This window comes from Erigeron canadensis, chromosome 5 (genome assembly GCF_010389155.1).
Source record: "Erigeron canadensis isolate Cc75 chromosome 5, C_canadensis_v1, whole genome shotgun sequence".
NCBI lineage: Eukaryota > Viridiplantae > Streptophyta > Magnoliopsida > Asterales > Asteraceae > Erigeron > Erigeron canadensis.
In genome coordinates, this window is record NC_057765.1 from 43458647 (window position 1) to 43521120 (window position 62474).

At 31.9% G+C, this 62474-nt stretch overlaps 7 protein-coding genes across 9 annotated transcripts; 2 read left to right on the top strand and 5 right to left on the bottom strand.

The window, feature by feature from the left end:
* Positions 1–17147: 17147 nt before the first annotated feature.
* Positions 17148–17589, top strand: LOC122601880 (glu S.griseus protease inhibitor-like). Its single transcript, XM_043774615.1, has 2 exons — positions 17148–17166; positions 17390–17589. Exons 1-2 carry the CDS (start codon positions 17148–17150, stop codon positions 17587–17589), a joined length of 219 nt encoding a protein of 72 aa, XP_043630550.1.
* Positions 17590–19120: 1531 nt separating this feature from the next.
* LOC122602200 (glu S.griseus protease inhibitor-like) lies at positions 19121–20076 on the bottom strand. The gene is made up of 2 exons (XM_043774913.1): positions 20022–20076; positions 19121–19499 (listed from the first exon to the last, which is right to left on the bottom strand). Exons 1-2 carry the CDS (start codon positions 20050–20052, stop codon positions 19306–19308), a joined length of 225 nt encoding a protein of 74 aa, XP_043630848.1. The 5' UTR covers positions 20053–20076; the 3' UTR covers positions 19121–19305.
* A 5759-nt stretch (positions 20077–25835) lies between these two features.
* On the bottom strand, positions 25836–27612 carry LOC122600555 (syntaxin-related protein KNOLLE). Its single transcript, XM_043773290.1, has 2 exons — positions 26921–27612; positions 25836–26325 (listed from the first exon to the last, which is right to left on the bottom strand). Exons 1-2 carry the CDS (start codon positions 27524–27526, stop codon positions 25996–25998), a joined length of 936 nt encoding a protein of 311 aa, XP_043629225.1. The 5' UTR covers positions 27527–27612; the 3' UTR covers positions 25836–25995.
* Positions 27613–31998: 4386 nt separating this feature from the next.
* LOC122601881 (pentatricopeptide repeat-containing protein At1g62670, mitochondrial-like) lies at positions 31999–33012 on the top strand. Its single transcript, XM_043774616.1, has one exon. The coding sequence runs from the start codon at positions 31999–32001 to the stop codon at positions 33010–33012; it is 1014 nt and encodes a 337-aa protein (XP_043630551.1).
* A 1816-nt stretch (positions 33013–34828) lies between these two features.
* Positions 34829–37754, bottom strand: LOC122599934 (putative pentatricopeptide repeat-containing protein At1g12700, mitochondrial). 2 transcript variants are annotated; one of them, XM_043772552.1, is made up of 3 exons: positions 35921–37754; positions 35337–35612; positions 34829–35197 (listed from the first exon to the last, which is right to left on the bottom strand). In XM_043772552.1, exon 1 carries the CDS (start codon positions 37687–37689, stop codon positions 35941–35943), a length of 1749 nt encoding a protein of 582 aa, XP_043628487.1. In that variant the 5' UTR covers positions 37690–37754; the 3' UTR covers positions 34829–35197; positions 35337–35612; positions 35921–35940. The 2 variants fall into 2 exon arrangements, with proteins under 2 accessions (XP_043628487.1, XP_043628486.1); XM_043772551.1 differs by having other exon boundaries at positions 35337–37754.
* Positions 37755–39843: 2089 nt separating this feature from the next.
* On the bottom strand, positions 39844–45876 carry LOC122600235. 2 transcript variants are annotated; one of them, XM_043772921.1, is made up of 6 exons: positions 45754–45876; positions 42859–43277; positions 41042–41789; positions 40541–40656; positions 40234–40346; positions 39844–40065 (listed from the first exon to the last, which is right to left on the bottom strand). In XM_043772921.1, exons 2-6 carry the CDS (start codon positions 43130–43132, stop codon positions 39961–39963), a joined length of 1356 nt encoding a protein of 451 aa, XP_043628856.1. In that variant the 5' UTR covers positions 43133–43277; positions 45754–45876; the 3' UTR covers positions 39844–39960. The 2 variants fall into 2 exon arrangements, with proteins under 2 accessions (XP_043628856.1, XP_043628855.1); XM_043772920.1 differs by having other exon boundaries at positions 41042–41795.
* A 3254-nt stretch (positions 45877–49130) lies between these two features.
* LOC122600747 lies at positions 49131–56858 on the bottom strand. The gene is made up of 6 exons (XM_043773505.1): positions 56293–56858; positions 51942–52101; positions 51163–51339; positions 50973–51056; positions 50194–50275; positions 49131–49734 (listed from the first exon to the last, which is right to left on the bottom strand). Exons 1-6 carry the CDS (start codon positions 56697–56699, stop codon positions 49307–49309), a joined length of 1338 nt encoding a protein of 445 aa, XP_043629440.1. The 5' UTR covers positions 56700–56858; the 3' UTR covers positions 49131–49306.
* Positions 56859–62474: the final 5616 nt, after the last annotated feature.

The following is a 62474-nucleotide window of genomic DNA, read 5'->3' on the forward strand; positions in this document are numbered from 1 at the left end:
ATCACCAAGTTTGTTATATGAACTTATTAACGAACTTAATGAAAGACAAAAACAAACAATAAGAGAAATGGGTTTTGGGTCCCTAATAGGAATGCCAATTCAAGAGATTAGTGGCAGTTTAGGGTACTTTGTAGTTGACAGCCTTGATGCAAAGGGTTTACAGATGAATATATCAACCGGTAGTATAAAAATTGAACGACAAACAGTTCATGACATCCTTGGAATACCAATGGGGAGTATTGATATAATGTCTTTACCGGTGAAGGATGTTCAAGAGGATGAGGTTCCGTTTTCTAAAAAATGGAAAGCTCAATTTCATGGTGGAAGTGTTCGTCCAACAACATTGTGTGAAATTATCAACGCCTCCAATGATGCTGGTTTTATGTTCAAGATGAATTTCTTGATGTTATTCACATCATTAATGATTGCTGCAGATAAGAAAGGAGCAATTCTTATATCTATGCAGAACACAATTCTTAACAGAATCACTGAAGATACAAGAATAAGTGACATTGACTGGTGTGGGCTGTTATTGAAGTACCTTGAAAAATGCAAGCAGAATTGCCCATCAAATGGAAACCATAATTTTTCAGGTGCAATGACTTTCTTGCAGGTATTTTTCAAATTTCATGATCGGTTTTCGGTTGTATAAGTGTCGTATACTTCATTGTTAATTGTTCATTTATATATTTTACAAAATATCAATGCAGTTACTTTATCTTGACTCGACCATTTGTGAGAACTATCCAATTGCCGGAGAAGGCCAGCAATCAAGAATTGGAAGAAGAGGCACTTTTCAAAACGCATAGAAGCTGAGCTTGCTGCCAATGGAAGTTTCGGAAAACTTCAATTGCAGCCTGCATTTTTGGAAAATGTTGCCGAAGAAGGCCACGGCATTGATCATGAGAACATTCCAAATCAGTCATCAACTTCAAGAAAGGTAAACATTAACAAAGTTTCATAATATTCATAGTGGCAGACTGTGTCTGCAGGCAAACTGTTTTAATACTCTGTTTATCACATTTCTTGGTTGTGGTCGAACTAAGCATTGGTCACTTGAATAGTTACACTTTGGGTATGCTTGTGGTATAAGTATATTTATCATTTGTAGTAAGCATTGACTCTTCAAATTGAAATTAGAAATATTTTTTTATTTGTTTATTGGTAAACATTGGTCACTTGAGTGGTTACACTTGCGTATGCTTGTGGTATAAGTATATTTATCTGTGAGTATGGACTGTTTTTCTTAGCAGAGATACTTTGATAATATTAGTAGCTATTACATTTCACATGTTTAATAAAGTTTAAATGAAGATGAAGATTGTCAGGACATTTTAAATGGAATTAAGTATAATAAAAATTTTAGAAACCTGTAGGGTCTATGTTAGTAACTGTTACATTTCACATGTTTTTTCAGGAATACCATTCAAAAATTCATCAGCTGTTGACTCAACTTGAATTTACTTTAGAAGATGGGGTGGAAAGTTTTCCAAATGATTTGATAATGGTGGATATGAAAGAAAAGTTGGAAGAATCTATCGCAGAGGGTAAGAAAAAAATAACAGATGAAAAGGTTTATGATGATGGCAAGATTGAACAAGATAGTATTAACGGCAATGGTGAAGAAAACAATGTTAATCTTGATCACAATGAAAACCAAAATGAAGACATCTTTGAAGATGGTGGTAAAGGTGAAGCAGAGAATGACAATCTTGATCAGATTGAAGAACAAAATGAAGACATCTGTGAAGATGATGGTAAAGGTGACGCAGAGAATGACAATCTTGATCACAATGAAGAACAAAATGAAGACAGCATTGAAGATGAAGGTAAAGGTGACGCAGAGAATGAGAATGTTAATGATGGTTATCATGATCAACAAGAGAATGATGTAAATAAGAATGGTGATGATTATTTCAGTGATCACAAACAGGAATGAAGAATACAATGATAATGACGATTGGTTAAATCATGAACCTGCTGAGAAGGTTAGTAAATGAACTGAAGGAAACAGTTTGCATAAAAAAACATAAAATGGAAACATTATAACTTGTAACTAACATATGCGATTTTCGAAGTTGAAACATTCACCCAAGAAAAACAAAGGTGAAAAACAACAGGATGAAGTAAATGATGAAGAAAATGATTGTCAGAAAGATAAATTTGTGAGAGCAAGGGTTGTGAAGCCTTCAAAGTATTTTAAGTCTCTGTATAAGCTTATGACTACCGATGTAATCAAGACTATCAGCCGAGAGGAGTATTGGGTTTCTGGAAGTGTGTTCATAATGAAACATGATGATAAGTAAGTTCATTCCAATTTCATGTTTATTATACAGTTTATTATCTAGTGCTCATTCATTGTGAAAATCTAAAAAACAAATGCAATTGGTGTTTGACAACTAAGTTAAGAATTTTTAATTTAGTAAAAGATAAGAAGTTACACATGTGTAAGTTTACAAATGTGTAAGATCAAAACAAATGATAAAAATTGATGAAAATTAATTTAATCATACATTTCTTTACTTTTTTTCTGTAAATTCTTATAGCATTTGAATTTATCTGCATAATGCATAGGCTCATTTTTTGTTGGTTCAATTTTTTTAATTTTTGTAGGGAGATTGTATTTGAAACAGATTCTGGTCACATATTATTTCGTGAAAATTGTGAAAGCCTAGCACCTAATATACATGTAGACGCGACTGTTATCGATACTTGGAGTCTAATTCTTAACGAAGAACAGTTCATGGGAGGTGGACCAATCAAAAGACTATTCTTGCAAACAGCTAACATGGTAACTTGTATATTTAATTTTGTATTGAGTTAAGTGCTTATTTCCTTAAATATTGAAAACTAATAAACGGATATTTTAAATCAGTCAAAACAAATGTGGGACGGCTCCTTGAAATATGATGAAGCATTTACTCTTTTTAATGACAACATGAAGTTTGCATTGAGAGAGGATGAGCACCTGCTATCAATGAAAGATGTCGAAACTGTAAGTTTAGTTTGTACTTTTAAATATAAAGTTTGTTGTCACTTTTGTTAGTGATTTCTTTCGAATGTGATTAGAGTCATGATTGTTTGCAGGTTTTTTTCCCAATCTTAGCACATGCGCACTATTACCTTGTGGTGTTCAACCTTCAAGGCAAAGGATTCATGATAATAGACAATAGTGCGGCTACAAATCAGTATAAAGGGAAGTACGATACAGTTTGTGATATGCTTGTAAGTTCATGTTATCATTCTTCAGATTTCGTGTTATTTTAGTTAGATTAATATATATGAAATCTGAAAAGAGATAAGAGACATTTCATGCGTTACATTTATACCTTTGACTTAGGTAACTAGACAAAGGTTAATGAGTATAATATTTAGTCATTAATGTTCTGTATGATGTTACCTATCTTATATTTAGTTTGGTATCTGAAGGTCTAATCAAACAGAATATTTTCCTAGTTATAATTTTTGATTTCGGTTTGTTATTATTGGTAAGATGACATCAATATTGACATTTTTAAAAATAACGCCTTGCTAATCAAAAAATGTACTCTTTGTATCAGTTCTTTAAATAATAAAACATTGTATTCATTGTGGTTAAGTAGAACAAATATACTTGTTTGTATGGATACCAAATTAAATTAGGTATCAAGGCAAGGATTTAATGACAGTAGGGATATGACATATGAAAATGACTTTAGTACAACATTGGTATCATATATAATATATAGATACTCTGGTATAACAATTTGCAATTCTGAATTCTTACTTAAAAGTTGTTACGTGTTTTCAGCGACGTTTGTTTTGTAATTACCTGAGGTCTATTAAGCATCCAAATTCATCTGCAATCAGAAAAGCGAAGCACACATTGATGGATATCAAGTGGAGGACATTAAACAACCGTAATGACTGTGGTATCTTTTTAATGTGTCATATGGACACATACATGGGCCAGTCGCTGGAAAATTGGAATCCAGGTTTTGTCAGTGAGGAAGAAAAAAGGAACATTAAATCAAAAGGTTCAATTAAAAAGACTAAGAACAAAGTATTGTGCAAAAATTTTACTTCATGAAACCAACAAGCACAAAAAACTGATGACCAAGTATGGGAAATTGTTTGACAAAGAATATACCATTCAAGAAGGAAAGAAAGCTATTAAAGAAGCTGTGATTCGAAAGTTGAAGTTGATTCAAGCAGAGAATGCAGATAGGAAGCAGCTTGACAGATCTTGATTTTGATTCGACTACAGACTGCAGATATGAAGCAGGTTGTCATATGTTGATTGGTAGACTTATTCTGTATTAGTGAAAAGATGGTTGTAGACTTATTTTGAAAACTGCTCGTACACTTATTATGCATGAACAGTTGGACGACCAGTTTAGACAATCCGTTGGATGACAAGTTCAATGACTAGTTTAAAGACCAGTTTAGACAATTTGTAATTCTCAGAACTTCTTTAGACGAATACTTGACTTTTTAATTTAGATGTTAACGATGGTCGTAACTTTCATTTGTTTTTTCTTTATATACAGTAGTTTTAGTATTATATTAAAAATTCAGAAAACATCAATTTTATGATAAAAGCTAAGTTACACATGTGGAATTAGACATATGTAAGTTTAATTACACATGGGTAAGTTTACTTACAAATGCATAAATACGTAAATTGGAAACAATCAAACCGATACACACTTACAGGAGCAAGTTTCCTGAATCTTGTTAAGTAGTACAAACTAACAAGAACACATTTTCTGCAGATCATGGTGGTTCGCGGGCAACCACCCCAACCAACGATAATAATATATAATACATAATAACTACACAATCTTACAAAAGTTTTAACTATTTACAAACTTTCTACAAAATACATACTACATAATACAAACTTGCATACTACATAGTACAAACTAATACATACAACATAATTGTTTCAAAAGATGGTTGTCACAGTGATATGATACATTCAGACATTACACGACGCTCAACCTTTATAGATTTAAGTCTTGATTTAATGATTTCCAAAGAACAATATCTACCTAACTGTTTAATTTGTTCAGGTAACTCCTTATAGGCCTCTAAAGCAATCTCAACCCTCTCTTTTAATGCATTGATTTCAAATAGAAGCATTTCTCTTAGATACCTCAACCTTAAAAATCTAATTTGTTTTTCTTGAGATTTACCTTCATTGCTGAAACTAGTCTCAAAACCTGACATACCATTGCCCATATATGTTTCCATGTGCCTCATCAAAAAAATTCCAGAATCCAAAACATTTGCTTTTGTTCCCCAAGGGACCTCAATTCGTTCAGTCATTTCCAGAGAAAGCTTTATCGGCTTGGCATATTTCTTGTAATTCAAAAAAGCAATCACAAATTCATCCTAAAAAAGTTCAAAGATAACAATAATAAAAATCAGGTTAGTATTCTGAATAGGTAAAATTAGTTTATAACATAAAACGATAGATACATTAAAAATTCTTACAAACCACAAAATAAGGTTACTATATCTCTCAAGAGATTTATTGCATGCATAAGAGTTGTCAAGTATGTGGCATTTATTTGTCATCAAATTGTAACAAATCAGCAAGTAAAAGTCTGTCACATAGACAGGAAAAAACATCTGCAAAATTCAAATTATAACAAAAATCACCACCTAAATTTTGCAAGAGTGATTTCACACTCAGCTGTGAATCAGGGACTGGTTATCTTGGACCAAATTAAAAAAATTAAAAAAATCTAGTTAAAACTACCACTGGACCAAATTTTGCAAGAGTGATTTCAAACTCAGTTGTAATGATCATCTCAAGAAATCATACCAGACATTGAGCAACTATCTCTTGTTTAATATAAAATTCATCCAAGTGTGAAATAACTTAATCTCGAGATATATCTGTTCGGTCATACTGTAAAAAAATATATCGGACAAGCAGGAGAAAGGATTTAAAAAATTACCAAAATGATTACAATAATGAATGAAAATTTTAAAAACTTACCATGATATTTGTTGGGAAAAAAAGTCTCTTTGTTGATCCTACGCTGTTTAGTTTTTCAAAATAGTTAAGATAGAAACCCCAGGTATAAATAAGATCATGATGTATCGGACAACCAGGAACTAGGCTTTCAAACGCGTAATGAGGAATACAAAGTGCTTCACATAGGAATATTACATCACTACGTATGGAAAATATGTATTAATAAGAAGTAATACGAAAAGCGAAAATCCAAATTTATATTTATATATTATTTTAATACTTACCGAGGTGTAGATGAAGCAAAAAAAATTGATTCAGAAAGTTCTAAATCTATATCTATTGGCTTGCTGTTGAGATCAACAATTGGAAGAGATACACAAGTCTTCTTGAAGAAATATTTCTTTTGGCTTGTCTGATTCAAAATTTCTTTCTCTCCAACTTTACTTCCAACTGAAATACCTTCAACATCCTTACCCTTGCCCTTTGAATTACAGATTTGCTACATTTTCTAAGGATAGGACGTGCAACATGATCTTCTTTCAAAATGCCTGATTGACCATCATCATGAACAACAACTTTACAGACATGAATATCATCTTTTGAAGATACAGATAAGTCAACGTCAAAATCAACATCATCGATATCAAAATCAGATGAATACAGCTTGTCACGCATATCATCGTTGTCAGCAGAACCTTGATCAAATGCTAAGTCAAACTTATCCTCATTCACTTGTTTCTGCTGACGCACCTCATCACGAGTATGATTCTTATCAACAAAGACAGGGATAAAAAGATCAACCATTGCATCTTTATCTACATTTTCACACTCTTTTCGCAAAGTATTCTTGTATAATTCAAGATCTTTAATCCATATCTTCTTGGCTGAATTGACAACTTCAATAACAAATTGATTTCCGGGATACTTAGATAAACACAAATTCAGCTTAGAATAATACTGTTCATGACAGATACGTAATTTCTCATAATCTTCATTTAATGAATCTACAAAAACCTACATTAAAAATTTGTAAATATTAATAAGTTAAATTGAAAATACATTTAATTTTTTATAATTAAATGTGAACAATTATATTACTTGTTTGTCTTCTTCATTTAAGTTGCAAGAAAGTTCAGAATGATTTGAGTCAAACATTTCCTCATTAACATCGAAAATAGATTCATAATGATTTGCTTCATTCATATCATGATTAAGGGCAGATCTTTCTACTCCTCTACCTAAAAAGATGAATAATAACAAAACTTTATTTAAATAGATGATAAATGCTATAAAATTACAAAACAAACAAGTTTAAAAATAACCGTACAAACTTAATTAAGGAAATCTTTCATTTAACAAAATTTTTTACATAGCATTACAGATGCAATGAAAGTGTAACATAAAATAAAAAGACAAATACAAATGATTTTATCTAACTTACACATATGTAAGTTATAAAAACGCTTAACTTACACATGTGTAAGTAACGAAAAGTATATTAAAAAAAAAATCAACAAACCACTTCATTTTAAATTCTAAGTTAACATTTGGTAGTAATTGATACATTTTGATTAAAAATCAGATACTTTTTATAAAAATATACCCAATTAAAAATCGATAATTTTGGACAAATAAATTATACATAAAAAATTTTTTAAAAAAATACAACAACTTTAGTAAAACTATCAGATCTATTGATATTTTAAACAAAGTTATAAAAAATAATATAAAAAAAATTCAATAAAAAATATAAAATGGAAAAAGAAAAACCAGTAGAAGCTTGAGCTGAAGAAGACAATGAAACTGAAACTGTTGACGTTTGTTTATTTTTCTTCGTATCAATCACCGTCTGATTTCGATTTGAATCCAATAATCTCTGACTTCGACCTCATAATAAAAGCAATTAATAATAGAAATAACAAGTAGTAAATGATTTATGAATAAATTAAAATCAAATTAGACAAAAAAATTACGAGTAGGCGGAATATGTTTCCTTTTCCCATGATTTGATCGGAAGAACGATGAAATGGCGGCGGAAAAGCGGAGGAGTCAAACGCGGAGTAAAATGATTGAAGAGAGGGGAACGATATTCCGGAAACTGTGAGAAAAATGATTGAAGAGAGAAGGGAACGAATTTATATGCACACGCAAAATTACCGATATACCCTTCTCCACAACTGTCGCGCGAGAATTGATCTGAGGCGTCCAAAAGTCCTGATCGGACGGTCCACAACTGTCCCTTGGTACTTTTTTTGTGGCTGTACTAAAAATAACTTTCTATATATATATATATATATATATATATATATATATATATATAGGGAAAAGAGAATATAAGGCTGTCCGGCACCTAAGCTTATGTGTGGAACCCCTCACATACTAATATTTTACTATTTATTGTTTAATGAATAAATGCATGGGCCCCCATGATTTTTATGGATTAAAAAAACAATATGTGAGTGTTCCACACCTAAGCTTAGATACCCGACAGCCTTATATTACCATCTCCCATATATATATATATATGTGTGTGTGTGGAAAAGTGAATGTGGTGTTGTTATGCACCCAACTTGGGTGAAATCTCTCACACATACTAATTTTTTAATATTTAATATATAATGAATAAATAATTGGCCTCTCATGTATTTTATGGTTAGAAAAAACTAACATGTGAGATGGATTTTACCCAAGTTTGGTGCACAACAGCACCACCTTTACTTCCCCTTATATATATAGATATATATATATTTGAATGACAAAAGTAATAGAAAAAAAGTATTCTATAAGTTAATATGTATATGTACGTTCAAAAGCAACATTTTGTTTTTTTTAATGACCAACAAAACATCGATAAAAGATTATTGGGGATAGTCATCACCAAAATGTACAACAGTTAAATACATCACATGATCACCGGATAATGCTTAATATTACAGTACCAAAAGTATTAGATAGCACTAGGTTTGAAATGTCTCTATTGGTAAGCACTTAGATCAACCACCCGTGACCTGTTTCGTATCCATAAAAAAGACACTTGTTTTGCTTCTTCAACTACGCTAGTTATCGTTGATTGAATAATGTTGCTGAAAACCGCCTCATTCCTTGCTCTCTAAGTACTACACAAATTTGTGAGAACAACAACATAAACTACATTTTTTCTCTTCCTCGACCCTGGGTAAAAAAACCAACATTTTGTAAACGTCAAAATTTAAAGTAACATGTTTCCATACCACTTGGTTTTTCAATAGTTCGGACAATGATTGAACATATCTTCTAAGGCAAAATCATCTTTTATGAATGTGGTGGAGGGTTGTCCCTTTGGAGTTGATATGGAGTTCGGACAACGATTGAAGTAACATTCTCCATGGTTTATGAGTCTCGATCGGTTTTTTCTTTTTTGAATGCGGACTAATGAAGAAATGTAACAGGATTTGGTTAAGACAACAGATTATCCTTGTCTTAGTGGGCCCCACCATTTCGTAATGGGGAGTGATTCAGATAATTCAAAAAGATTACCTTTTAAAAAACAATAATACCAGGAGATGAAATTAATAAAAAGATTTAATTTGTGATTATAGAAGCATTTATTGAAGAATATGTTAGAGAAATCATCTCCAATCTTGTACATAGTATCTTTTTGAACGACGAGGCGGTACCCAAATATATATTTATAAATTCACTAGTACCAGAGGTGAACTTTTCTCTAAGATGTATGAACCTCTATCGAATGGGTTAATTTCGCATTGACTTCATAATATTCTTTATTTAAGTTAAATATTTTCTTTGATCACAGTATTATGCGATTTTTTATTTTATATATATTTTTTTAATGTTGGGTATGAGACCGGCCATTTGTATATATATCCATTTAATTTTGTGATATACGTACGTTCGTTTGGTTCCAAATCCGAACCCTCTCGTAGGTAGACCCAAAACATAACTCATTAATATATGTGCACACAAAATCGAACTTAATGTGAACTGTGATCCTGACTTTGGACTCCAAATCAACATTTATAATTTACCTGTTATTTTCGTCTTTGAAATAACTACTTAACGTGTGTATGTAATGTATGATCATATATAGCTTCACTTGCATAACCTTTTTCACACCTTATTAAAGTCAAACAATATTATTCAATTTCTTATGTTTCAACAACTTCTAGTTATAGTTCAATATATACCAACCGATATGTTGTACGTACTCTACTAAGTTAAGTAAAAGAAGACTATATATAATACGCATTGAACATGTGATGTGTATGGTCATATGGTGCATAAGTTTTTTTCTCATATCACTTGTGATCAATATTAAAATGTTTTTGATTAATATAAAAAGATATATAAACAATAACGAACTGCGTGTGTATACTATTTAATTCACCAAACATGATGAGACCACGTAGTGTATACTATTTAATTTTATCTAAATCGATCAGGCTTGCGTTACAATAAAGTAGATTTCCTGGAAAGAAAACCACGTACTAATTAAAACGCGGCAATCGTTAAAAGAAAAAAATTAAACTCCATTACTCAACCGGGTAGGCTATATAGCTGGAATCATATTATTGTAATTTTGTAAATAATTTGTCACATTAAGATACAACACAACATATTTACGGTTCGACTTTGATCTATAAACTAATTGCCGTTTAAATTAAATATACGGATAAATCTCATATACATAAAAGTCACATAAAGATAGTTTCTATCTAATGACCGATTCAAGACTCAAAAACTAAATAAAAATTTGCTTATATCTATCAAGTCAACAGTCAAAATCTTGAATATACACGTTTATACTAAGAAACTTACCTAACACACACTACTATTGGAAATGGGCATATAAATATGCTTGCTCACCATAACATTTATACTACAAAGCTAAAAGAAATGAAGTCATTAATTAGTATTGTTTGTGTTTTCTTATTATTCTTGCTTCTTATTTTGGTATGTGCAAACCCAATCGAAGCTGCTGGCCGAGTTTTGCATGTGAAAAATACTTTGATCGACTTAGAGGGTTCCAACATGCTTGTTTTTCAATCGCTTCCAAAGGGACCAGTTCCACCTTCGGGTCCATCAGGGTGCACTTATATCCCCGGAAGTGGTGGACGAAGTTGTCCTTGACGATGAACTTCCAAATGGTGCGCCCCATTAATTGCTCGATCACTAGCTAGCTAGACAATTAAGCCAATTACGAAGTATGCCAACAACACTATATATATCAAACGTACACTTATGTAGAGGTTTCTTGAATTCGATCTGTTACTCGATCAGAAATCATTTATTCTTTTTTAAAAACAAAAAACATTAATTATATGTTGTTTTTTAGTTAGGGGAGATTACAATCTGTATTGCAGTTTAAAATTATAGGTTACATTTTTACATACAAGTTAACGTTGTAATGATAATATATATACTTGATACGTTGTTATACTTTTGTATTTATATATACCATGATGGAATGTGAAACGTAAAACGGTATATGTTTTTTCTTAACCGCAACTGTCGAATGGATCTGCGCCCACCATCCATAAATAAATTTATCGTATCGAACTTACGTTGTTTCTAGTTAAAGTTATTTCCGTAACAATATAACATGTATAATCGGACGACGTTGTTCTAAAGTTATTTCCGTAAACAGAAGAAGGCATATATGTAACAGCAAATGTATGATTTAATTAATGTTGTGGCCACCTTCAATCTTTATGCATGGTACGTAGGCTTTGCATGAATGCATGGTAAGTTCAAATTAAGCATAATTCTCTATGGTAGTGTTGTCATATATATACGTATTGGTTATGGTTATTCTATTCGGTGATATACATCGTTACTATTATATACCCTTCTACATTAATAACTTTTTAATAGTTTCTTTATGTTTAAAAGGAAATGGTATATTTTACAAACTATTTACAAACATAATATTACGAAAACATTATATATATAATATTACAAAACATTATATATATGATTGTGACCAATGATAATATAATGTGTTCTTTCTTTTAATTTCTCTCTCTGTTTTAATTGGTCGATCGTGAGTTTGTAAAAGTTTTTCATTTGTCACTCTAACATGTCACTCTAACATGTCTTGATCATATTTTATTCTAAAAGTATTACTTATTCCGTCCCATCAATTTAATGTCTTAATTGGATTTTTGAAGCGTTTTTTAATTCAATTTTAAATATAAATTTCTTTGTTTGTTTTATATAATATTAATTTGTTATAAATGATCAACATAGTCATCAACACGGGTCGAAACCCGGCTCGACCCACCAAAACCCGACCCGACCCGTGACCAGGTCACGGGCGGGTTACGGGTTTCCATCCTAATTTTTCGGTTTTTGACTTCACCCGACCCGACCTATCCAACCCATAACCCGTAAATGCACTAAAAATGTGACCCGTGACCCGACCCGTTAGTGTTTCGGTTCGGGTCGGGTCACGAGTTTCGATCCAGATGCTCATCCCTAAGCTTATGTACTCTACTCATACTTTGTCACAAATAAATTAATAACGGGATCTATGTTTTTCAAATTTCAATAAATATATATGACGCTATGATTTAAGTTCTAGTGTCCTTGGTGTGATAAGGTGTCCGGCTAAAACTTTGAATCGTTGCTAGCTTGGTGTTTCGCCAAGAGGCGATGGCTGTGTTTGGAAAAAAATTTCGAATAATGGTGTGGTTTTAGCTCAGTTTGTTAACTACGCCATTTGTTGAATAATATCGATCAGTATTATCCTTAGAGGTGGCGGTCCTCAAGCTCCTAACTATTAATTGCGTGGATCACAAGGTGATGGGATCAACTGACACATAAAATTTCTTGTGGATTGAAGTGATTAATTGGCAAGACATGACACAACCGGTCCAATATATCAAGATTCAAAGTTCAGAGTTGGAATGTATGTATTTTAGGTATTGTAAGAATCATGACTAGTAGTGGAACAACATTGAAATTTTATTTATGTCGTGGCTTGTCACCACTCACCACTCACCAGGTCTAAAATCATGCAGAAGCTTCCTCATAGAATTCCAGCCAATTGATTAATAATATTCTACATAATTAGTAAAGTTTGGCAACTCCATATCATATACCAAAATATTTCTCCTCAAAGAAGTCAAGAATACTCAAGAACTACAATTCTTTAGAGATATTAATTAATTTTTATGTGTCGCCACGATGCGACGGCGACAAGAGTAACGATGGCAGTGATAGCGACGGCAGCGTCGGCGATGAGTACGTGGTGGGGGAGGCGGCGTGCCGGCATCAATGGTGGTGTTGTGGTTAATGTAAAAGTAATTAATGTTTAAGGGGTAATGTATTTATTTTAAGTATTGAAAAGTATATATTGTAAATAATTTCATTTAGAATAATTTACGGTTAAATTGATTCGATTAAAATTTGTGATGTCAAGTTGTGATTGTTAAATTTATTTGATTAAAATTTACGGTTGAAAAAAATTAGAATTAGAATATATAATATAAAATGTGGATTAATCTAATACAATCTTATAAAGCATTTTGCTCTTTCTTTTTTAAAAAATATGATTTGAATTACCCCAAATATTCATATTCTTTATTCACTAATTTAAAAATGTATACCTATAATAACCTTAAATCTCAATCACTCATTTTTTTTTCTCTTCTCAAATCTCAACCACTCATTTTTTTCCCTCTCATCCATAAAACATTTTATTTCTCTAACTCATTCAAAATCTTTTATCTCAAAAACCATATATCGATAAATTATAAAAATTGTATGGGTGTTCTAAAAATTTCATGCTCTTTCATTAGAGATGTCATTTAATATACTTTCGACGAATTTTTAAATCCGATGGCAGAACCCGTACAGCTAATTAGGTATTTGGCTATCATACTCTATGAATTAACCTATCACCCCACCATCTCACCGCCGCAACGCACAGACATTATCTATCATTATCAATAACAGGATTAAACATTACATTCATTACGTGATAAACTTGAAAAATCATGAATTAAACATAAATTTTTTCAATTATATATTGTGAGAATATGCAAAGCGAATATACTGTTACAATCTTAATTACTTATATAAAGCAAAAATACTCGGAGTAAATCAAAGAAATCGTAAACTATCGGCCATTTATCATTTTAAAATAGAACTATAAGATGAAAATAAATACTCATCCGTCCCATTTTAGTTATCATATTGATTAATTTTGACCGTAAATAACTTTGTTTGTACTATATGTTAGTTGATGAGACATATATGGATGAAAAGTACATTAAAAACCCAATCTATTCATATATTTTATATCAAGTGTTACATAACACAAACAAAATTATTTACAGTCAAAGTTGGTCAACATGACAACTAAAATGGTAGGGTTATTTTATAATGATTTTTGAATATGTTAAAGTAATAACACAATATATAAGTTTGACGGCCAATGTCTCTTAACAGTCATACTCATGATATTTGCTGCATATTACAACAAATTTTGTGGTTGGATAAAAACGCATATGAATTTATGTCTCCTCTTTTATATATGTAACTGGTATTTTTATGCATGTCCTAGTCCTTGTATGATGTGACCTGCTTTCCAAAAACAGTAAACGATATTAAAACATGTTTCTAAATTCTTTTGCAACCATGATATGACGTAATGTGTGTGAAATGTTAATTGATTAATGCTAATCTTAAATTCTTCATAGTCATATATATACTACGTACAAGACCCGCCCTTGTATGATGTATCTCATGCCCAATTTGATAATAACTGATACTATATATTAATGTTTGAACTAGATTTCGTTTAGTATTTTCGTAGAAAAACTTATACTCATAACTTTGGTAGCTTTGTCTTTTATAAGCTAAGCTATTTGAAGTAATTTTTAGAAGTAGCCCCTTTCAATAAATAATATATATTTGAAGTAATTTTTGAATGAAAATGATAAACATAACCCATTAAGTTACATATAATACCTTATTACATGCAGGAGTTACATTGGGTCATAATTCTTAAATTTAAGAGGTGGTTATACAAAATGTGCAAATCATTTGTTCAAATTATTAGATTTTTGATTAAAATCAATGATCAATATTTAAACTTGGTCTTTAAATTTTTGCTCTTAATTTTAATCTAACTTTTAAAGTTACACCAACTTTACCTAAAACAAAATAACATTATTCAAGACTCCGAGTATGCTGTAACAAGTATATATTCATATAAAATGCCTGTTCGGCTGTTCATATATATACGGACCCATTTAACTCGTGTGAACGAGAGGGGCCTTGCTCAAATCTGTTTTTGGGCCCATTGAATTTAGCATAGACCATAAATTATGATTTATTTCTTAGAAAATTACAACTTAAAAATTATAGGTTAACGACTCGTAGAAAATTTGTAAATATTTATAGATTTGTAAGAAATTTCTCTTTCTAATAAAAGAAAAATTAAATAAAGTGAACACAAGAATAAGACTTAAATAATTAGAAAAGTACGAACATAGTTTTATTAGAACAGAATATCAATATTATTTTATTATGAATTAAATTTTTTCTGCAAAAAAACTTAGAAAAATATTCCGTACAATTTACAACTCTATTTATCCTTCCATTTACAGTTAGGCAGGGGAAAGATAATTTGAGACCAACTAAAAAAAGTCCAAAAAAAGACTATTGATTTTCGTAAGTTGCACACCACCATCATGATCTACTATGATATACAAGACTTTTTTGTAAAAACACTAAGACTTTCAAGCGACGGGCCCACAGAAAAATCATGTGTAAGTTAACTTACACACTTACACATGTGTAAGTTACACATGTGTAAGTAACTTACACATGATTTTTCTATGGATCCATCGCCGGAAAGTCTTAGTGTTTTTACAAAAAAGTCTTGTATATCGTAATAGATCATGATGGTGTACAAAAATCAATGGTCCTAGTTGGTCTTAAAATAAGAGGTGGTCTCAAATTATCTCACCCCTACATGTAGGCATATCTATATTTACAATCACATGACCGGCCATATATAGTGGATTCTATCATTTTGTCTTCATTTTTATCTTCAACCACTCATATGTTCGTTTGTAAGACCGGCTAATAACTTTTTTATTTACATAATCAACAGAAATCTCAAATATAAATGGTCACTAGTATTAACTTTTATTAAACATTTTTTTCTTTTCATTTTATGATAAAGAACACTTTAGCAAACAATACCGTGTTGTTAATCAATTCATTGATTTTTTTATTTTTTATATATTTAGACATATAAATTTTATTCATATGAATCCTTTTTAATAACTAGTTCATTTATACGAAATAACCAAACATAAAGAATTAAAGACGTGGTCAAAATAAATGACAAGACCTCCTCTTGTTTGGTTGTCTTCTTTTACTTGTAGTCACTTAACCGTACAAGCTTAAATAAATAATGTAAAATCAGAATAATTCAGTTCGGTTTCATTCGTTGGTATTATAGTCTGATTCTAGTACGAGAACCTTTCAACTAGTTAAAAAACAGACAAAATTTAATTTAAATATAGTTACCTGCTCATGTTTATGTCCGTATCATGTTTGTTTTCTTATAATCAAGGACCGAGCTATATGCTCTCGACTCCTCGAGAAAGTGTTCGTGGTTAAACATGTTTAATTAAATTTCTTTCTCATAATTTTAAAGTAACTTTGTAAATTTTTTATTTATATTAGGTAAAAGATTTCAGTTTTTAATCTAAAATTAAATATTTTAAGGGTAACAAATTCAAATTGATTATATATTTAATCCATAAACATAAACATATGTACTAATTAGATTAGATGAGGAACATTAATCACATATATTTCCTAATTAACGTTAACCTTACCCTTACCAAAAAAGAAAAAGAGGGAGATAAACTAGTATTTCTCACATTTTTCACCCATGTTGTGATTCTCATATTAACGGTTAACCTTATCCTTTCGTATAATAAAATAAAGTTTATATAGTTCCATCATGAAAAATAACAATTAAAATACATGCTTATCAAAAGGAGTAAAGGACGGCAAAAACATATTATGATGAAGCACATGACTATTTCTGATTCGCTATAAATATTGAAACTCGATCGGCCACTATTCAATTCATACAAGTCTAATTATACATACTCATTTAATTAGTCATTTAAATCAGGAGTTTAATTAGACAATGGCCAGCTGCAGTAGAGGTGAGATCGACTTCTATCTAATACCGTTCTGTTTCAATTAACTACATAATTCATTTTTTTTCACGATGAGTATTATAGTTCATGTATGTATAAATTAATTTACTAGAGTTAAGTTGTACAAATAATTAGTTAAGCTTAATTATAAAAATTATTACATATATTATACACTTTAACGATTAATTTACTTTTAACACACCAACTATATATTTTTAATGTGGTTTAGTTAAGGGAAAGAAATCGTGGCCTGAGCTAGTCGGGACACCAGGTCAAGCAGCAGCATCCATAATCGAGAGACAAAATGATAATGTCGATGCCGTGATTGTGGAGGAAGGAAGCTCTGTGACCGGCGACATTCGATGTGACAGAGTTCGGGTTTTTGTTGATGACAATAACATTGTCAAACAAGTACCCAAAGTCGGGTAAATATATATGGTAATGGTTGCTATAGGGAAAAATAAAATGAATCCAGCTTATTTTGAGTTCAAAAAAAGTCCATTGATTTTCTTTCATCTCCTCCAATTCCAACCACCTCCTACCACCACCATCATTATCTCCGACCACCACCATGATCATCCGGCGACGGCGACCATCTCCGGCGAATCATAATTTTTGACAGCCACCATCATCGCCGGAGAATTAACTTACACATGTGTAAGTTGTAATTACACATGTGTAAGTCTCGCCAGAGATGGTCGCCGTCACCGGAGGATCATGGTGGTGGCCGGAGATGGTGGTGGTGGTCGGAGTTAATTGTATAAGTTACATGAATTTTTTTTGGACTCAAAATAGCTAGACTCAATTTATCCCACCCATGGTTGCCATTATATATATATATATTTCTCGACACTTGTGTTTGGTGTGTTACGTACGTTTGTTTCATGACTAGTTTGTTTAATTTGGTGTGTATGGAATTGAAGGTTTCACATCTCTTCTGTTAGTTTACATTACAGTTATCCACATTAATTTAGTGTATGAATGAAATGTTGTTGCATTTTATAAGTCATTAAATAGTTGTAATCAAGTTTCAATTCGTTGGTGTATCTCGATCTAATCATATATGCAAACTTTTTATCAACAATAAAAAAAATTTAAAAACCAATCTACAGTTTTAAATTGGTTCCATTGTTGTGAAATTTTCATAATCAGGTGAGCTGAATAAAATAGATGTATCAAACATTGTACTTAAACAATAACTTTCTGTTTTTATAAATAGTTGATATTTTATATTATCGAAAGTGAAATTTAAATAGTAATAATGTTTAGAAACTGTTCTGTTAGGTGACATATATGATAATCTACAATTTTAAGAAAATTTAAACTTCTGAGTAGAAACTTGTTTGTAACCATCACTTTTAGGAATAGTATATAAGTATTATGTATAAATGTTTTATCGTTATTTTTAAAAAACAATTATTTTAAACATACAGTATATTTATGTGTCTCTGAAAAATTAAATTAGTCATACTTGTGAGAATTATGTTGAGCAAAATTCTTATACGTAATTGAATTAGTCAATAGCTCAAAAGAAATCGCATGAACATAAAATTGTGGTGGGCCGTAACTGCCTCTAATTAGTATGTTAAAACGGATCTAACAAATGTTGGGGAAAAAAAAAAAACGGATCTAACAGATAGATTGTTGATGAATAGTGTCCCAAAATGGCCCGTTGTTTGAGAACTTGTGGCCCAAAACGGCCTGTTTTTCTTTAACATTTGATATTACCCACTATCATTAGATGCTATCGCCACTATCACCATCTATCACCACCGTCATCAATATCAGATACAATGTAATCCTAGATGGATTTAGCATAGGGAAGCTGCCCCCTCCCTGTTCAGGTAAAAGTATATTGTAGTCTTGCCCCCCCCCCCCCCCCCCCCCTCTATCTCTCTCTCCAACAAAGAAATTTACATGTGTCGTGTTAGTAAATAATTATAATATACGAGTAAATATGTAAATAAAGAACGTACAAGTACATATGATTGATAATAAAAACCAACAAAGAAAGTTACATATGAAACTTTAAACACAAATACAAGCATAATACCTGTTCTTATTTTTAGTAGCCAAATAACATATATCGTTACATGATGAACCGAACCATACCATTTGTGTACCCGCATCTCAAACTTGTATTTGTTACCCAATCATAGGAGTACGGACCGTAATCCCCCTATCGTTAACCCACACAAGAACCCTATCGCAAATATAAACCTGAGTGATAATGGTTCCTTCTAAGATAATACGTGCGTCAACCAACGGGTTTTCATTCTCTATTGTGCTCGCAGCAGACGTTCCTGTCTCGCCAACTAGCTCCGGCCATGATGTTTTACCTACATATAATTGTATTGGAAATCATAAAGCATGTACTAAACGCTAAATTAATGTTCAAATAAGAAACCAAGGAGCATTTTTTTTAACTATGCATAAACAACGGCTTCATTGTCATAAACGTACAACGAATAACGCGTTATAGTCAAAACACGTTGACGTTCATCAATCGTTACAACAAACCTTTAAATGCTTATCCCTGTTTATGTACGTTTATATACTTGCTATTTAAAGACTTAAATGTCACATGCTTTTGTTTTGTGAACTTTTTAGTTTTAACAATGTGGCACAAAACTTAATTATCATCTTGTATTCTTGTAGTACAAAAATGAAAAATATGTCTAACTATGTGGAAATCTAACAATCTAACATTTTTTTTTTTTGGAAAGGAGGGATATACCCTGTTGATTATTTTTGAATTACATGACATATAGTATGTATGTCGTACAAATTAACATATTCATGAATATACTTTTATAAAATACTACTCGTAATAATTATGAGGATATAGTATGGAATGATACCTTGCTCCACTTGTTCACATGTAGATGCCATCTTGCTATGGTATACTGTATACGATTTCCTTAAAAAGCCGATATATCGATTTTTGTAGAAATCAAAATGGTTATTTATAGACAAAAGTTTGGTCGATTATATTTGACTTTTTTTAAAAATACATTAATGTAATGCCAGAGGATAACTATGGACGATAATCACACAAAAAAAAAATGACCTAATCTTTCTTATATGTTACGTGCTTCAAATCTGTTCCTTTTTAGTTCTCACACATAATGTTTGGTTTACAAAGTTACTAAATTCAAAAATGAAAGGACAAATTAAACTCGGTAAAACCACAAGGACTATCCGTACAATTAACCTATATATTGTATTATTGTTGGATAAAATGAATGGTAAATGATGGAAATATTAGTGTTGTTCGGTTGGGTAGAAATGTACGTTGGTCTTTTTTTACCGGCAGTAGTGCAAATTTAAGTTTGTCATTTGAAATGTACGTTTCAAATTATTTATCACCGAGTACGTTTATAAATTAGTCTTTTATAGAATTGAACACAATGCGGTGGCGGTGTGTTAACGACCGTTTGTGATCGTGGACGTCGAGTGACGTAGATAATTGATACCGAATATATTAAAAATAAAACTAATGGTGGTAAAAAAAAAAATTATTAAGGATAAAATAGTAATCTTTTTGGGTAAATGTTTTAGTCTAGTAAATTTATTTTTTTTTATAACCCTCCTAACAATCGACCCCAATAAATTTAAAAAATGATATTCGACCCCAATAAATTTAAAAAATGATATTCAAACCTTGATAGAATACTTTAAAGTAAAAAAACTTAATTATCACTAAATTATCAACTCCATTGGCAGTAAAATAGTAATCTTGTATATCTAAAAAATTAATTTTCAACTGAGAGCTTATGTGTAACAATTTATCGTAAATATATAACATTATTGTTAAATGTAGGCCGGTTACGTGTAACAACTTATCGTAAATATATAACATTATTGTTAAATGTAGGCCGGTTACGTGTAACAACTTATCGTAAATATATAATATTGTTATTGTTATTAATAATTGTTAATTCGATCAATCGAGGTTGGACAAATAAAAAAGATCACCTCTTTGACATTCAAATTAAGCATGCATTTTTATTAGTATATGAACTAATGATAAGTTCGAAAATGAATAACCACGAACAAAAAATGTTGCTCGTTGGTTTTCTGGGTCTGTGACTACAATTTAATCACGTATAAAATCAGCTGAACTTATTTATTCTATTTATTAATTTAGCTTTTTATTTGTGGCCTTATGCTTAGTAGTACCCAATAATATTGGATCAATAATATTGACTAGTCAAAAGTTGAAGTTTGGCTTTCGTATATAACTTGACATGCGGCTACTCATGAAAATAACCAAGTTTTTGACTTCTGATCAATTGCTGCTAATTGAGACATGATTGAATCAAATTCAGATCATTAAGTCGTCTATTGTTTGCTGGGGGCAAAGAATTACGTATTCTTAGAAGAGAAGTTATGTTTTTAAAGTCAAATTTTAATTAGAAACTGCATCCAGAGATATGAAAATCAGATTTGATATAGCAAGCTAGATAAGTTATCCAACAAAATATATTATTTAAAATCAGATATAGTAGTAACTTCTATTAATCAATAGATCTGAGTTTCAATAGAAACTAATCGCACACACATTACAATTACACAAAACAAATCAAAACAAAAGGAATAAGATTCAATATTCAGGACACATATATCATATATGTACCCTTACTTTAGTACTACTATTTCACACCTTTCCCCTTTCATGCTCCTATAATACATTTCCAAAAACAATTCAAATTATAATTCAAGATGGAGTTGTCATTTTAGAAACTAGGAATGTTGTACTTGAAATTACTCATGCATATGTAATTTCGATGCAAGTCATGTTTCAAATCCACTTTTGGGTGTTTTTTATAAGCTTTGTAGTTATAGATGAACTCGTACCACCACAATGTGACTACATGAGCTCACATATGAACACTGCAAGTTACATGTTCAAATCTTACCAAAGGCAAGTGGAAAAACTATATCTTGTAACTCATGTGTGAGAATATATAATGAGTTACTCGACCTGAGTTTTATGCGGTGTGCATTTGGTCAGAAACCTAGCAACCGTACCTCCTTACAACTATGTATGGATGATTTATAGTTTTGATGGAAATTGTATGAATGACACGGTGTTTATATTTAATGGAAATTGTGCGAAACAGCAATCCAAACATCCTCTATGTATTTATGTGTAAATCAGGGGCGGATGTACTATTATAGTAGTGGGGGTAATGCCCCCAATAACCTTAATATTTATTGCAAACGTTATATAAGCTATTCATGTATATCCATTGCCCTCGTAACAATCACGCAAAGTTGGTAAAGGCAATGAAACAATTATATATATCCATAAAGAAGATGAATGATACCTTGTTTATCTTGACTAATCCAAGGTTTATTTTAAGCTTGATAGTACATAAACACTAAGCATTATCTTTAAATGTACATAAACACTAAGCATTATCTTTAAACTTCTATTTCTCTTGCTGCTTCATTCCGGTCAAAAACACACACACACACACACTTTTTACATCTCTAAATTTTTTGTTTGCAAATTGCCACGTTTCTCTACTTCAAAGAGTGACTAACCCTTATTCAGACAATTAACTTACTTGGACCCTATGAAAACATTCCCATACCATTTAAGCACCTCAAGTTTTAACTATTTATTTTTAAGGTCTTATTTTATAAAGTACTTTAAATTAAAATCTTCTATATATGAAATAGTTCGGTTTTAGCAAAGTTACATAAGCCACCGTTATTTAACACGAAGTTATTGTACATAGTTACGGACCGTTCATGTTATCACATGTAGTTATACTTATGCCCATGTATATCGTTTTTCTGGATCCGCCTCTGGTGTAAATGTTTATCTTTATTATTAAAAGACAATTATTTTAACATAAAATATATATTTTTCAATTTATGTGTATCTGAAAGGGGAAAAAAAATCGTAGCTGTGTGAATTCGGTTAAGCAAAATTCTTATACGTGATTAATTTAATTAATAAAAGATAAAAAGAAATCGCATGAACATATACTTGAAGGTTGAAGTGTTGAACTGGCCCGTAACTTTTTTCTTTCCCAACAAAGTGGCCCGTAACTGCCTCTAATTAGTGGAGTATGTTGAAACGAATCCAAGAGATAGATTGTTGAGGACCTGTGACCCAAAGTGGCCGGCCCATTTTTATTATCCTTGATTTGTTTTTTCTATTATGTAAATAGTGATACAGCAACAAATGAAGTGGACTTTGTGGCGATCCTATTTGGAGAAACCAACTACGTATAATTAATTATATATTTAGTTATATGAAAACCTTAAAATACATAACATAAACCTTATATATATATAGATAAAGAACGTACCAGTACATGATTGATAATAAAAACCAACAAAGTTACATAATCAACATCAATGAAACTTCAAACAGAAATACAAGTAGAATACTTGTTTTTATTTTAGTTTATTTAAGTAGTCAAATAACATATCGTTACTTAGATGAACAGAGAACCATAACACTTGTGCACCCGCATCTCAAGCTTGTGTTTGTTACCCAGTTCTAGGAGTACGAACCGTAATCCCCCTGTTGTTAACCCACACAAGGACCCTATCGCAGATAAAAATCTGAGGGATATCGGTTCCTTCTAAGATGATACGTGTGTTAACCAACGGGTTTTCATTCTCTATTGTTCTCGCTGCAGATGTTCCTGTCTCGCCAACTAGCTCCGGCCATGATGTTTTACCTACATATAATAGAATTATATTATAAATTATAAAACACGTACAAAACACTAAATTAGCATTTAAATAAACTAGGGAATTTATATTTATTTTTATACTCCGTATTACTTATAAGTATATAACGGCTTCATTAGACTTGCAATGAATATTGCGTTGTAATCAAAATGTTGGGCATTTGGTCGTGCATCAATCAATAAACCTTTAAATTTATGTCTGGTTTATGCACTTCGTATACAATATATCTTAAACATTTTAACAGGGTTTTTTTTCTTTCAAAAAGCTATCAGGCTTAAATGTCTTGCTTTTGCTAGTTTAATTTTAATTCTAACAATGTGGCAAACCTTATCATCTTGTACAAAATGTCTACGGTAAGTTAACATTCTAACATTATTTTTGTTTTGCATTACATGAATGTATGTCATACAAATTAACATATGCATGATTATACTTTTATTAAATTATTATGAGGATATATATAGGATGGAATAATACCTTGGTTCACTTGTTCGCATGTAGACATCTTGCTATGCTATATATGATTTCCTTATATCGAAATTTGTAGAAATCAAAATGGTTATTTATAGGCAAAAGTTTGGTCGATTTTTGACTTTTTTAAATATGAACATAATGCTTAAGATAGCTGCTATATGGACGTCGGACAAACAATGATCACACAAGAAGTGACTTATTTTTTTTATGTTACATGCTTCAAAACCTGTTCCTTTTTAGATTTTACACATAATGTTTGGTTTAGAGGTGGGCAAAATGGGTTTGAACCAACCCAACCCAATCCGATTTTTAACCGGTTTTTGGTCAATTGTGGACTATTTTATATCAGGTTTTTCTTGTTTTTTTTTTCTTTCTAAAAAATGAAGCTGACCCTGACCCGATCTATACCCGGTGCGAATACCTATACCAGGTTCAAAACTACCGAGTTTTCCAATACCCAAACTGGTTTTGGTCAAACCCGGATTTGGTTTCGAGTTTTATTTCGGGTTAGGATTTGGGTTCCAACCTCGTCTTTTCCCATCTCTAGTTTGATTTACATTATTCCCTAATTCAGCATCATTATTGTTACTATTTATAACCAATGAATTAAAACATGGAAGGCATAAAAGATCGTCAATGACAAATTTGAAATTTAAAGAATTAATTTCATTATTTGGCAAAAGCACAAGGACTATCCGTACAATTAACTCGTAGACATATAAATATTGTTGGATATGAGTTTGAAACTTTGAATGATGGAAATATTGTTATTAGTGTAGTGGGTTGGGTACTTGGGTAGAAATGTACGTTGGTCATTTTTACGGGCAATGCAAATTTAAGTTTGTCACTTTTTGTCCTTTGAAACGTTTCAAATTATTTATTAGAATAAACGTTTATAAATACGTCTTTTACAAATTAGAAATACAATAAAATCGGTCTGGTGTAACAATTTCGTAAATATGTAATATTTGATTCGACTGAGATTGGACAAATAAAAAAGATCACCTCTTTGACATTCAAAACATGCATTTTAATTTTAACATATGAAATAAATTGACAAGTTTGAAAATGAATAACCACGAACAAAAAAAGTTGCTCGTTGGGTTTTCTGGGGTCTGTGACTAGTGACTACAGTTTAACCACGTATAAAATCAGCTGAACTTATCTGTTCTATTTATTTATTGAAATTTTATTTGTGGCCTTGTGAATATTGACTAGTCAAAAGTTGAAGTTTGGCCTTTCGGGTATAACTTGGCATTCGGCTATTCATCTAACTCACTCCTAAAAGTTTTTGACTTTTGATCAAATTGCTGCTAATTACTCGTAAAACGTGACTGAATCAAATTCAGATCAATAAGTCGTCTATTGTTTGTTGGGGCAAGAATTACGTAATCTTAAAAAGAGGAGTTATATTTTTAAAGTCAAATTCATTTATAGCAAGCTAAGGTAAGTTAACCAAAAGTGAACCCAACAAAAATATATGATAGTAACTTGAATTAATCAATAGATCTGACTTTCAATAGAAAGAAAGATGCACACACATTACATTACAATTACAAAATAAAAGAATCAGAATCAATATTCAGGACACATATATGTAGCCTTACTTAGTACTATTTCACACAACCAAACCTCAGCTCATCAAGATTTGCTAATGCTAGTGACAATTGGGATGACAATCACTAGAATGATTATCAGAAGAAGTATGATCCCAATACACATACACTTTCTGCTGCTCCTTTGATACCCTTTTGCGGTTTTCAGATTTTTAGTCCCGGCATTGACATAGTGAGCTGCATTCATCACATGATCCTCGATGTTGTCCATTTTTTCGCCTTGAGCCTCCACCATCACCGCCATGTCTAAGAACACTTGGTGGAGCTCCAATAGACTCGTCTCTATCTCCTTGGCTGCGTCGTGGCGGTCTTGTATTTCCACTACTGTTTCCAATACCTTTCCCCTTCCATGCTCCTATTATACATTTCCAAAATTATAATCCAAGATCTCTCTCTACATTCCGAAAAAGTACTAAATTCAACACATATTTCTCTTATCCAAAATCATAAAACACACCAACATGTTTTAAAAATGTATCTGGGTTTAAACAAACTATAGACTAATTTACAGATTTCAGATTCAGAACATGTTCTCTTATTCCATACAATTCAATTATAAATTTGTTTTCCCAGAACTTGATTTACCAATTTCAGACCAATGTATAGATTATATTCCTATACAACCTACTTTCAAAACTGGATTAATAATTTTTCAATAACCTGACCATTTAATGCTTGTAACTTCTGCACATAATTCCTAAATAAGCAATAATTATCCAATTCTTAATCACATAAGACCTATATTAGATTTAATAAACTAACATCAGACAGTTGTACTATGTGCATAAAAACTTGCACACTCCCAAAATATATCTTGTACTTTCTTGCTAAAAATAATCATATGATCATTATCCTATTTATCAGATCTAAATCCTAAAACCCAAGTTTAATTAACTACCATGTGCATAAAAAACTTGTACATTTCCTAAATTATGTAAATTCTTTGATACCTGAATAGCTCTAGACAAGAATTCTTCACCACCTTGACCATCACTTCCACTTGAGATAATCTTTTCAATAACTTCCTCATTAGCTTCTTCTCCGGTGACCGTAAAATACCTCCGGCCGACCGTCTCCTTATACTCCGTCATCATCCTCTGTCTCAAAACCTGAAAATCCATCATCAGCTCCTTAAGCTTCTTTCTCAACCCATTCGCCACCGCAGTCCTTGTACGGTCAATGGGTGTCCCCATTTTACAACCCGAAAGGCGTCTACTTTCCGCATTCGCCCTGTCCATTTCTTCAAGTCTTGATTTTATAGTTTTCGCCTTTTTCAAAACATTCATGATTTCCCCATTGATTTTTCTTCTGTTTGATTTTAAAGATTCTGGGTTGTGAAGGGATTTGGATTCTTGGTTAGCGGATTCGAGTCGGGTTAAAGTATCGCGAATCGAGTTCATTTCTTGTTTTACGAGCTCGGCTTCTTGGAGAAAAGAAGTGAGGTTTTGATCTGGGTGATGCATCTCGAGGTCACCGGCTTCTAAATCGATGTCTTTCATTGTCGATTTCTTTAAATCGACGTAGCTGGTGAATGATTTTGTCATAAGATCATTCATGTTTAATGTGTTGTTGTTGTTGTTGATGGGTTTGAAAAATATGGTAAGAATCAGATTGGCAAAGATGGAATTATGGAAAGTGTGTGTTTGTTTGATTTCAGATGAAAATGTGTTGGGGGGTTTTATTTGAAATTTGATTGGAAAAGAGAGCCGTTGGACAGAGAGAGATAGTAACGGCTATATTTTTGTTTGGAAATTTAATTTATTGACTTATCTTTTTATTTAGTGATATCATAAAAAGTCATGATGCAGAGAATTGAGTGAGTTTAGTTAAAAAAACTCTCCAGTTTTTTATTTTCATTTCCTAAGAAAACATGAAAAACAATAAATGCGTTCAAATTATATTTTCCTAGAAAAGTTTTCCAAGAAACTAAAAATTCTCTTTTCCAACTTTTGCACTAAAATTAGTAAACTGTTTTTTTCAGTTTTTGTTTTTTTTTTCTATTTTTCAAACCTTTTATAAACCTAAAATTAGAAAACATGTGATTTGAACATGTTTTTTAGTTTCCTAAAATGGAAAATGAAAACTCCATCTTTTATTTTGAACGAGTTTTCAAAATTTTCAATGGGTCATTTTCTAGAAAATTGAAAATGAAAAACTAAAAAACATTTTCTCAAACTTAACGTGCCCTTAACTTTTTTAATCCATTTTCGACTTTCTAGGAAGAAAGAAAAAAAAAATTATTGGATCCAATTTTCCTTGTGAATAGTAAACACGATAGAAGGAAATGAAAATGTTCCTTGGTGAGATTTTAGTTTTTAACCAATGATTTTTTGGTTACGTGGGTTTTCACATCACACTGATACATAAATGTCATAGATGTATTATTATTAAATTTTATAAATAATTGTATTTTTCATTATAAAATTTAAGGGTGGAATTTGTATATAGAAAATATCATTTTGTTTATAGTTTTGTTAAAGGAAACTCTACGGGTTTTTATTAAGGTGTACGAAATAATCATATAGTTTGTTAGTGCATGATTCTTAGTGACATGAACATTCTAGATATGTGAAGTATATTTATTTATAAGTTCAAGTCTTGTAATTACCGTTTGTCCTTAATATTACCTTGGCATATTTTGTTGAGCCAATTGGGATCCAATTATGTTTATATGTTTGTTTATTATTTATATTTTGCAGGTTTTAGACATAACATGTAAAAAGTCATTAAGTTAATATTGTTTCTACGTATTTACAGCAGTATAAAGTATAAACATTATCTTAAGTACACATTTCCAATAGGTAATATAGACGACGTTGTTTCTGCGTATTTACAGCAGTTGAAATGTTGTCGAAGGCTAATGCTAGTTCTGCGTATATTTACAGCAGTTAAAGCATTAGTTGAGTTAATGTCAGTTCTGCGTCTTGACAGCAGTAAAGACATTAACTTTGAGTACAATGTCGGTTCTGCGTCTTGACAGCAGTAAAGACATTTACTCAACATATCCTAAGTGTTATTTGAGGGTTCTTAGGAACAAGCAAAGATTTGCTTGTTCAAGTAAGAACACTCAAATGGTCATTTGAGAGTTTCTAAGAAACACGCAAAAGTATGCTTGTTCTCAAGAACTCTCAAATGGTTTGAGAGTTTATGTGGAAACAAGCAAAAGTATACTTGACCATAAAAACACTCAAACTGTTTTGTATGTTCAGGGAAACACGCAAACGGCCAAAACCCTAATGGGCCTTGACATAGAAACACGCAAAGCCCAATGGACTTGCATGTTCAAAAATATGCAAATGGGCATTTGCATGTTCCCTAGTCTTTGCCTATAAATAGGGGGTGTGTTTATGCGTGTTCCAACAAGAGTGTAGAGAGAGAAACGAGCAAATCCTAGAAAGAGAAAACCAAGAACACGCACGGTCTATCTTATGGGTAATACTCGTCTCGTGCACGAACCGCAAACACACACCCGGCCCCCCAAATGGCTCGTAGACTGCAGATTACCACGTGTTTGGTAAGGTGCGTCCGGAGAGCCGTTCCCAGAGTGTTTACTATCTCGCAAGAAGATATATATGTATATATATATATATATATATATTTTATATATATATATATATATATATATATATATATATATTTTTTATATATATAGTGAAGTGATATAGGGTAACACTCCGGTGAGAACACTCTTAAAATAAGAACGGTGAGAACACCATAAAAACATCATTTTGATGCATTAAAAGTCCATAAAACTAACATATTGTATAACTAATTATCATTATTTAAGTGTTTAACAACACATTCATTTGTCAAAATCGAAATAATCATGTTTTTTGTTTTGTGCATCCATCTTGGATGCATATTCATCAAAATGATGCATCCAACAAAAAACGTGATTTTTCGATTTTGATGAATCAATGTGTTGTTAAACACTTAAATAATGATAATTAGTTATGCACTATGTCAGTTTTATGGACTTTTAATGCATCAAAATGATGATTTTAAGGTGATCCACCGTTCTTATTTTAAAACTGTTCTTATTTGATTGTCACACTGGTGATATATATATCATCTAAAGGTTGATATATAAATCGCGGGTTATCAAGAGGAATTTCCGCACCTCGACATATCCTTAAGTCAATCTCGGTTAGATAAGAGTACAAAACTCGAGGGACTTACATAGTTACCATAAAATTCAAGGGTAGACATAAAAATTCACAAATTTTTATGCACGTTAATTACGGTGTATGAAATAGTTATACACTTATCATAAAATTCAAGGGTAGACATAAAAATGTACACTATAACTAAAAGAGTAGGTTGAGGATACATTTGGCACCTCTTAAAACTCTTTTTAGGTTTAAAACTCTCTCCTAATTATTCTAGAGCTCTTTTCTTTTTTTAGATTTTTATTTTATTTTTTTATTTGCTTATTAAATAGATAATTATATTTAAAACCTTATCATAAATTTTTTGTATCAAAACAACTTTTTTAAGTTTAAGAATATATAATATCATTAAAACTCTCTCAATATATTACGAGTATTATATATACAACCTAAATTTTTATTAACCATTTATCCATATTATTCATTTCATTTTTATCTATAATAAATAAATCAAGTTTAGTAAATTTATATAAAAAAAACATATGTTTTTTATATCACTTTAATTTTATTATTGATATTTAATCTGTGTTTGTTCATTATTTGATATTGAATTATTGTGTTATTTTTATTTTTTATTTTTTTAACTTAATTTGTTGTCAATTGTAGTTTGACTATGACTTATTCTTTTACCACAAAAAAGTTTATTCTTTTAAATTTGTTTTATTCATGTTTTGTTATTTTTTGCCTCTTTTGTTATTTATTATTTTAATATTTACCTTTAGTATATAAATTGAAATTTCTAATACTCATTATTCAAAAATATTGATACCTATTATTATTATTATTATTAATATTAGTATTTGTTAAAAAAAGCTTCATTAATTTATTAGTTTTCCATTTATAGTACGGCATAATACTTATATCGAGTTCCCTTGCAAATTACACTTTTGTCTGATGTGATTTTACTCGTGAAAGAAAGAAGGGCGGGGCAGGCATATTCGGTAAAATAATGACCAGAAGAGTAAATTTTCATGTGGGTTTTATCAGATTTTTGATTTTCACGTTCAAACAATTTTGAAGAGTTTTGCATGTATGGTCCTTTAAACAACTGTTTTGTTGCAAGAATGGCCCCTTCCATAATAAAAGTCGACCAAACCATTATTAATACATTGAAATAAGACCAACGGTTCCAAAATAGAGGGCACATAACTAGTTACAATATAATTGTAATCAAAAAAAGAAAAAAGAAAAAGTGGTTTGATATGCGTAAAAGACGAGGATGAGGGACTAAGGGTACACAAATGTCTAAACTAGAGGGGGGAATATAGAAATAGAAATAACGAACAGAAATCTCCATTTGTATCTCTCTATATTGAGGGGAAAATTGATTTTGAAAACTAACAGAAAGCCCTAATCAAGAAAACAAAGCAAAAGAAAAAAGTAATCAAGGAATTGAAAGTAATCGACGATATTTCGCCGGAAAAAACTCAGTGGAGGCGCAATGGCGTCTTTAAGTTCGACGTTGAAGACGGCGCTTGGCCGGAAAAACGTTAGCAGTTAGATAACAAAGTTAACCGTTCCGAAATTTCTTCGATCGTTTCACTCGAATTCCATCTCTGGGATTGAAAACGATGATGCTGATGATGATATCTATCATCTTGTCACTGAAACTCCCCAAAAGCCAAATCTTGAGGATGAACCACCAAGAACCAACGTTTATCAAGATCTCCGAAAAGCCGAATTGAAGGCGTTTGGAACGACATTTTCAACTGCGGCTGAAGGCAGTAGCCTCTTTGAAAAGGTGTATCGGAGAAATCCCAACGATTCGATCATCGAGTATACCAAATTGCTGAGTGGAATATGCCGGATGAATGAATATCGTATTATTCAAGAAACTTGACAGAGGGAACATGTACACTATGGAACTTTTCAAAACATTAGACTGTAAGGGCATAGTACCAGATACTCCAGTGTATAACAGTCTGATTAGCGGATTTTCTTTAAATTCTAAATGGAAGGAAATGCAGTCCCTGCTTAATGAAATGAAGTCAAAGAATGTACATGATGTTAAGACCATGAACATAGTCATAGATAGCTATTGTAAAGCTGGTATGGTAGATGAGGCACAAAAGTTGGTTAAGGACATGGAGTGCAGGGGTCCCAGACCATCTCTGGTTACCTACAATACACTGATTGATGGTTTTATCACTAGAGGACAGATAGAAGAAGCAAGGGCTTTGTTTGACAGTCTAAATTCTAAAGGTTTCACTCCCACCGTGGTTACTTACAACTCTATCATGTCCTATTATTGTAAGCACAAGAAAATGCGAGAGGCAATGTCTCTGTTTGATAAAATGAGCCAAGAAGGTGTCAGTCCCAGTCTCATTACCTACAACATATTGTTGTATGGTTTGTTTAAGATCAAGAAATTAAGAAAAGCCGTGGTTTTCTTCAATGGGATGACTGAGATTGACATATCTACATGGAGGATTCTCCTACACGGCCTCTGCAGTCTTGGCCTTCTGGACCAGGCAGGCTGGGTTTTGCAAGCTTTTCCATTCCCAGACGTACAAGGTTACAACATCCTCATCCAGGGGGCAGCGAAAAGTGGGAGAAGGGACCTCACATCGGAACTTCTTGTGGGTATGAGACAAAGGGGGCTCAAGCCTGACAATCGAACCCTCAACATACTTTTGCGCTCATATTTTGTTGCTGGAGATACAGAATTGGCCATCCAAGTTTTTGAAGATAGTGAAGAGCTTAGAGGTCCAGACAGTTACCACATCTTTCTTGAAGGCTTGATCAACAGTGCTCATCATGCCCATCTGGTTCCTCAGGTTTTGCAACTCATGGAAGACAAAAACATCGCCCTCAAACTGCCTATTCCTCCTACTGCCACCAAACTTCTTGGGTTGGATGGGTCAGAGAAGTAAATTTCTGTGGATAATACACATCTGAGAGGAAAAGAATATGTCTATAATACGTTTCTTGGATAATAAATGAAGTAAAAGTAGTCCCATTGTCACATAGTAGTCTTGTTCTGTCACTTGTCTGTATACATAGTACAGTATAAGCTTTTTTCTTTCCAAGGATCAAGTAAAATGACTTTTGAAAAAGCTTATCCAATGTGTTGTTTGGTTGATGCTCCATGTGTGGTGTTGATTGTGTGAACAATGCTAGCAGCTGGTGGACTATGAAGCTTTTTATGCTTTTGAACAAAATGAGACTAGTATGTTTGTTTCTTCATCCCATTTTGACCAGTGTGGATATGAATACATTTCATGGACGTTTTAACAATGGACTCGATTATCCACTAAGTCCAACAAGCTAGATCAAATAACTATGTTTCTTGGTTATACTTTGCACAATCACTTGTGAGGTATCATATATTGATGTATTATTTGTATGAAAGTAGTTCTAATGAGAATCTCTTTAAAGAGTACAGAGATGAACCTTTACCTTTTATGATGAAGGTAGTTGTTCCCGTGTTGAAAATGCTTACTATCATAATTAGCATTATTATAGGCATATTGGATATATATATATAACTTACAAACGTGGATAAAGTTGGCATAATGCGCGAGTTAGGCCAACTGGTGGGATAATTCGTCATAACCTATACTTCTCGGCAAATTCTATTAGGTGTAGATACAACTATACTCCTAAGTGTTCAATTTAAAACAGTGTTTTCAGCTTCATCTTCTTTCTGTTTTTTTTTTCTTTCTTCTAAAAGCTGAATGGTGATTGCCACTTTGTTTACATACTATTTTAGACAGATATCAATTAATTTGGTTGCATGAGTTAAATAAATTGACCGATTGTTGCACAACTCAATTATCAAGGACCTTGACTAACACTTTCTTGTGCATGTAGAGTGCAACAAAAACCAGTACATGGTAATCTTCTTCCATCAGTGTTCATGTATTTTGATTGGTGGAAAAAGGAACGGGCCATTTTTGCTAGGCAAAATTGTGTAGAATGGATTCAAAGTTAGACCTTAACACTTTAAAATAAGCCGACATGTCCAAAAAGTATACTTTTTCTTTAACATCATTCTTGTGATTGGGAGTTCAAGAAATTACATTTTAAATAGTGATTCAAAGCTGGCATATTGTTAGGTTATATACTGATGCTGCACTTATGCACGGCAATGGGCCAAGTCATATCCAGATGAACAATTTAAGAAAGCTGTACACACGTGCCTTAAATTTTTACACAACAGTTTGCTATTTCTTTCGATCGATTCATAAAAAGAGTAGATGGATAATCTGTTCTGAACTCCCCTGTTAGATTTTGGATTCTTCAATATGTGAGAAATAGTGTTATAAATCATTTGACAACTATGTAACTGAGGAGATATTTGCACAAGAGGTATATCGTTTCACTTATTGAGTAGAGCTGATGTTCCAGGAATCCAGGTTATATATACTTTTTAAATCAATTTGAGCAAATACAGAAATCAGTCATATCAAGGTACTTATCAAAACAATGCCTGTTAATATTTCGTTTAAATTACCACTGGCAAATTTTTGTCATGGCTGTCAAAAGTTTCACTGTTTCATAAAGCTTTTAATGCTATGGAATTATACCAAATGTGATTACTCGTCATAAATCCATCTCTTATCAGCAAATTTATTTCCTGAAAGTGGACCCAAAAATCTTAACAATCTCTAAAAGCCTGTTCGGCCATCACAATTCACATGGGAAGATATCACTTTTGTATGAAACTAAATTAAGAGGAAGTTCATATACGTAACTCATTAACTTTGACACTTGTAAATATAGACTACAAAATATCGGACCTCAAGAGTCTAGACATAATTGAAACAATTACAAAAAAAGAAGATGCATGTATCTTTTCACATAACAGTAACTATTCACCGGGTCGGGTTCTGGATTTCAATATGCCCTCTGGCACAAGTTTTTGGATCAGCAAAATTAAATTTTAGTTCTTTTGCTGGAATCATCTACAGTAGCAAGTAAAAGAAAGATGCGTCAACAGAGAAACCCCTTGCATCCATTTTCCAGAGCTACAACTGGTGACCCTCCGCACCAAGGAGATCCTTTGATGTTTGGTGGTTCTACAAAGGACCAATTATAACAAACTAGCACCATAGCCTGAGGCCAAACAAAGTCAGCCCTTAGATTTTTTGATATAAATAAAGCACTTATTCACAATGTAAACGCTTTCAAGGTCTGTTGAACATATATACTAATACTTTAACATTATTCTTGTGCTTGGAGTTTGAGAAATTACATTTCAATTAGTGATCCTGCGGATGAAGCTGACATATTGTTGGGCTATAGACTGGATGACTGATGCACTGCGTATGCATGCCAATGGGCCAAGTCATATCCAGATGAAGACTTCAAGAAAGCTTTACATCACACAACGGTTCACTATTCCTTTTGATAGATCGATTCATAAAAAAAGAGAGTTGCTGAATAATGTGTTCTGATCTCCCCCTCCAAGACACAATGGAGTCCTCAATATGTGAGAAATAGTGTTATAAATCATTTGATAACTATGCAACTGTCAAAAGTTTCACTGTTTCAGAAAGCTTATACTGCTACAAAATTAAACCAAATGTAATCCCTCTTAATAGATCCATCTCTTATTAGCAATTTCCTGAACCTGGACCAAAAATCTTAACAATCTCCAAGCTTGTTCGGCCATCACAATTCACATGGAAGGGTATCATTTATGTATAAACGTAAATTAAGAGGAAGTTCATATGCACAAGTCATTAACTTTCACAAATATACATATAGACCACAAAAATTTTGACCTGTAGAGTCTAGAGATTATTTAAACAGCTACAAAAAAGAAGATGCATGTACCTTTTCACAAATAAAAGTAACTATTCGCCAGGTTGGGTTTTGGATTTCAATACGTCCTTTGGCACAAGTTTTTGGAGTAGATCAGCAAAATTAAGTTTTAGTTCTTTTGCTGGAATTGTGTGCAGTAGCAAGTAAAAGGAAGACGCGTCAACAGAGTAACCCCTTGCATCCATTTCCTTCAAATGTAATAATACATCTTTGGATTTTTTCCACTTAATGACTCCTTGAAGAATGATGTTATAAGTGACACTATTCGGAGAAACACCATTCTTCTCCATTTTTATAACAAGCTCTTTTGCTTCGTCAATCAGGCCCTCGTTACACAACCCATTACTCATGGCATTGTATGTTACAATGTTTGGCAACAAACCTCTTGAACAAAGTTCACTGAATAGGTCAATGGCAATTCCAAGCTTCCCATTCTTGCAGAAACCGTCAATAAGGACGGTGTACAATGCAACATTAGGAGGTACATCCCCGTCGTTTACTATAATACGGAACAAAGTCAGAGCCTCATTAACCCGCCGGTTTTTACACAGTCCATCCAATAAGACAGAATAAGTAATAAAATTCAAACTCAGGTCTATAGACTGCATATGTTCAAAAAGTTTTAAACCATCTCTCGATCTCCCAACCTTAAACAATCCATACAATAGAGTAGTGTATGTCGAAACTGTAGGTTCCAGATTCCTATCAGTCATCTCCCTATATACTTGCATCGCCAAATCTACATTCGCTCTTTTGCAAAACCCATTAATTAAACTATTAAAACTAATAACATTAGGCTCGACTTTACTCTCTTTCATACTATCAAAAACTTCCATAGCTTCTTTCATCTGACCCCGCAAACAATACCCATCGATCAAAGCACTATATGTCATGACATCCGGTTGCTCGCCTCTATCAACCATAATACAAAACACACTCTCGGCATCTTCAACCATCCCTTCTTTACAAAACGCATCTACAAGTATATTAAAAGTACACACGTCCGGCTTAACCTTCCTAGATTCCATTTCCACAATCATTTCCTTAGCATCATCCCATCTCCCGAAACAACACAACCCATAAATCAACGAATTATACGTTACAGCATTAGGAAAAACTCGTTTAGAAATCATTTCCGTCTTTAACCCTAACGCATCGTCAACTCTCCTATCCTTACACAAACTATCGATAATCATACTATAAACATGTATACTAGGCATACACCCTTTTTGTTCCATAAACCTAAGTAACTTAACACCCATACTCGTATTCCCGCCTTTACAAAGCCCGTTAATAACCGTCCCATACGTAACTTCATTCGGTTCGATAATTCCTTTCCGAATCAACTTCTTAAAAAACACCTCAGCCTCAACAAACCTATCATCTAAAACTAGTCCTTTTAACAAAGTATTGTAAGTGGAAACTAATGGCTTATGGCCTTGTTTAACTATACAACCGAAAACTGCGAAACCTAAATCGATACGTTTTAAATGAGAAAAACAGTTAATAGCAATGTTTAATGAAATGGCATCGACTGATATTCGACTAATGAAATATAATTGATTGATTAATGAAATGGCGGTGGCATAACGTTTAATTTTAACAATTTCAGTTAAAAGTTTGTTGAATTCTAGTGTTAGTAAAAAAGGGAGAGGCTTCTTACTCATGAGTTGATTGAACAAATTTACTGCATCTTCTTCGATACGATTGGATCTCGTCGCCGATTTTGGAAGGGATTTTGGATTCGAGTTTGGGAATAATACTGATTTACTGTTTCTCATGGAACACGTACTCAAATTGGGAAGAAAATAAATTGTAACAATGAATACTAAGAAATTTATTAGTATCAAACCTGGTTTGGTTTGAAAAAAAACCATACTCCAGATATACAACCTTTATCTTTTTTCCATTGTTGTTTTTTTTAACAACTGATTTATGAAAAACGAGAGCAAGTACCCGCGCATTGCGGCGATGAGATGGTGACGGTGAAAGGTCATAGGAGAAGATATGTCATAGAGTGTCATAGGCAAATATCTTAGCTGTACAGACTCCGACCTCAGATTTAAAAATTCGTCAAAAGTATATCAAATGACATCTCTAATGAAAGAGCATGAAATTTTAAGAACACCCATATAATTTTTATAATTTATCGATGTACGGTTTTTGAGATAAAAGATTTTGAAAGAATTAGAAGAATAAAATGATTTATAGGGGAGAAAGAAAGGTGTAGGCATTGATGTATGGTACATTATGTATTATCATGTGTACATTGTTTAAATTGAAAGTTAAAACACTATTTGCTTTATAATATAGTATAGATAAAAAAACAAACTCAGTCATATGGTTAGTTATTAACTTTGACAACATATACGAATAAATAATGGGAAATGATATTCCTACAGTACAATTTGACAATCTACAACAATATCTGTTTTATGCAGCTGTACCCTATGTAATAAAGTTTATATCTTTGTTGTAGATGGCAAAATTATGTTGTAAGAATATCACTTCCCATCAATAATAGGTTGTCTAAACCGGATCGAACAACAGTAATGAAGAAAGACTCCACTAGACTCCTCCTAATAAATGAGGGTTTAATAGAATATAAATTTACATTTGGCAAAATTTAAAACTTCATGTTATAGATAAAATAGGGATGTCTCATTATTTGATTATTAATCATTAACTTTTCCATTTTCACTTCACTGACTGTTTTAGATTTTTGATTTTAGAAAAATATAACTACCAACCATATCCTCTTATTCTAAAAGTTATATTTCCGCGCAATGCGGCGACGAAGGTAATAGTGATGTGGGGTGGTGGTGACGGGTGATGGGGGCGGTAATGGTGGTCAATGTAAAATTAATTGATGTTAAAAGAGATAGTGTGGTAATTCTAAGGATTGAGAAATTTATGTTGTAAATAGTTTTATTTAGATATTATAGGCATATTAACTGGAGATGTTTAAATTAATGAATAAAGAAATGATGTATTTTACATAGTTAACTTTTTTATTTGAAATCTTGGGAATGGGTTCCCTTTTTATAAGGTATTATAGATATGACATGTTCCAATTTTTGTTTGTATTACAAATTTGAACTTCCCAATCCGCTAAAGTGGAAGTGTTTGGCTACCTTATTTATGAGAGTTTATTGTTTTTTTGGCTTATATTTCATAAGATGAGCCATCCAGGTGTTTGGCCTAGCTTATTGAGCATAAGCATTTGGGCATATATAAGCTAATTTTGAAAAGCTCTTCCAACAATAGTTCCAAACACTATTAAAGGAGCTTATTAGCTTACAAAATAAAAGCATAAGTTAGTACTATTTAATAAAACAAACTATCAATTTTTTTTTTGGTTAAGCATAAGTTTATATTTTACAAAATTCTTTTAAGACATAACAAGTAACGTTTATGATTCAACTGAAAGCATATACCAAACAAACTACCTGCAATATGCAAGATGTATCACATTTTTAGTTTTTGAAGTAGCTAATCATGATCCATGATCCAAAATGGATAAACTTTAATTACTTTCTTCTGTTACATATGTGACTTTCAGTTAAAATGAACAGTCGCCAAACAAAAAACACCCACCAGTTTTGACGTTTTGTTTATGAATTTGATGTCTGAAACCCGTTTAACCCACACATCTAAACTCAGAATTCCAAAAATGAACTTTGCTCAATAAATCCAACGTTGTTGCGGAAAAAGCAGCCGACCAAATTAAATGAAGTTATTGTTGGAGTAATACACGTGCTCATATACACATGTGTGAAGAATTTATTTTTCAATTGAATAAGTCACTTTAGTGGGTTTAGTGGGTAGTTTGTTTACCGAGTCTTTAGTAGCATTATCTTTTAGTTGTGATTTTGTTTCCTGTTTTTTTTTGGTATGAGTCTTTGTTTACGTTATGCATTGTAGCGCAGTCTATGTTATCAATGAAGTCATCAGTTTTCAATATATTATCAATTGTTACTCTAATAGTTATAACTTCAGAAAACTCTACACACTTTCCTCCGCATTTTATCAAGAGATTGTTTCCGTGACAACTACAAACCCAATGTTCTCCTCTCAGCTAGCTTGGATTTCAAATCTTTCACATCTGGTGTCCCTCCATTCTTTGATGTTTTTTGCCACCATGTTACAAGTTCATCCTGTAATAACAAATTCAACTGTTGTCTGTTATCGAATCTTCTAGATGGTAAAAGATTATATGACAACGGAATAGGATGCATAATCCGGCCCAACTAATCGAGTGATTCTATCTATGGCAAAGACATGCAATAGCACAATGACAGAAAGAAGTAAACAAAATAAATTACCTCAAGAAAATCACAGTTAGAGACATGTTGACTTTCGACAAAGCATTCAACACCTCCAACTTTGACACAGATACGCTGCATTACACCTTTCATCATGGGTTCTCCTTGTAATCCTGCAATATCATAAAGATGCATTGATGTATCTATTTTTATCATTGAAAATGATTTGTATATATATATTTATCTGTAATCACTACAAGATAACGATAAGAATTTTACTATGATCAAGTGATCAACATCTTCCCTTAATACTGTACTAAGTGGTAATTAGGTATCTGGATATCTCCAAAAGAATAGGAAGTCATACCTGTTATGCACGCAACATAGTATCTTGATCCTGTTGCCTCCTTTTCCCATTTTGAAACCCTCAGTCGGAGAAAAAAACCATCTAATTTGGCAACCGATGATTGGGAATTTGTCCATCTGCCATAACAAATGGCAACTTAATTGAAAAAAACTTCAAAATATCAAGCAAATATATCGAATAAGGTGGATGCTTTTGTTAACTATATACTTATGAGTTGGTCCATCTTCTTATCTCTTAACAGCTCAAACAAGCAAGATTCACAGAATGGGTCAAACGGGTACAAAGTTGACGAAAGTGTATTTTCATCACGTATAACCCCATGATTCATTATATTCGAAAATATTTTGAAAATAAGTCATTTTGCTAATCATATTTGACAAGCTCTAAAGAATCTAAAAATAAAAAAAGTTGTTTCAGTTCTACCCATCCCGGGTCATTTCAACAATTACTAGTTTTGACCTGTCACCTGACTTGTATATTACGCAACGTCTGTTTTCTTACTTGAGGATATCTGTACGTGATAATGTGAGCCTTCTGATAGTGTCAAACATTCCGTTTGGTGCTTCCTTTGTTACTCTTTCGTATAAGCTTGTATATTTTACAAGACACTGGGCCTCTTTCTCTTTTATCTCCAAACAGTCAGATGAGTCGTAGCTATATTTGTTGGCTAAAATCATTTCTTTCGTTCTGTAAACGGGCACATACTCTATCTGTGTTAAAGTTTCATGTGCCTTTGAATCTCGTGAGCAGAGAGACTGAAACACATTTTGAAATCCCTTCTTTTTAGTCTGAAAACTATGAGTTGCTTCACAAACACTTATCCTCTGATTATTATTTTCGTGGCTCTTCAAGCCTTGTAACATGTTTGAAATCCAATTCACGAAAGAGCTATCCTTTTTAACTCTGCATTCATCAGCTTGTTTCTTGATTCTTTTACTTCCAAGAATCAATTGTTCTTCGAAACTCAATCTCCTCTTTCTTTTAGTTGACAAATTAGACCTTTTGCAACTTTCCATGCTTTTGTGGCTCTCCACACCGTGTTTCTCATCATTTTGTGGGCAATTACGAGAGCTGTTTATATCTTCACTACATTTTTCTGCATTACCCATTTCAAGATCAAGACATTCTAGAGGCTCACACTGATTTGTTGTTTCCATAATCCAAGGTGGTCTATGATTGGAACCAGGCCCATCAACACGACTAGCCATTCCATTTTCAATCGAATGTTCAGATGATTGATTAAGATAAGCTGCTCCTTGGTGAGAAAACAAGGAAAATTAACTTGGTGTACCAAAGAAGTTTCACTTATTCGCTTTTACTCTTGAGGTTAAATTATCAACTTCTCAAATTCAAATTAGGTACTAATTGTCACTCAGAGACAAATTACTCTTTCTTACAAAGTTCCATGTTCATTATTTTCACAAAAACAATGGATTGTTTGCGCCAAAAAACCAACTAGGATTGTTTGAGAAGTTGACCCCTTATAACTTCAATTAAAGTTCTAATGATTCAAAAAATTGGAATGTTAATACATGACTTTGGAGAAATGCATGTGATACTTGTTGAAATTGTAAGTCTAAACTAAGTTTAGGGTATTAACTGTAGTCTTAACCTTAAGGTGTTCGATGTTACTAATTCGTAGTTGTATAGGGTTGTGTCGTTTTATTAAAGGACTGCATCGGTTCTAAGGCAACGATTGATTTGTAGATATATGTTTGTATCTGTAAACAATGAGGCTGATGAATACAATTGCAGTTTCATTTATTCTTTTTGGGTGTTCCCCACAACATGGATCTACTCAGATATCTGTGTTTATACGTTTAATTTGCGCTGCTTCTCTAACAATACTTGGTAAATTTGGTCAAAAAGTTCTCAGTTTTGCATAGTGTAGTTTCCTTGTTCATTTTTGCCCAAAAAGATTATGTAGGCTTAACAGAGGTAAAATTTTGACGCCTTAACCTATGAATGTACCGATTTTGGGGGTGGTTTATCTTTATGGGTCAAACAAGCCGAATAAAAAGAGTTAGCTACTACTGAATCAGTCAAATGAGTTGAAGGTCGCCAGAAGTGTACTTCTAAATTGTTCTACTATAAACTTCGGTATATCAGAATAATCACATATAACTAAATATAAGGGTGGATAAAAAACTTTTGCATGTCAAAACTCACCACAGCTTGTTTGTTTAGACCAGCGCTAAAAACTTATTTTGACCCAAACTCACATTGACCTATTACCCAACCTATCCTGCCCCGTCTATTTTGCCACAGTCAAAAGATTTCACACAAACGATACATCATACTTAAAACCCAATATGTACCTGTTTGCCCACGACTTGTGCTTCTCGGTAGTTCCACTGAGATGGAAGACTTGACAACTTCACCACTCACATGACAAGTTGCTAGTGATGCAACTTGGCTAACCTCAGTAGTATGCTTTTCATCTTTAGTGTCTTCAGACTGTAAAAACCCGATACTACTTGGACCGACTTCCCACATAAAACAAGGTTTCTTTTCGGCAAATTTTATGGCCAAACCTGTTTGTGGAGACCAAACTAGTTCGGCTAATGTATCAGAACCAACAAAAGACATCATATCTGCTTTTGAATTTGCATTTACACCTGCACCTGCAGTAGTATTACTATTCTTCCATGGGTTGGTAATACTCACAGCAAGCCCCAAACCTGCTTCAGGATCATTTACATTTGTATTACACAAATGTTACATCCAGTGACAATGCCTGAAATAAGAAGCTAATCAAGTTTAGTATCAACTTAAAAGTTTAAAATTAACGGTTATATCGAAGACAACATTGTTATTTATTGATGTTTGATCATTTGACATTCATAACAGCTTTGGTTACATGGAATTTGCATGTTTAATAATAAAACTGTTAAATTAATTGGTTTTTACCTAACGCTTTTATTAGCTAAATAAATGAACTTTGAATAGTTATATTAATATAGCTAGCTAGACTGACAAATGACAATAATCCGCAAGAAGTTAATTACAGAACTATTCAATGTGTTATACTACAGTTTTCAGACATCTAGCCACAGGTCTTTTAAGCAATATTAGTACCACAAATATTGATTTATTTATCACACTATATAATTTTGTTTAATATACGTACTGTCAGTAAAAACACATATATGGTAAATATATCAATTATTATAGGACAAATATCACTCCCCTTTGCAAAAGGATCCTATCTGTGCGATACGGATAAGACGGTCCAAGTATAGACGTTAACAATTGATATTGCACTAAATACTACAGTTGAAAGCCTCTATGTGACAACAATGGTGGTGGGGCTGACAAACTGAAGTACAAAGAATTTATCAAAGATGACCAACTAGTTCTCCTTAGACGTATTAATTATGTCATTATTGATATGTATGATTGATTAGCTAAAACACGTGAATTGTAGGGACCAATACTATTTAGTTGGTAACCATGGTCCATTTTCGAATTTGGAGTTAAGGGTAACTACAAAATTAACGAGAGTTCTATTCTATAATACATAACGAAGAAAGTGATAGTATATATAACTACGTGCCTAGATCAATCACAAAATATGAATCAAGATATGGGAGACTTTGGATGTTGTGCGGATGTACATGAACCATGTCATTTTTTTCTCTCATACAAAGTTTCGTAAAATTTTTCAATTTTTTTTTTTATTGAACAATTGTTAGGATAGAAAAATATACCTTATAGCGTCTAAGTATATAAAAAAGTTATTAACGTTTGATTGTCAGAGTCTGTTCATCTCATTAATCGGCACCTACGTACTTCGGGCAGGATGCTATTCGAATTTTTAAGGAACCACGGGGAAAAAAAACCTCTTATCAATCCATCAAACGACACAACGATTAATATGAGTAAACCTTAACCTTTCAAAATTTTACAAAAAAGTGAAGTCATGTGTGATGAATACATGATATGTCCCTTAATCTTTAGGAAATAAATCCAAACACAAAAAAAATAAAAATATTAAGTGGACCAAAACTGAAGACATCATTTGGCGTACTAGAAAACAGTATCAAACTAGAAACTTTCTAAAAAAGAATTTATTTTACTTTTTAAAAACTATCCATTACTAGGAATTATTGCAGTTTTGGGAAACTACATCTTTAAATCCTAGGATCTATTAATTAAATATATATTTATCCAAAAATAAATAAATAATATATATAAATATACAGTAATTCAAGCCTCAATGAACTTCAATGAGTTAAATCATTCAAGTTCTCTCAACCTTTTACATGCAAAGATTCAATAAACAAGATTATGATCAAAAGAAAAAGTTTGAACAATTAAAATAATGGAGGATTTTTCAACTTGAGTTCCAAGATAGTTAACAGATTTTAAAACAAATTTCATAAATTGTTACAAATTTTTAACAGAATTAAAAACATTATTACAAATTTAAGTCTGATGTAAGATATATATATATATATATATATATATATATATATATATATATATGACAACATGACATTATAAAAAGATCCATATCTATATAAACTTCCTCTCATCATTTTATATCTATCTATTACACTGTATATTATATGTTTAAAAAGAAAGCTTAATAAGTTACTTGTAGACATGGGTATATCATTTTATTTTATCTTATATTTTATAGGAGGTGATACCACAACTTTTGATTAATCTACCACCAACATATTTTACTGACTTATACAGTATGTTCCAATAATTGTACTGTGTGATAAATGTATCAACTTTTGTGATACGAATATCAATTCTCATATTTTATACTACTATATAAATGTGCATATATATAACTCATGCATGGTTTTAAAATCCAAAAAATGTAAGTACATAAATTTACCATTATATCTTTTATTGTTTTACATATTACAGTAAATGAATGAAAATGATGATAACTTATACTAGACTTTAAACCTCACCAAATTAATTAATTGTAATAAATTTATTAACTAATAACGATATTATCTACCTAGACAGTAGACATATATACAAGTTACACATAGCACGGGTAACATTCTAGTTATATTATAACTGACTTATTATCATCATAAACTTCATGATGCGAAATTTTTAATTACTGTAAGAAATTACTCAAATGGTGAAACAAAAAAAATTTTAAAAATCATATATATTACAACATTATTAAGTCTCTCTATCAAAACTCAATATATAAACGTACAAAATGGAAAGAACCCAGTTACCTTACACAGCATAAAGCCATGAATTGAACTTGCTTTAATTCTCACTCAAATTAGTGAAATCCCAACTCTTTAACCTTTTCTTGGATTTGAGTTTTTATAAAATTAGTCAACAGTGAAAGACTGAAAGTCAAACCCAAGCAAAATGAAAAGGAAATGAAGAGAAGGTGGTATATATATATATATATATGGGAGAGGCATTTTGATGACATGCATACAACAGCTAGCTTGCTTTTTGCTAATGTGGCTGATGATTTGACACGTGGATACTTGTAAGTGGTAAGCAGAAATTTGTGATGAGCAGTTACAATAACTACCCCTAAACTTATTAGCTTTTTCAGTTTATGGTCTCCTAAAGTTTTGAATCATATCATTATTCGGATTTTACTTTTATCGCTTTCTCTTTTGAAAGGAATCAACAATTCAACATGCATGTATGCGACTTTGTAAAGAAATGAATTATACGAGTAATATACGATTTATTGTATAAATTAATTAACCATTAAAAATTTAATTTCCTAAGCTACAGTAACTTAAGAGACATCACCGGCTTTTAAAAATTGTTATATAATTTCTACCACACAATGTTTAGACACATTGCCGGCTCAACTATTATAGGGGTTTGGGCGGTTGTTTTGGGCCACCTAAATGTAAGGCCCCCAAATTTATTTATTTGTTTAGTTATTAGACTTTTGTATCAAGATATGAGCGGAGTGTTTGTTTGTTTTTTTTCTTTTTATTTCCTTTCACAGTAATATTTTCATGAGATGAAAATGATTCCGTAGTTAATATTATCTTTGTTTTCCTTTACTTGACTGTAACATTTCATCAACATCTAAGTAATATTTGCACCTTTGTTTTTCAATGAGATTCCAAAGCAAAACGAATGGCAGCAATGCAGGTGCCGTTTACAGTATGTCTCTAAAATGTTTGAACTGGCACTGTTTAGACAAATTATAATTAATTTATTTGATAAAGTTAGATGAGGTGATATATATTGAAACCAGATGGACGCTCTCATGATGCGATGGAGACAAAAACACAACGCTCAATTTGTCGTGACAACATAAATTTTAAACCAATACTCGTGTAAGAAATTACTGTAAGTATCGTGTAATGGATATAGTATTATAGATATTATGACAAATTTTGATACTCCTTCCTAAGTCGTTACTAAAAATTGTCAATTGAGGTTTCCAAGAGTATTACGTACAACCGGGTTCATATAAATGTGTGAGAAGTGGAATGCCCGATTTCCCGAAATCGGGCTTTGACTTATCTTGACTTAAACAAAAGAACTTACAAACCGTCATTGAATTTTTTTAGTATGGACCGGCAACCCTGTCGAATTACACTTCATTTGTTTGCCATTTGACTTTTATAAAAGTGGTATCAAAAAACAAATAGTATTTTATTGAAAAGTAATTGGTATATGCTGATATCGACTTAAAGGAAGAGTGCTTTATATGGTAAGAAAAAACCAACGGTTGGAATCGAGAGAATGCAGGTCACATGATGAGAATTAAGTTGAGAATATGTACTAAAGAACAAAAAGGTACATATGTGGATGTACTTCTTTTGCTCTCACATTTTTCATTCTTTCTTTTCTAGCATAACATATACATGGGCCAAAACCAAAAAAGTCAAATTAACTCCTTTAATTTGCTTTACGGGGACAAAGTTTTAAGAATTTTTTTTGAATCGATATGTAACATCAAGAAACTGACTGTGTAATGGTGAAGTTTATAGTATTACAACCATGTCTCAACACCAAAACAGCTGACACATCTCATCTAATCTAACAGCTGGCCTTTGTTCATCTTTTATTTACTTGTAAACTAAAAATTGATTTATTGACCCGAGCATATTGATACTTTGGTTGCCAGTTGCGTTAATATAATAACACATATTAAAAAAAGTTGTTGGATCTTCATGGAATTAAATTATATCAAATTGGAAAATGAAATAAGTTACTGCTTGAACTACATTTGTCAAAAAAAAAAAAAAAATTGAAATATTGTAAGTCAATCAATATAATTGGGCTATCAGGTTTGATTAATTAATGGAGGACATAAAACACTTGAACGACAGCAATTCTGACTTTGACCTCCCCTACATTATCGTCAACACGGTATAGTTTTTGTCTTTGAATCTATTAATTCACTAAGGAATAAAGTTTCATCCAATGCCAAATTCACTAAATAGATAAGTCGTCAATCCTTAAATTGGCTTATGTAATGTTATATAATGTATTTCATTTGTTGGGTTGCGGACTGTGATTTTACTAGAGGCTACCCTTGTGTGTTTATTTCATATTGAAGTACTAGTCATATATGACCATACGATGCGGTGGTGTAATGACGACGGTAACAGTGTGGTTATTAATGTAGAAGTAATAAATGTAAAATGGTGTAGTATAGTTATTTAAGAGTTGATGTAGATGTTGTAAATTAAGTTCATTAAAGATGTTATGGGTTCAATTAGATATTATAAATATTTCGAGTAGAAATAATTTAAATGGTGAATAAAATAAAAGAGATATTTTAGGATTATCTAACAATTTTGTTAAAAAATTATAAATAGAACTAAATGGTTACTCATCATTCATTTGTCTTGTACATAAGCATATAAGAACTCAAATCTCATTTAAGTTTATCATCCCGTAAATGGCTTGGTTGTGACTTGTGACCATTTGTATCACTTTCATTAGGTGCATAAATAATGATTTTTATCGTATTTCAGCCATAAGCATATAACAATTTATCTTTCCTCATAAAAGTTGCATTGGTTTGGTTGTGAATTGAGAGTTTTTCATTACTTCCAACATTGTCCTCAAGCTATTGTTATTCTCGTACCTTTGGGCTTTGGCCAATTGTCCAAAATTTGTCATTGTATATTTGTATTTCTGTTTTATGAGATGAACGAGAAAATCAATGTAAAATGATGCAATTATAAAATAGTCTACTGAAACTAAAGTAAACGTTAATTCTCATAGCCATTAACCATTTAACCTAACAAGAGTAAGTACATGCGTGTTACGACGGTGAGATGGTGAGGGTAATAGGTCATAGGAGATGATATATCATAGAGTGTCATAGCCAAATGTCTTAGCCGTACAGGCTCCGCCCTCGGATTTAAAAATTCGTCGAAAGTATATCGAATAACATCTCTAATGAAAGAACATGAAATTTTAAAAACACCCATATAATTTTTATAATTTATTGATGTACGGTTTTTGAGATAAAAGATTTTGAAAAAATTAGAGGAATAAAATGATTTATAAATGAGAGAGAAAGTTGTAGGCATTAATGTATGGTATATCATGCATTTTCATGTATACATTGTTAAAATTGAATGTTGAAAGTTAAAAGTGAGTTTGCTTTATAATATAGTATAGATAATAGAGGTTAACTTTTACCGATATTTAGAATACAGAATATATGCATACAAAATTCAAACCATAACCAATAATCGCACCGAAAAATAAAATATAGAATTATTATACACGTTATAAGCCTCTATCATACCCTTCGTAGGCAGAAGAAGAATTGCAATCTCATCTTCTTCGACCAAGCCTTTGTCCTGCACCAACCAACAACACCTTCCCTATGGTTCCGGTACGAAGTCCAAAAACCAATGCCACTGCCCCGCCAACCGCCACCCACCTCCAGTCCACTCCCCCGCCTACTTTACCGCCTCTAGTGTTAACATCTCCAGTCTTTTGGTCCCCGGGCATTGACTCAACATCCCCGTCAAAGGAGATCTTTGTGGCAATTGTTGCCATCAGTGCACATCTTGATAGTGATGCATCTTGTTTTCGTGCACTTTGATAAGCTCTAAACCCACCATGTAGCTTCTTTACAGTTCCCCACATTCCATGGCGAACTCCTAACTTAGCTACATCTCTAGGGATCCCCATGTCTTCACAATGTAATAGTATAACTTCACACGATGAGAACACTCCATCCCCTTTTCGGGATTGAACTGTATTCAATTTAGACATACCCATCAGCCAAACTCTACATTCACATCTTGATGTATGGATGTGATTTTATAGTTTGAGTTCAAATTGTGAAGTAACGTCAAGTATCAGATTAGATTATTAGAGATCATGTAGAGATAATAAAGTAAAGACATACCCCATTTATATTTACATAATAAATAATAACTGATATTCTTTTTCAGTGTAACCGTTTTAAAAAGTAGCAGGTTACTAAAGTATGTCCTCTAATAGTTCTTCTCCCTCCAACTTTAAAGGTCAACTTCTAAATAAAACACTTTTCTTTCAATAGCAACACACCTGATTCTATCTTAAATCTTATAGTGGCTCCTCATTTAAGAATTTGATGTTCCCTATAAAATTAATAGACTGTATATAACAGTTTTAAACTTTATATGTCATCTGGTTGACATAAAACTTAAGAGAGACGGTAAAATATTTACCAGGCCTGATCACCCAGCTCGAGAAGTAATGGTCCACTCGCCTAGGCTTGTCGCGTCGACGGAGAGCTGGATAAGGCACTCCCTGCAACAATTTGGTATCATATAAAAGCTAATATAGCATAACTTATCATAAACAAATGCAATTGACAAGTAGCAACTATGCTCATTATGGTAGCATATATTATTTATGCAAAAGTAACAGCTATGTTCTGACCATAACAGAAACAGTAATAAAACGGTAAGGAAAATAAAGAAACCATGCTTAACTTGATGTAATTTTAGGTCCAATACTACAATTAAAAATTATTCAAAGAGAGTTAATATAGAAGCAAGCAGCTAGTGTAATTTGATTCTCGTCAGTTTAGAATATACTGTATTTTTTTTTTGGTTCTTGTCATGGCATCAGAGTGTTCAAGATTTCAAGTACATTGATTTCCTTCCAGAATTCTATCATTCAGAAAAAAATTAGAAAATCCTAAGATTATTTATTTGAGAATCAGTTTTCCTTCTAGAATGTGTTTTGCAGAGCTATAATACATGGAAACACGAATTTGGTGAAGTTCACTAGAAATTTAAACTTAATGTAAAAACAAAACTATCAATTTAGTTAGATCAAAGCAAGGCTTTTTGGCCTTTCTTGGTTCAATTAATTTCGGTTCCATTTTTCCGGGGTTTCCATGTCCGGTCATTCCTTCTCTTCATGATTCAAATCTCATATTATACATATCTAGCACTTTAATGTTGAGTTGAAGAACAATTACTACTAATTAGCCCTTTACCTTAGTAACACAGTAGTAAGTCTTGCCAGCTTCCCATATCCTACGACCGATGACATATTCTCTATCACTGCAGAAAAATGGGAACTGCATGCATAGCCATAAAGATAAGCTGTTAGACAAAGAAAAGTAAATGCCTGTATGCAAGATGATAATGTTCTTTTAAGGGTTACTGTGGATGCGCCTACAAAACCTTTTTTATCCAGTTGACAATCATGGTCCCAGAATGACGGCACTCTTCCAATATCTTAACATAAGTTAGCATCGGGTCCCACTTAGGTCGGAACTCGTCATCCCAAAAGAAATCTCTAACCAGCTCTGGTGTTGCATCCTCAAACACAGTTCGGCTACGGTAGACAACAGGGCCAGTCTGATATAATCAAAGAAACACAGCGTGAAGACAAAATGACATAAATTGGCCACTATGCTCTGGAAGTTATTTAGTTGGCCATTGGATCTCGTGATTCGGCCACTCTTTTCTCATCGATCCTACTTTGCAGCAAAAAAGATGGACTGAGTTGCCCATCTTGCCTTGGTTACAATGATGTCAAGTTAACACCTATTAATGAAACTTTTGGCTAGAAAGAAGAAGCAATAGGCAAAGTGTGATAAGCAAGTAGATCGAGTTAACCTGTGAACACTTTTTTTCCTTTTTTTGACTTTTTATAATTAGGTCATGTGTTAATTATGACATTACTGTATTACAATAATAATCTAAATCTTTGAACAAATAATCAGAGAAGTTGTAAGTATTAAAAACAGATATTGGGTGACTTCTAAAGCATTTAACTCATTCCTCCTTCAGCTAACTTTTTATTTGGCCCGTTTCTTATAAAACATGACTCAAATTGACCCATTGATACCACATGTGACAAAAGTGCCAACTCAGTTTATGCAACCAGTATTTATAACAAAAACAAGTTGTTACCATGTGAAAAAAGGAAGAGATCGTATTTTGAATTCAATGCTTACCTCAGGCTCATAGCGCCAAGCTTGACAAGCCATGTTGGGAGTGGAGCGTTCAATCATATTCTGCCACACAGCATCCTTACCATCAAGAAGATGCAACAAATATTCTAGATCCTTATCTGTAACAACCTCATGGTCTCCTCCTGAGTTAATTATGCTGCACCTGTGAACAGAGATAATCAACTGATAAGTATGCCAGTTACTAAGATATGAAGTAAGATAAATACAATATTAAAAAAAAAGGACAAGAGTAGTAAGTTACTACTTTTCTTTCCAACCAGCATAAAGATTACCATTTGGTTAAAAAATAAGAAAATGATTTTTAAAAATTCAATATTGCTAAAGAAATGGACATTGTATTGTAGGAAGGGTTATTAGACATCTATATACGCAAGAGGTTGATAAAACTCATACATTTTTTTTTTATTAACAATAGCTAATAACAAGGCAACATCTGACCAACTTTTGAGAGATCGCACATCTCTCCCGCAACTGCTAATAAACTTGATATGCATCTTTTCTACATGCCTAATCATTAGTTTAATCACCTATATATGGAGAATAGATAATACCTTGTCAATAAACCCTAATTATTAGAAGGTCCACCAACGAGTCTAAGACCAAGAAAGAAAACGCAAAAATAATAATTGGTCAGTAAAGCAAACATTTGAAAGTTAACCAACAGCTTGTAGTGTCTTCTTTGGTTTTGGGGCATGTTCCAAAGCTGATTGATTTGGTATTATTTCTAAATCAATAAAACAAACGACTATCCCCCCCAAAAAAATTACTGCACAGTAAATAACATAACAAATCTGCATTGTTGGCAGTTAACCAAGCAAAGATAAATCATGAAATACTAAAGATACTACAAGTATCATTAGATAAATTAAGATAGGAACTAATCTAAAATGTTTCAATCCTGGATCTCTAACGATACATATGCATTCATTTGTTAGTGATTAGCATGTCCCAGAGAACAAATCTAGTCTTCTCCAAGGATCGTGAACATGCCTACAGGTGTGTTCCTGATGAGTGGAATTTTTTAACTCTTAATACTATCTGAGTTCAAGAAAGAAAACTTGACCAGATACATTTTGTAGCAGAGCCACTGACAAATCACAAAGGCATATAAACAATAATACGTGCAACGTTACAAAATTATAAAAAAAAATTGACAAACTTAAGTTATCAGATAAGAATTAAGTTACAGAAGGTAATAATTATCTTCAACGTCGCCATGTCGGTCAACAAAAAATATATATATTCACATATATCGGGATCAAAAGTCTCCAGGAAAACATGGGTAATCAAATATTCAAACACACGTAACTAACAAAAGGTTAACAGAAGAAAGGCTAAGAACAAACAAAGAATGAGCGGCTAATAGCATATCAAGCTTTGTTTTTTGGCAGGCTGACAGCTAACCAAGCAAAAAACTTAGCATAAGACACTAGAATACTACCAGTATCATGTTAATTAAAAGGATGAAGTGATATTTTATCCTAACAATATCAGAAATCCAAATTATCTACTGATCTAAATATCTAAAATGCTTGAATCATATATATCCTACTATTCTTATTCTTACCTACAATAATATAGACATCGATACGTAATTGATAAGTACATCCCATATACCAAAACTTGTCATCACCAACCACTGTGAAACATATGCGAATAATTGAAGTAAACACAAGCAAAATCTTAGGGATTCTATATGAGCTCAGCTTACACATCCACAAACTAAACCCAGAAAATAGGTAACTAATGCAACCAACATAATTCATGCAAGAACAGCAACAAGTCAAATATTCCTTTCTACCTCGTCAGTCATCACCAAAAAAACACCAACTGCATTGCTGGATAAAATGTATCCAACAATATAATTAGTTGCTCGCTGTCACAAAAAACTACCTAACTTAACTGTTTCTGACACTATTGTGTCTCAACAACCACCCTACCCTAGCAGATAGACTTTCATATGGTAAAGAGATGAAGCCAATCAGACTGAAGCCCATTTCTTGCCAAAATTTGAAAATTACTAATCACATGATCAAATCAACTGTTGAGTGGTTCACCAACTCAAACAGAAGCTTTACCATTACCACTGATAACTAAACCTTACCTGTCTCTCCAAGCATATGTTAAAGCATAAGGAATGAAGAAGAAGAAAAATGAACACACACAATTGACTGCAAAAGGTGTACATGTAAAAGATTGCTTATGTTATCAACTAGGTTCAAATATTTATTTGACTTTTGTATTCGACAAACGACATAATTATAGATAATATAGTATTTATAAGCTAGATTAATTGACATAACACAACTAAATTTAAAGTCAAGCCAAATGTTAGTCAGTGTGACAATGGAATATCATTGCTACAATATTCATAAAGGCATCAATCCCTGAATCAAATGAACACAAATACAATCATACGTACTCGAATTCATACCATAGCTACCCCCACATTCACTTGAATAAATGAATATTTACATTATTAAGCTGCTGGCTGCACATCTAACTCATTTTTATCTAACAGTAAGAGATGTCATCGTATAGAGTAGTGAAACTTTCTTCATACAAAGAAGCAAGTCTCACAGGTCAAGGGCATTTTTGGCAAGAGCTTTTGGAGAGCTTTAGGGTTAGTTGTAGAAAATGTTTTCTAGTTTTCTATTTCTAATCTTCTACAAAATGAAAGTAGTTTTCCAACTCTAGAAAACAAATGAAAATTTTTAAAAATGCGTTCAAAACTAGAAAATGGAAAACAACCTGAGGTTTTCAGAATTTAGAAAATGGAAATTAAAAGTGGAAAACAATAAAAAGTGTTTTCTAACTTTCCATGGAAAAGTGGAAAACGGTGTTTTCTGTTTTCATGGAAAACAATTTTGGAAAACCTATGATTTGAATACGTTTTCTGTTTTCCATGTTTTCTTGGAAAACAAAAATGGAAAACAAAGGGTGTTTTCCCCAACTAAACGCACCCTTAGCTTTTTTGAACGATAAGCTCCTATAGTGTTAAATGTTTTGTTTGGATGCAGCTAGCTTTAGCTTTTATTTGAAAGAAAAAGCTCCAAAATGAAATGCTACTTGAAGTAGCATTTTAGGAGATTTTAGTTTGGATGAAGCTTTTTTGTCTTTAAAAGTTACACAAATACCTCTTGAAGTTGCAGCTACAACTACCATACCAAACACTTCAAAAAAATAAAAGCTCTAGCTAACAGCGTTGCTTAAATGTTACAGCTTACAGATCCAACTAAAGGCTGTAGCTACTTTTTCCAAACATACCCAAGCTGAAAGACTTACATGGTGAAAGACTTGAATGCAAGATGAAATCTAATCAACGAGATGCGTCAAAGTAACACCAAAACACAGTGGCAAGAAGATTTCGAATCCTAGAGTAATCTAAAAGCTTAAGGTCCGACAATTTAAAATAGTTGAGAATGACTTTGGTTAAAACTCAAACTTATCAAAGACCCCACAAATAAGACATGTGTACATGGAAAAAAGTTACATAAATAGAAAGTCACCACGTAGAATCAACTATCCCCGTATTTTATCATGGAAAATCTGTTAGTGTACAGATCAAATCATGACCTGATTATCATTAAAGATAAATCCACATTTGGGTATGTATCATAACCTTCATTAAAATCCTTCCTGTTTGGAGGCAACGTATTACGCATAAAACCAAAATGTAAGCAAGTGTGTGATACTAGTGATCTTAATAATACATATGCCAAACTATTGCTCTTAACAATAAATGCTAACTGCCAGCAGCATCCTTCGCATATAATTACTTCCATAACCATCCTAAACACACTCACAAGTCACAACATAGACTCTCATACAATAAATCCTAACTTCTAAAAAAATCACTTATCGATAAGTAAATGTTGGCTCGGAAATACCAAGAAAAGTTGGAAGGAGACACCTTTACTTCCAACAACAAATTTTCTTTTGGCTCAGAGTTGCCTCATATTTACAACGTTGCAAATCAATCCTCATTTACAGCAGGAACTAATCTCTCCTTTTTCTTTCTTCCTACAACTACATGTTCCGGGCACACTAGAGTCCAGACTACAAACTTCAGAGAGAACTAAATCATAGGCTTAATCAAACACCAAGAGGCTAAGAAAATTTAACGGGTTCTTTGTTCACGTTGAATTAATATACAAACCTTGACCAACAGTAACAAATTAGCATATCCACACTAAAAATCAGGGAAATGACAGCAAAGATAAACCCTAAACAACAATATTTACATGAGCTATATATATATACAGTATATACATAAATATCAATAGATAGAATAAAATGAAAATAAAAAACAGAAGGAAGAATAAATACATACTTAATATCAACGCTACTTCCATCACCAAACTGTCCATCAGTCACCGGTTGCGTACCAGCCACCGGACGTGGTGATGACACGTCATCCATCCGCTGTTCTTTCTCACGGAAGTTTGACCACATCCGACGACCAACGGAAAAGGCAGATAACGCCGTAAAAGCTAACCAAAGCCGGCGAGCACCGAATCCAGGTGGCGCGGTCCACGCAAACCCTCGTAGTTTCGAACGGAAGCCTAGAAAGACGAGGCTCGTCCAGCGTGGCGTCCAGGCCCACCCGATCACGACTCCGATCATTACGGCTAGCCATATCGGTACCACACATAAGAATATGTCGACAAATGTTTCGATTAAGGCTGGTTTGTTGACGAAATCGATCAAATTAACCAAGTAATTTTGATCTTCCATCATTTAATTTAATCAAAATAATATACATTCATTCATGTATATATATATAGTATAGATAAAGATATATATAATAGATGTGTGATCGGTGCTATGAAGAATGAATGAATAAGGAAGGGAAGGGGAATAAAAACGAAAAGATATAGTACGGTAATGTGACGTGGCAGCTGGTAGATTTTGATTATATTGGTTTGTTGTGAAGGAGCGTGGGATACAGACGCCGATTAAAGCTGTTTTTAAAGGTAAACGTGGTTGATATAGTTTAATACAGCCATGAGAGCCACCTGCCAAGTTTGATTCGCTTTTGATTATTGGGTTGGCCGCTTGGCCTGACAAAAAGCCCGAGAATAATTGAATTGGATAAGGTCATCTCTAAAAAGAGTTTAAAAAATTACTTATTCATGACATTAAATTAAAAAGACTTATTATAAAAATATATCATTTTCTTATTATCAAGTTAATTAACTTTTAAGTTTTAACCTATATATACATTTAAAATATTTAAACTATGACGGATACAACTAGCTTTTTATTTAAATAGAAATAGAGATTAGTTTTAGGTTCTAATAATGTTATTCATTCTAACTGAGATTGGACTAATAGTTGTGTCTTTTAAAATTGATTATCAAAATATACTGATTTGAATCTAGTTATACTAATTTTAGATCTTAGATTAGGTGTATCAAGAGTTAATTGTGGACTAATAATTCAAAGCTTAGTATTATGCAAATCTGTTTTTAATTATTTATTATTTATAACTATTTAAAATTTATTAATTTAATATTTTTATTTTTTTACAAATATTGTCAAACTTATAAAAGTAAGAGTTATAAAATATAAAATCACAAAGTTAAATTATTATATAAAATAAATTTGAGTTAGCGAATCCTCAATAGCTCGTTATGGTGCTATCTAAGCCAACTTGATTAATTGCGAGCCAGTGTTATAGTTATATGATAGGCAATAACGTAATGCTACTCACTATGGATAAGGAAGTTGTTTACAAGGAATCTCATTCACTTTAGAAGCATATTAATTTTAAAACAAACTCGCTTTATAAACCCAAAAGGGTATTAGTTTTTAGTGTGAAAATTTAGGGGTAAAAAAGGTCCAACATGTATTATGTTATGATGACGCAACACTTTATCAACGTGATAGCCGCTGATGATCAAAGATATCTTTACAATGTTCTTTTATTATACTACTAGCTAATAATCTCAGTTTTAACTCGGTCGCTAACTAAAATTTTAAAATAAAAAAAGTTAAAAGAATTTATGTAGTTTTTGTAATTGATATCTCATAACTTGGTTTGGAGATATTAAGTTTGCTAACATAATATATATGTGTGAGTATTTATTACATTAACAAAACATAAAAAAGAAATTCACAATCAAAAAGTAAGAATTTAAAATAAATATTTAGTAAGCTAGCTATTTATCTTTAAATATATTACAATTATAATATTAAATATGACATCATAAATAAAATAAAACCTTTTTTAAAAAAAATATAAACTTGTCACATAATACTTTTTCTAAAAATAGTTTTAGAAGACAATTCTTCTTTATTATATATCTATACTATATATATATATATATATTAAAACAATAATAATCATAGCCTTCTAAAGCCTTCTTTCAATCTAAAGCTAATTTTAAATATTGCCACATAGGATTTTATCCTACGTGGCATCTCCATACATTTTTTACAATATATTTATTTTATAACCTTTATTTATTCTTAAAATAATCTATTTTATTTTATTAAATATAATATAATATATTAATCATAATTATATACACAAGATAAAAAAATAATATCAAAACTCATATTAAAAAAATAAAATAACGTCCATGCATCTACTAATTGGCACACATATTTGACAAAAATAATATTATTTATTAAAATATATACAACTTTAAAGACTATATCAAATTTTAAAAATTATTTGAATATATTATTATATTATATATGACCAATCAATTTTGTTGTTTCTTTTTTTTTTTTTTCTTTTTGCCGAAACTTTAACTAAAGTTGGTTGTTATTCTAATCACAAAACAAAGTTTATTATATAATAAAAAGCAAAAACTATAATAATTTTCTCTTATTTATCTTATTGGGTTTTTTTTACTTATTCGTATTGTATTTATGTGTATTTCATATGACTAAATTTATGTGTATTTTATATGACTAAATTTTTGTCATGTTTGGTTTTTTACTTTGTACAAATTATTAAATTTGATGAATAAATAACATGCTACATTATCGATTTACGTTTGATTTGTTGTAGTGTTAATCTGTAAGGTGAATACATTTTTACGTGATTTATGGCTACACAAATGGTGTTGTTGATGATATCAAAATATCTTAGGTTAAATGTTCTTAGAAGGGATGTGTAATCACTATAGTAGGTTAAGTGACTGTGCTATCGACATGTCCGAAAAAACAAAGGGTAACCAGAGTGATATATGAATTAACCATGAACTATAACATAATCAATTTTTATATAATAAACCTATAAAATAACTATTTACTAATGTATAAAATAATCTTTTTAGCTAGCCGCGCATCGCGCGGGGTAAAATACCTAGTATAAAGATAAAGATGTATCCAATGTAACGAGATCAAATACTTTCTGTTCGATTCACATTTTGCTTTGTTTCACATGTAGTTTTAGTTTTATGTTAAAACATTAACGAGTATATACATTAAGTTATTAATATTTGGTGTAACCCTTAAGAGTATGTAATTTTGTTGTTAAAAAAAAACTTATAACTTTGAAAATGCTAAAAAGCTTATGACTAGAAGAAAATCATCTACTAACCAAAATACCACAACACTTAAAATTTGCTCTCTAGCATGTGGTCAGACTCATATATGTATTAAGTGGTATTATTTAATAAAAATGAAAAATAAAACAATAATTAATTCGTAGTTGAAAACTCAAACATAACGCGATGTGGCAAAATCCGAGTAGTAGTATGAGGTGTATGTGGTCACGAAAAAGTTTAAGTATATTGGCCGGAAACCTAAAAGAAAAAAAAATGCAAATAAATCAATAAGCAGCATGTAATTGATACATCTTGACCCTTAGATTAAATATTTTTGAACGGCCTAGTAGCTAATTAACATGATGTCGTATACTTTTTATGCGACGTATTAATGGCTTAAACCGGTTTAACTTAAAATACTGAGCTCCTGCCGCACTTAACTCTACACTTCGAGGAAAACCTACTAACTCACACCCGTAAACATGATAACGAACTAATATTAAAATCGGTTAAACCTTAAACTTGAACTCAAGTCTTTCCAAACCAACCCACTGTTCATGGACTCTAATTACAATTATTACTCTATTAAAAAATTGTCAGGTGATTAATTATTAATGGAATGAATTAAAACAGGTATATAGCTTTTATAATTTAGTTTTTAAATAATTGTTTTCAACAAAATATAGCCTGATTTCAATCCCTTTTATACCAATTATATTAGCATGTTAATAAACCCTGTTTTTTACCCTATTTGAGATGGAAAGTGTGAAACACGCGAAAGGAGGTCGCGTGAGCTGTCGGTAGAATGGACAAAGTTGTAGTTTAGGGAAGATGCCTTTATACCTGGAAAAATGGTCCCCGTGTGACTTTAGGAGGTGTTCTTAACCGCGCGAGACTTCCTCGTCCAATTCAAAGTCGACTGAAATTCTTTTACAAACACCGAACCAAATAAAAAACCGTATATGCCTTTAAAATATGCTCCAACATTTGTCATTTGTGGTTATTAACCTATACAAAACATGTGCCTATCTTGGAGCTTCAAAGATATTTTAGTCAAAATTATATGACAGGTAAAATATTTTTTATGACCTTAACAAAGTTTGAAGATTGATAAACGAAATCATTTAAATTTGTCTTTGAACATAAAAAATCATATTCGCTGCGAAGATAAATTTATTCATTTTAAGTATATTAGAAATTGTTTTTGTCATATGTATAAAATTTGAGCTCAGATAGTGAATGATTTTACAAATTTAGGAACAGATACAGATCTTTAAGGTATTTGTAATTAGAAAATTTTATCACGACGACATCACATTGGGAAACAAACTAAGCCATTAATTACATTGGGAAACAAAAAATTATTAAACTTTTAAAGAGACAATTTATAAAGGGGTTTTTTTTACAGCATTTTATTCCGTGTTGTTCGTCTCACATTCAGAGAAAGAAGAGAGGGGGGGGGGGGGGGGGGGCTGTTTAGTTATTCATCATCATATGGCAAATTTGTTTGTGAGAGCAACATCAGTGCTTTTAACAGCAAATTGGATTTTCTCATTTATAAATTCGGAAGGTTTTAGAAACTAACATGACGGTAGTGATCCTTTCTTCCCTTTTGGAGTCATGATTTAACGTAAGTTTGAATTTGAAGTGATACTTCTACGAGTTTTCTAGACGTAGTTTGAACTTAAGAACGTCACTTCAAGATTTTTGCAAATATATGACAAATGTTATTCAAATAAAGCAAGTTTGTTTCAAATTTGATCAAAAGGTTATTAACATTATCTAAGCAAAGCTCCAAATACTTAACGTATAAAACAATATCTTAATAAGTTAAACAACTTATGAATAGTAGAATCATAGAAGATAAGATGTTATTACTTATTACAACTGAAATAGATATTTAAATTGGTTGCCCAACAACCATTACCTATCTTGAACTCTCGAAGTAGAATCCTCAAATTCTTTAAAAAATTTTTTTTTTTTTTTTTATTTCTTCTTCAAATAAATTTTAAATGGTTCAGCCATTAATTTGTTTTATCCACTCATACGTATCGTCATCAAAACAATTAGGGCTTGTTCTTTTTCTAGACTTTTTCTAATGAAAAATATTGTCGTTCGGAAAAGAAAAGAAAAAAACACCACATTGTAGATTGGGTTACATAATTGGGCCCACTCTTATTATTCATTTATTCCACAAGAACTATTTGGATCGGTTCATATATACTGAGTTGTGGGTTGTAACATCATGCATGGACCTATTTAACCCATTTGTTCAACTTTTTATTAGACCGAACTGAACATATAAATTTCCATACCTGAGTACGTGACTCTCTTTTCTTATGTGAACAACTACAGTACTTAACTCATTTGATATCGTATTATTTATGATAAACAAATGTGACTCATTTTAAATAGTAATAACAATTTTATAAAAAAAATGGTACCTGTGCGGCTGTGCTCGAAGTCAAAAATGATATAAGCAAGCAAAAATTATTACTCGATCGTATTTGTTAGGTGTAATAGTCCCAACCTTTTGTGAACATATTTAACATATATTTATGCATGGTTGAGTTCTTGTGATAAAACATTAGAGTTTAAACTCGTGTATACACTCAGGACATGCATAGAAAATTATAGAAAACATTTCAAACAATGTTATGTATTCATTATTGAAAACTAGCTAGATAAACACTCAGATAATATTGAATTTTTTTCAAACTAGATTGTAATTCACTTTACGGTGTGCCTTTTGACTTACTCATATCAATGATCAATATCTTTTAATAATTTACAGTCAAGAGTTCAAGTCCATTAGAAATAAATAATTAACACATATAGTATACGTACCCTAATACGACAATAAGATCAAGTCTTATAAACTTAAAGTAAAATATCGATCTTATACGAAGATCACTAAAAGTAAAAAGACAAAATGATTTAATGATGTTTTGGTTTCACATTTAACCATTTTGGAGCACTTTTTCCTTAATTAAGTTTTACGGACTAATAT

Excerpts from the sequence above, each read along its gene's own strand:
- LOC122600555 (XM_043773290.1), bottom strand. The coding sequence starts at position 27,526 with ATGAATGATCTTATGACAAAATCATTCACCAGCTACGTCGATTTAAAG. Across the intron at positions 26,326-26,920 it reads TCTTGTCTAGAGCTATTCAG|GAGCATGGAAGGGGAAAGGT; the intron begins GTATCAAAGAAT and ends AATGTATAATAG.
- LOC122599934 (XM_043772552.1), bottom strand. The coding sequence starts at position 37,689 with ATGAGAAACAGTAAATCAGTATTATTCCCAAACTCGAATCCAAAATCC.
- LOC122600747 (XM_043773505.1), bottom strand. The coding sequence starts at position 56,699 with ATGATGGAAGATCAAAATTACTTGGTTAATTTGATCGATTTCGTCAAC. Across the intron at positions 52,102-56,292 it reads GGAAGTAGCGTTGATATTAA|GTGCAGCATAATTAACTCAG; the intron begins GTATGTATTTAT and ends CTCTGTTCACAG. Across the intron at positions 50,276-50,972 it reads CTTACTACTGTGTTACTAAG|GGAGTGCCTTATCCAGCTCT; the intron begins GTAAAGGGCTAA and ends AAATTGTTGCAG.
- LOC122602200 (XM_043774913.1), bottom strand. The coding sequence starts at position 20,052 with ATGGCATCTACATGTGAACAAGTGGAGCAAG. Across the intron at positions 19,500-20,021 it reads ATGTGAACAAGTGGAGCAAG|GTAAAACATCATGGCCGGAG; the intron begins GTATCATTCCAT and ends AATTATATGTAG.
- LOC122601881 (XM_043774616.1), top strand. The coding sequence starts at position 31,999 with ATGGAACTTTTCAAAACATTAGACTGTAAGGGCATAGTACCAGATACT.
- LOC122600235 (XM_043772920.1), bottom strand. The coding sequence starts at position 43,132 with ATGATGTCTTTTGTTGGTTCTGATACATTAGCCGAACTAGTTTGGTCT. Across the intron at positions 41,796-42,858 it reads CACAAGTCGTGGGCAAACAG|GAGCAGCTTATCTTAATCAA; the intron begins GTACATATTGGG and ends TTTCTCACCAAG. Across the intron at positions 40,657-41,041 it reads TCACGTACAGATATCCTCAA|ATGGACAAATTCCCAATCAT; the intron begins GTAAGAAAACAG and ends TTGTTATGGCAG.